Raw genomic sequence first — 72,089 nt, 5'->3', positions numbered from 1 at the left:
GAACAAAATAGAAAGCCCAGAGATAAATCCACACACCTATGGACACCTTGTCTTTGACAAAGGAGGCAAGAATATACAACAGATTAAAGACAATCTCTTTAACAAGTGGTGCTGGGAAAACTGGTCAACCACTTGTAAAAGAAGGAAACTAGAACATTTTCTAACACCATACACAAAAATAAACTCAAAATGGATTAAAGATCTAAATGTAAGACCAGAAACTATAAAACTCCTAGAGGAAAACACAGGCAAAACACTCTCTGACATAAACCACGGCAGGATCTTCTATGACCCACCTCCTAGAATATTGGAAATAAAAGCAAAAATAAGCAAATGGGACCTAATTAAAATTAAAAGCTTCTGCACAACAAAAGAAACTATAAGCAAGGTGAAAAGACAGCCTTCTGAATGGGAGAAAATAATAGCAAGTGAAGCAACTGAAAAGAATTAATCTCAAAAATACACAAGCAACTGCTGCAGCTCAATTCCAGAAAAATAAATGACCCAATCAAAAAATGGGCTGAAGAATTAAACAGACATTTCTCCAAAGAAGACATACAGATAGCTAACAAACACATGAAAAGATGCTCAACATCACTCATTATCAGAGAAGTGCAAATCAAAACCACAATGAGGTATCATCTCGTGCCAGTCAGAATGGGTGCTATCCAAAAGTCTACAAGCAATAAATGCTGGAGAGGGTGTGGAGAAAAGGGAATCCTCTTACACTGCTGGTGGGAATGCAAAGTAGTACAGCCACTATGGAGAACAGTGTGGAAATTCCTTGAAAAACTGGAAATAGAACTGCCAAATGACCCAGCAATCTCACTGTTGGGCATACACACCGAGGAGACCAGAATTGAAAGAGATACATGTACCCCAGTGTTCATCACAGCACAGCCAGGACATGGAAGCAACCTAGATATCCATCAGCAGACGAATGGATAAGAAAGCTGTGGTACATATACACAAGGGAATATTACTCAGCCATTAAAAAGAATACATTTGAATCCCTTCTAATGAGGTGGATGAAACTGAAGCCTATTATACAGAGTGAAGTAAGACAGAAAGAAAAACATCAATACAGTATACTAACCCCTATATATGGAATTTAGAAAGAAGGTAATTATAACCCTGTATGCGAGACAGCAAAAGAGACACAGATGTATAGACAAAACAGTCTTTTTGACTCTGTGGGAGTGGGCGAGGGTGGGATGATTTGGGAGAATTGCATTGAAACATGTATATTATCATATGTGAAATGAATTGAAGCCAGTCCAGGTTCAATGCATGATACAGGGTGCTCAGGGCTGGTGCACTGGGATGACCCAGAGGGATGGGATGGGGAGGAAGGTGGGAGGGGTTTCAGATGGGGAACACATGTACACCCGTGGCAGATTCATGTCAATGTATGGCAAGTCAATACAATATTGTAAAGTAATTAGCCTCCAATTAAAATAAATAAATTTATATTAAAAGAAAAAGTTTTATGATCTTATTTTTCATATCTCTTCACATTCTCATTATAGAAGTAACAAAGTTTCCGGAGAACCTAAACACCAAATTATATTTACTGCAAGAACAGTAAGTTTTATTTTATACATCACAGTTCAAAGGAAATATGTAGGTTGGTTTTTCATCTATGAGAACATGCTACCATATATATACCTATATAAATATACAATTAGAAGCAAAAACTTAACATTCAAGCTCAGTTTTATTTGCATTTGTTCAACAATTGAGTTTATATGCATGCATACACAAACACACATACAAACACATATATCACTGATCTAAAAAATCCAGTTTACCAAAACCAAGACATCTTTTCTTTCCCTCACTTGATTTTAAAATTCTCTCAGGGAAATGGGTACAGTGCTACCTTTAAAGTGTCCAAGTAGAATAACATATAGTTTGCATTTTAAGTTTGTAGGTGGTAAAAATCAATGACATCTCTAAACAGATCTTTTTATTCCTTGTGCTACACAATTTCACATGTGTTAGGAGCTGATTGTGTCTACTTGAATGATATTACATCTTGACCTGTGCTTTAACTAACTGAGGACATCTTGATTGTATGAATTACTCATTAATTCATGTGTTATTATTTTTATTATTTTAAAATATGGCTCATTACTTAGATTTCCCCCTAGTCAGTTAGAACTTGCCAGTCAATTGCAAAACACAGAGAACTCTTACTTTCATTAGGTTACAAGCACACATTATAATATAAAAAGTAAGCATAAAGGGAAAAACCCAAAAGATAAAGGCATTTTCTTATGCAAGAATAAGAATTGAAGAAACTGTGAGCTCTGTCTGTGGACACTTATAGTCTACCTAGCTGACTTTTGAACAAAGAGATGTTTCTAGATCAAAATAGCCTTTCTAGCAACACCAAATAGCCTTTTTAGCAACAACTAAAGCTAAGTTGCTTTAGTTGTATCTGACTCTTTGCGAGCCCATGCACTATAGCCTGCCAGATTCCTCTGTCCATGGGATTCTCCAGGCAAGAATACTGGAGTGGGCTGCCTTGCCCTCCTCCAGGGGATCTTCCTGACCCAGGGATTGAATCCTTGTATCTTACATCTCCTGCATTGTCAGGTGGGTTCTTTACCACTAGCGCCACCTGAGAAGCCCCAAAATAAAGACAAGAGAACCCTTTTCAAGAACTAAGATTTCCCAGGTTAGAAGTGACTTTTTCCACAATGCTATGATTCTCATACCAATGCTATGGGCTGGAGAAACTGGGATTGCTCTTCACCCAAAAATGTTCTTAAACTGCTGCCAGCTTCTACATGAAGTCAAATTTCTGGAGTTTCTCACTGATTGTAGCCCCTCTTGAATCACAATGGCAGCCTACTCTACCCAAGGCACTGAGCTTTCTTATGCTAACTTGACCTGTCTGCTTGATAAGAGCCCTAGAGATGAAGTGAAGATCTGCCACTATACAAGCTCTCCTCTTAGTGCAATTAGAGAAAAATGTTTACTTGTAATCCTTGGTTTTTAGAAACAGAAGTGATGCTGACATTCAGGAATTTCTTCTATCAAGTGTGATGGATTTTCTTTCCACTAAATAAGGAGTGTCCCCGCCTTCTCTGAGGGACACATAATCCTTGTACTATCTGGATGGTACTAAGGATAAAGCCAATAGCATGGTCCTCAAATAAAAATCTGTTTCTGATGTTTGCCAAACATACTTCACAGCATCTATGAGGCCTGAAGGTATCCGGGGGTCTGGATTATATGAATTTGTGTCAAAAAGATACCATTTTTCTCAAATTTTTCCAGAATCACGCCCATGCTCTCCCCAGATTTTTCCTCCTTGAGCCCTCTAGAGCTCACTGCCTACTTCTCTTTCAGGGCACTTGCCACTTTCTAGGATGTCTGATCACTATTTGAGTCCTTGTCTATCCCCCCCCCCCACTAGAGTATGAGCACAAGGGCAGAATCTGGTCTCCTGACTCCTTGTCCCCAGCACCTGGCACTGAGTGGAAGTTCAAGAAGCACCCACTGAGGGAAATCGGGGGCCATTCCCAATATGTGACCTCAGTTCACACTGGCCAAAGAGCATCTGCAAGAAGCCGGCTGGCATTCACACCCAATTCACACTCCACTGGTGACTGGCATCCAGAACGATTTGGTCCAGCTCTGACCTCAAGGAAGAGCCTCTGACAAAATTTGTCATTTGAAACCATTATGAAGCCAGCAAGAGCAGTAATGTGGACCCTGGGCCCCACCTTAGTCAGGTAGGTTTGGGTTTTGCTTCAATTACTAGGCTGATTCCATGTCACTTCACTGCAGATAAGATTATGTTAGTAAGGGCAGACTATAAGAATTTCCATATGTTTACTGAATATGGGTATCATACATGGTTACATGCGTTCTCTTTGCAGCTTGTCACCCAAGGCCCTCTAGAATATGATCTACCTCACCTTTTCAGCCACACCATAGCTTACATCTTTTTGAATCCCAGGAAGTATGCACCATTGCCCTGTCAGTCTTCATCCAGATCCATCCAGTCTTCCTCCCTAGAAGGCCCTTCTTCATATTTTTAATGACTGAAGCTGTATCTATTCCTCAAGTCACTTTCCCCAAAGCATCTTCTCCAGGAAGCCTTTTGTCACTCCCTCTCTTGCCCTCCAAATGGCACCTGCCCTATCTGGCTGTGTATGAAAGTTTTTATGTTGTCCGTTTCCCCCCAAGGGCAGGAAAAATGTTAGCTCCTCCCTACAACACATGGTTGTCTGAACCTAGCCTGCAAAACTGCGAAGAATAGATCATAGTCAACTAACTGGTTAAGGACTGTGACAAGAGCTTTCTCTTTCTCCAGAGACCCTAGGATGAAACACAACCTGGAATCAAGATTGCAGGGAGAAATATCAACAACCTCAGATATGCAGGTACCACCATCCTTATGGCAGAAAGTGAAGAGGAACTAAAGAGCCTCTTGATAAAAGTGAAAGGGGAGAGTGAAAAAGCTGGCTTAAAACTCAACATTCAAAAAACTAAGATGTGGCATCCTATCCCATCACTTCATGGCAAGTAGATGGGGACACAATGGAAACTGACACTGTATTTTCTAGGGCTCCAAAATCACTGCACATGGTGACTGCAGCCATGAAATTAAAAGATGCTTGCTCCTTGGAAGGAAAGCTATGGCCAACCTAGACAGCATATTAAAAAGCAGAGACATTACTTTGCTGACAAAGGTCCATATAGACAAAGTTATGGTTTTTCCAGTAGTCATGTATGGATGTGAGAGCTGATCCATAAAGAAGGCTGAGCACCATAGAATTGATGCTTTTGAGCTGTGGTGTTGGAGAAGACTCTTGAGAGCCCCTTGGAATGCAAAGAGATCAAACCAGTCAATTCTAAAGGAAATCAGTCCTGAGTATCCATTGGAAAGACTGATGCTGAAGCTGAAGCTCTCATCCTTTGGCTACCTGATTCAAAGAACTGACTGATGGAAAAGACCTTGATGCTGGGAAAGATTGAAGGCAGGAGGAGAAGGGGGTGAAAGAAAAAGAGATGGTTGGATGGCATCACAGACTCAATGGACATGAGTTTGAGTAATCTCTGGGAGTTGGTGATGAGCAGGGAAGCCTGGCCTGCTACAGTCCATGGGGTGGCAAAGAGTCAGACACGACTGAATGACTGAACTGAACTGACTGAGAGGCCCTAGGATTCATGAAAATAATAGTCTAAATATAGAAAAAGATGTAGGATAAAATGTAGGAGAGATGACTTAATATGTAGATAGCCTTCTCTCTTTATATAAAGGTATATTTTAAGTGAACCATTGAAAGAAATCTTAGTGAATCATGTAAGACTCTGGAGACTTCTCTGGCAGTCTGGTGGTTAAGACTTCAAGCTCCTTCTGCACAGAGCATGGTTTCAATCCCTGGCTGGGGTACTAAGATCCCATGTGCCACAAAAAAAGAATCTGATAGGTAAGTTTTCTCTGTTTTCAGTCCATTTTCAGTTTAAAAATCTGAAAATAAACTGGTGAAACAAAGCAAGGAAATTTTTTTTTTACAGTTATGCTTATATTTTATTTTCAAAAGCACTTTATATGAAAATATAAGTATGAACACATGTAAGAATTAAAGATTTTAAAATTTAAAAAAAAAGAAAATATAAGTATGACTTTCAATAGGAAATTTACATCTGGACTTGGTATCAACCTCAGATTTTAGTTTTGCAAGGAAAAACAGGCTTTCAGGTTAAAAAACAATTTGTAACCAAGACTTTAATACCAAGGATTCTCACAAAATATATTACAAATGACAGCATGAAAAAAGAATCTTGCACAGTAACTCAGTCCAGCTCTACACTGCACCCTTAAAATGGAAGGGCATTTGGTATCTTGAATAGTCTCAAATTTCCAAATAAAGAAAATTACAAAGAGCTATGTATTCATATTCAGCAATCACAAAAGGAACTTAAAACCTAAAGTAAAGGTAAACTAACTTCCTTGAAACTTCTTAGATTCTACACAAACTGTACAACATTTTCTCAAGTGTGAAGACTAGGAGAACTTTAAAACCTTTAATCTAGCTTAAGGGTGCAGCTCTAATTTTTCTGGCTGGCTTTGTGTTCACAACAGCTTTTAAAAACTGTTTAACTACAGCCGCATACCATATCCTAGCTATGTTGAAAAAATATTCCAGTTTTTGCCAATGTTTGTTTCCATAGTGTTAAACATCAACTTTAGCTGGTCAGGAGTTAGAGGTTTATTATCAGTCTATGCAAGACTAAAATTCAAAGCAAATTCAGTTTTACTTGAGGAAACATTGTAAAGTAACAATTATTTATATTACATGCCTCATATGATCCAATGGAAACCATAGAGAATTATACCTTTTGTGTCACTGTTCCAACAAACAAATCTGAACAGATAAAACATTTTGAAAATGCATTAAGCTTATGAAGTCTCAAAAAAATTTTGTTTTTCAGTACATACTTCTGTCAGATGAATTTATTCCCTATACACCACTCCTCTTGCAAACTGGTCTTTTATTACCTTTCATTTGCTTACTGAGACCTAGAGAAAGATCGGGAGGGCTTGTGATTTCTCTACCAGGACAGTGATCTCTCTCTTCTATCTCTAGAAAGGGACCTGCTCCAGCTGTGGGAGGAGCTTCTCCAACTTGGAGATCTGTGTCAATGTGGGGGACTCTTCCTCCAATAATCATCTCGAGGGCAATGACCCCAAGAAGGAGGTGGGCCACAATTTTGACTTCTCTTTTCACCATTTGACAATTCCACTCTTACTTGGCATCCACCTAGGATTCTTCCATCTAGCTCTCGGACAGCAGCAGCTGCATCTCGAGGATCTAACTCTTCATAGCAGAATTTTCTAGGAAATCACATATACAAACTCACAGAAATACTGAATTTGAGTCAAGAACCTGATACATATTAAACTGGAGTATTTTAGGCCACTCTTGGTCCATATTTCTTAAGGTAGTGTCTATTTGACTCCATAAGAATTTACCAAGGGAGCAAGAATTCTGTTTTCAGGACATTGAGTCCTATGATTCTGTTTTCTGGGCAAATTGAGATGTCTTCAGCAATTTCAAATGATTCCATGGATTTAGTTAGTTGTTTGTATCCCAAATAGTTATCAACAATGGGCAAGGCACTATGCTGGGTTTTTTATTGCTGTTATTGTCAGTCTTAAAGCTAAAAGACCTACAGAGAAACAATAATTATTTCAAAGAGCTACATAACTGCCAAAATAATTATCTAAAAAGAGATAAGGTAGAATATTGAAAAGTATAAGAATCAAATGGGAAAACTGATATTGTCAGATAAGTTATGTTCTCTAACTGAAGATGTTAACATTTTAATTTAATTTGTAAGCTAACTGGGCACTATAGCAAATTTCTGAGAAGGGACTGATAGGGTCAAAGCAACTTTAAGAGAGATGATGCCAGGAGCTTAGTGGACAGGCTGAGGAAAGGCTTGAGTTTAGGAGGTAAGCAGAAGGAACAGAAGAAAGCTGAAAGAGAGGATGGATTTTCGACACAGTATAAAGGAGGCAGGTAAAAAGGAGAAAAGACAAAGAATGAGTTACAAAGCAGAAATGACACTGCCGCTATGGGCCTGCGGCAGTAAGGGGCTGAAGTGGCTGAAGGTCACAAGGCCAAAGGTGTCCTTTACTGGAGGGAAACTGGGTCATGGAAGAGTCTGAAAAGAAAAATCACCAACTGCGGGTTCTCTTACATGTTTAGGCTTCAATGAAACATGCAAGAAAATCTACTCTCTATTTGACAAGAATGATCAATCTGACCATGGAGACAGATAAGAGCTTTGACAAGAATGATCAATCTGACCATGGAGATAGATAAGAGCAATAGTCGGATGCATCACTTGGCGATCTCTTCTGGTCCATTCTACAAGACACACACAAAGGAGAGAAGGACAGGGTGGGATGCTTTGAGAGAAAAGCACTGAAACATATACATTACCATATGGAAAATAGATAATCAGTGCAAGTTTGATGTGTGAAGCAGGGCACCAGTGCTTTGTGACAACCTGGAGGGATAGAGTGGGAAGGGAGATGGGAGGGGGGTTCAGGATGGAGGGGACACATGTACACCTATGCAGATTCATACTGATGTAGGGCAAAAACCATCACAATACTGTAGAGCAATTATCCTCCAATTAAAATAAATAAATATTTTTTTAAAAGAACATTTGAAATTTGATGCATCACTATGAGTGCTCCAAGGGAGTGACCTGAAGAAGAGAAAATAAACCCTTGGACATATTCAATGAGAAGGATGGAGGGAGTGAGCAGCAACCAGGGGAGATAAGAGAGCCCAAGCAAGTGAGGAGACCAGGCAGCTTCTCCACCCTGGAGGATGAGGAAGAAGCCCAGGATCAGGAAAGAAACCAGGAGAGAACTGGCAAAAGCACATACAGACGTTATCAGTTTTGCATAATGTCAGAGCACCATAATTTCTGCCTTCCCGGACTCGATACCACTTCCATCTGTTCCATCTGAGGAATCACTTGTTCCTGATCAACAACATCTCAAAATATAAGAAGATGTTTTTCTTCCCAGTGTTCAATTTATTAACACTAGCATTTTACAAAACGTGGTGCTTTTCTTCCTAGAAACACCTAACCTGGGCAGGCTCCCTCCCAGCCCTGCACGGAGCCTATCCGCCCAGAAAGGCTTAGTTGGCCTCCATCATGGGGCCTCTGGATAATGAAGAGGGATTTGCATAAAGGTGGTCAGCAGAGTACAGCCCCTCTTGGAGGCCTTGCTGCGTTGAAAGGACCATTCTCCAACCTGGCAGCATAATCCTAATGGAGAGCTTTTGTGCGCAGGATGTGGCAGGCCGCTTTATTCAGCTGACAATCCAGTGAAAGAAGGAATGACTCGCCTCCTTTTGGTAAAGCTCAGGCAGCTGGCAGCCCACAGGCTGGACAGCTTACCCGATTAGAGGCAGGACAATTGTCAGCTTCAGCCCCCAAAGGTGCTCCGTGACGCACAGACCATTGCTGGTGCGCGTGGCTGCATGCTGGGTGCACTCGCCGCTCAAGACAAAGGTCTGGGAGCCCGGTCTCTGCAGAGAGGGGCTGAGGGACCTGCCATTCCCTACAATACTTCCTGAAGAGATCGAAATCTATCAGCACGGCACAGCCCTTTCGACAGTTTTGTGGAACTATATATAATTTCCCATTAGAACGCTGGAAAGAGCCAGGTTTCTGGTTTCTTTAGCGATTTCAAATTTTTAAAAAGAAACCTGATTTTCGTTTTCCTCTTTTTGAGACTGTTAGATTTACAAAATAGAGCAGAGACTCAAGGCAAACAGAATTCTACCACTCAGAGGCAAATACTGCCGTTTCAGATGATTTTTTTCCCTGTCATTTTCAATGTAGCTTTGACAATTCTATAAATACAATTTGTTCTCTGACTGATCTCTATTATTCAACTAAGGAATAATAAGCCCTTTCAACGTATAGTGGTTTCTCCTAATTTAATTCCCTTGCCTTAAGGTAATTCCCCAGCCCAATTCCCAGTTTTCCTGAATCCTAGTCCATTCTTCTGTGTATACTAGGCTGCCTTACCCAAAAAAAAAAAAAAAACAGGGAAATTGTCTCCCAGAAGCTGTTGAACATTTTTTTAAGGGGGTCATATTTACTTATGCAACAGAAATAATTTAAGATCAATATATGAATTATGCACCAATATCACACAAAAGATTAAAAAAACACACATGTATTTTTATAACATCAAAACATAACCTATTCCAAATAAGCATCTTAGGTTTTATTTTGGAAATGTTTAGTTGTTCAAAAACCTTTTTTATTTTTGATTTTCAGAACTTGCAATAGTTGCTCAACTTAGAAGGAATACTGTTTAACTACAATTCAAAAGTATCCTTTAAAAAATGGCATATGTTTGTTGACATATGTTGATTCTGGAAGGAAAATGCAACAACTGAATAAGAATATTATTAAGCAATTTTTCATAACCCAGAAAAGAAAATAATATTTATTTTATTCCTCTTTTTATCTGCCATTATGTTTTCTCTAATCACTTTATATTTTTAAGTTTATAAAACTGACTCATTATTCTATGTTTATTAATTTCTCTTTGGCAGATCATTCTCATTGTCTTAAAATCTTTTTTTATTAACTATGGTGTCATTTTTTTTAGAAATACAGCCTTCTGGGATGAACTATCAATTGGTTATGAGAATGTTGATGTTCTATAATTTTGCCACTTATTTGTATCATGATTTTGAGAAATTAAGAGATGACAGAGTATGACTGTTTATGTCACTCAATGAGGAATTTATTTGGCTATTTTTAAGGTATTTAAATAAAATTGCTAAGGACAAATGACATTTTGATTTTTAGTAAGATTACTAAAATAAATACTTCAATTTGCTATTTACATTTTAGTGAAAGTGGCTCAGTCATGCCCAACGTTTTTGCAACCCCATGGACTGTATGTAGCCCACCAGGCTCCTTTATCCATGGGATATCCTGGGCAAGAATACTGGAGTGGGTTGCCATTTCCTTCTCCAGTGAAAAATTTAAAAATGCATAACACTTTAGTAAATTTATTAATTCTTAATTTATTAGCTACACAGTTCTCGAATTAGAAAGAGGGGCCAAAGAAACCTTCCATTTCCTGAATGAAAAACTGTACACCTCTTCACTTAAAATGATCTCCCTCATTGTTGCTGACTCTTGGCTGTGCCCAGGCCAGACATCCTCCTCCCAAATCCACTCTCGCACAATCCTTTTCTCGGTGCTGATGGTTGAGACACGGCCACATGAAAGGGATGCTCGGTGAATGCCTTGGCTGACAGCTGCAATATCCTCCCTGCTCAATACACTTCAAATACCTTCTGGGATCACATGTGTTGGAACTTTACACAAAAGGTTCCCACTTGCTTCTTGTGGAATGCACAGAAAAATGAAATAGCTCGCAATGAGAGTTTCCAGAGTCTTCATGTTGATTGATTTTGTGAATTTCACCTCAAAGTACAATCCTTTTGTGAAGACAGACCCTTGTTTCCCAGGCAACTCCTGCCTGTGACTTTCAAGTGTTCTTATTTCCAAGTGCTGTGTGGTCCTTGCCATACAGCAGCGCTCACACCTAAGTATCCTGAGAAGATCGGCAGACAGAGCTGATACTATAGAAGGCAAAGAATAGACAGATTTAACTAAGCTCTGTCTGCATGGTACCCAGAAATGTTTCAAACTGGTCTTGACCCAGCCTAAGAAGGAAAATGAAGCTTTCCACAACTTATGCCTAGACTAAGGGATATATGTATTGCTCTCTATGAAGAAACAACTGACTTACAAGTTCATTTTCCCAAATGGGAGATCTGAAGTTAGCGTATAGCAAGCCTAAAAACAAACAAACAAAAAAATGCTTTAGTCCACACTTTAAAAATTACTACTCATGTGGCTTAGTGAAAGTGAAAGACACTCAGTCGTGTCCTACTCTTTGTGACCCCATGGACTATACAGTCCATGGAATTCTCTAGGCCAGAATACTGGAGTGGGTAGCCTTTCCCTTCTCCAGGGGATCTTCCCAACCCAGGGATAGAACTCAGCTCTTGCACATCTCAGGCAGATTCTTTACCAGCTGAGCCACAAGGGAAGACAAAGAATAGTGGAATGGGTAGCCTATCCCTTCTCCAGTGGATCTTTCCAACCCAGGAATCGAACTGGGGTCTCCTACAATGCAGGCAGATCCTTTACCAACTGAGTTATCAGGGAAGCCCCCAAGTGGCTTAACAAGATCACAAAACTAGTGGAAATCAGACAGGCCATCGAGATGGTGGAGTAGGAGGATGTGGAGCTCACTTCTCTTCACAAATGTCAAGGTGACATCTACATGCAGAGCAGTCCTCACTGAAACAAACAGGACACGGGTAGAAAGACTCTTCTATGACTAAGGCCATACATATCCACAGGAAGTCAGATATGAAGGGAAAAGAAGCAAGCGGGTTGGGACCTGTTCCCCTAGGAGGAGACGTGGGAGAAGAGGGGGACACTGGGGGCTCAGAGATCCTCCCTGGAGAGTGAGCTGTTCAAAGACCTCTTAGCTGGTTTGAAAACCAGTGGGACTTACAGGCGGGCTGCAGGAAACCTAGACTCTGCTTATGAAGAATGTGCACAAAGGCTTGCTCACTCCTGCTCCTGGAGGGTATAATGCTTACTGACATAAGTCAGACAGAGAAAGACAAATACTCTATGATCTCACTTATATGTGGAACTTAAAAAACACAAGTGAACAAATGTAACAAAACAGAAACAGACTCACTGATAGAGGACAAACTAGTGGTTACCAGTTGGGAGAAGAAAGTGGGGGGACAAACAGAGGTAGGGGATTAAGAGATACAAACTACTACGTATAAAATAAATAAGCTACAAGATACAGCACAGAGAATAAAGCCAATATTTTATAACAATAAATGGAGTATAATCAACAAAAATACTGAATCACTGTGTTCTCACCTGAAACATATAATATTGCAATCAACTATACTTCAATAAAAAGTTTTTTTAAAAAAAGTGGAAATCAAAAACATTCTTGAAGTCAGAATGCTTAGAATCCAGTCCTAGCTCTGCAGTAGTTGTGTGACCTTAGGCAAGTCACCTTCCATCTCTGAGCACCTATAAAATAATGCTAAAGCCTTGATGCCACAAACCCATACAGTCATTCTAGACAGTATCAGATTCCATCAAGGAGGGGCAGTTCCATGGAAAGTCTAAGGTTCATATTAATAAGGAGACAAACAGCAAGAAGACACACTGGGAATTCAACACCTCTTGGCTTCCTCCTGAAAAACAACAGCCTTCATGAATTCAACAAATACTGTAGTAAGTAATGCATACATTGTAAAAATTAAAAGCAGAAAGGAAAAATCTTGGAACATTGTGTGCATACATATATTATGGTTAAATAGCAATGAAGAGAAAGAATGCTAATCAAATTCATGAATTTATGTTTTAATTTCCAAAGCTAAATATTAGCTTGATTGAGTAATAGCTAGTGTGCCTTGAGCTCAGGCATTAGCATATGAAAGGCTGACTGCCCTTAGCTCCTTGCCCTCCCAGAGGTGCCACTTGTATATGTAAATATGGAGTACATTTATTAGTGGTCATGCTCACTCTACAATTAAAGAACAACCTGTTACTTTTACAGTATGCCCAATCATTAGAAATAGAATCAGAAGAAAAACTCATCAACCCTCAAAGTATCCTTCCCTCTTGGGGCATTTGTTAGACATGAGTCAAGACAGACTCCAAATGTATCAAACAACAAGAACAATATTTTTAGGGACCTCCCTGGAGGTCCAGTGGTTAAGACTCCGCCTTCTAATGCAGGGAATGCAGGTTCGATCCTTGGTTGGGGAACTGAGATCCCACATGCTGCAGGGTGCAGTCCAAATTTTTTTTTTTAATGAAGAAAGAACAATATTCTATTTCTCATAAACAATATTTTGTAAGTCAGTTTAATATTTATGTAATGTTTTGGAAAAGCCTGACAGAGTTCTTAAGCTCTTGATAAAGGCAAAGGGAAAATGCAACATTTCCTTGCAGAGTCTAAATGAGGAGACCTACTTCCAAGGAGGTTTATGTGCTCTATTACAAAACCTGACAATTATTTGGCTCCTGGGCTTCCCTGATAGCTCAGTTGGTAAAGAATCCACCTGCAACGTGGGAGACCTGGGTTTGATCCCTGGGTTAGGAAGATCCCCTGGAGAAGGGAAAAGCTAGCTACCCACTCCAGAATTCTGGCCTGGAGAATTCCATGGACTGTATAGCCCATGGGGTCGCAAAGAGTTGGACAGGACTGAGCAACTTTCACTTTTCAAGAGACTGATGCTTTGAGATCATCACCTTGCAAACCCAGTGGGAACCTTTGCCACACGTGGCTTGAACCTATGGACATTCAGACACAGCATAAGTTACCAGGGCACGACAGAAAGAGCAGTTTTTACGGCTAGAACAAGTAGGTGCAACTTTGTTTTCCCACACCAGAGCCATCATCCCACACCCACCAAGAATCCACAGAAACCTTGAGGACTCTGGTTCTTCATTTACAGCTCAGTCTGCTCTGGGACAATGGAAGGGTCCTGTTCCCACCCCTCCCCACAAGTGCCAGGCCCAGGCTCAGAGGCAGGAATCTCCCTATGCACTGAATGACTGATGAGGGGTCGGTGCCCAGGCCTTCTCATCTCTAAGTCCAAAGGCCTCTCTAACCTGGCCACACTGGCCCAAGGACTTTCAAAGTCATGGGTCAAGTGTTTTCCAACAATTCCCTGGAATTTCATGAAAGGATCCTCTTTGGAGGTCTGGTGTGGCAATGCCTCAGTCCTTCCTTTTCTTCTAGAACAGCTGGAGAAATAAGCAAAACAAGACTATGTACTTCAGACACAACTGGACTGTTTTCTAGAGCAAGCACTTTTGTTGACAGTATTTATTCCTAAATGTGATCACTGTTCATGTCTATTATATATATAAACTTACTGTTAGCCGCTCAGTCATGTCCAGCTCTTGGCGACCCCATGGACTGTAGCCTGCCAGGAGCCTCTGTCCATGGAATTCTCCAGGTAAGAATTCTGGAGTGGGTAGCCATGCCCTTCTTCAAGGGATCTTCCCAACCCATTGATCAGACCTGGGTCTCCTGCATTGTAGGCAGATTCTTTACCGTCTGAGCCACAAGAGAAAACCCATTTGCCATGCTCTCCTCCAGGGGATCTTTCCAACCCAGGGATCGAACCCAGGTCTCCCACCTTGCAAGTGGATTGTTTATCATCTGAGCCACTAGGGAAGCCCAAGAATACTGGAGTGGGTAGCCTATCCCTCCTTCAGGGGAGCTTCCAGACCAAGGAATCAAACCGGGGTCTCCTGCATTGCAGGTGGATTCTTTACCAGCTGAACTATAGGGGAAGCCCAAGAACAAAGCCAGAGATATCACACTTTATCATTTTTAATTATAAGTCGCTCAATCATGTCTGACTCTTTGCAACCCCATGGACTTTACAGTCCATGGAATTCTCCAGACCAGAATACTGAAGTGAGTAGCCATTCCCTTCTCCAGGGGATCTTCCAAACCCAAGGATAGAACCCAGGTCTCCTGCATTGCAGATGGATTCTTTACCAGCTGAGCCACCAGGGAAGCTTTCTGGAGAAATTAAAATAAACTGGCTACCTAGTTAATAGCAGAATTGCTTAATTTTATAAAGCAAGAGGGGTCTGTGATTACTCAGGAAATGACATTTTCTCCTTTGTACACCTGCAGCCCTGGTTTGGAAAAGACTTACTAAGAGGTCTTGCCATTATCTGGGATGGACTTTCAGCCTGATAATTTCCTCTACCATGATATTCGGAATTAAGCAGCTAATTTCAAAATAAGGGAGAATAAGTAGGATCAAAGCAGGTGTTTGTTCCATTAAGAGCAACAGGGAGAAATATATTGCTTTGCTATTTCATTTACCTATGAAGACACACTGCACATCAAAACCTTTCATAGCACTGTTTAAAAATGTATTTTCCTGATAGAAATAGCAACATTCACAAGGCAAGGACCAAAAAGAGAATCATTTAGTGGAAAAACAACCAGGTAAGAATAGAAAAGTGAACTATCACTCCTTAGCTCAATACCCCCACCCGCCACTGGCCTCACCCACCATCCAAGGTTCCCTGCAGGGAACACCTGGAGCCACTGAAATATACAAGCAAAGGGCTCTTCTTTTAATTCAGTTACACATAAAATAACCCGTTGCCCCATCCAGACACCTGGATGACTTACTGGCCTGCCTGTTCACACTGCTCCCAATATCAAGCAATTAGAACTCTGGGGCATCAGTCATTTAAAATTAAAACAAGGGAAAAATCATACTCTTTTGAGGGGTGAGTCACTATGTGAAATGTTGATCCTCTTATTTTGTTTTAAGAAATAGGTTGAAAAATAATAATGCAACATTTCCCTAATGAGTATGATGAAAATTATCCTTGCTTTCTAATTCCTTCTTCATGTTTTGCAGTCAGAGAACTTAGTAATCCACGCTGAACAACACCCAGAAAAACACAAGCAAAGTATACAGACCTTGCCCTCTCCTTTCCCTCTCTTCTCTTTTTCTCCCTGCCTTGCCAGATTTCACAGCTTATCTATTCTCTCCTTTTTCAAGTTTTGCTTCCATCTGAGAAAGAGCAAAATTCTTTGAAATGTTACAAATCCTGGCTTCTCCTACTTGTTTACAACCTCCAAATTACTTGGCACCTTTAACCATACTTCCCCAGTTTGCTTGCTACTAACCTCGTTAGCACAGTCACTGCAGCCAACATCAGTCCTAGCTGTGATGGCATCTAGGCACCCCTGTTTTAAAATATTCATGACCTGATCACATTTCATGGGAATTTTTTTTTTGGATATTCCCATTTTCAAACTCCTGGCACATGGCTTCATGGTAGTTTGACTTTCAGAATTGTAAACTATATCACTATTTACAAGCAGAATTTGAATTTATAGAATGAAGCCAGTATGTGTTTGTCCATAATAAAGTCAGGGACCACTGAGAAAATAATTAATTGAACTTCTCTACCTATATATTGAGCTTATCAGGTCCCATTAGTAAGTGAAGACTTCATTTTAAAAATTCATATAAGAGTTAAAAGTCAATCCTGTGCCCTCCCCCACATAACAAGGTCCAGAAAATACCATTCTTTCTTGACAAATAGCTAACTCAAACTTTCGAGAGTCCCCTCTCTCAAATTTGACTATATTCCTCAAAGAAAGAAAAGTTTTAAAAACATCAATTTAAAGACAATAAAATCATTTTAACATAAGTTGTTCTACCAACCATAAAAGATTTTCCTCAAACTGAGTTGTTTACTTACATTTTTGTTACTTTTTCCCCCCCTTTGGAGTGGTCCTATTTACTTAAAAGACGCCTACTCCTTCGAAGGAAAGTTATGACCAACCTAGACAGCATATTAAAAAGCAGAGACATTTCTTTGCCAACAAAGGTCCATCTAGTCAAGACTATGGTTTTTCCAGTGGTCATGTATGAATGTGAGAGTTGGACTGTGAAGAAACCTGAGCGCCGAAGAATTGGTGCTTTTGAATTGTAGTGTTGGAAAAGACTCTTGAGAGTCCCTTGGACTGCAAGGAGATCCAACCAGTCCATTCTAAAGGAGATCAGTCCTGGGTGTTCATTGGAAGGACTGATGCTGAAGCTGAAACTCCAATACTTTGGCCACCTCATGTGAAGAGTTGACTCATTGGAAAAGACCCTGATGCTGGGAGGGATTGGGGGCAGGAGGAGAAGGGGATGATAGAGGATGAGATGGCTTGATGGCATCACTGACTCGATGGACATGAGTTTAAGTAAACTCCAGGAGTTGGTGATGGACAGGGAGACCTGACATGCTGCGATTCATGGTGTCCCAAAGAGTCGGACACAACTGAGTGACTGAACTGAACTGATAGGAACATTTGTTAATATTCATGAAGGCTTCAGTCACATATACTACAGGCTTTTAAGTATATGGATGTAACTTCAGTTTGTATATTGGTATTACTCCATTTTACAAGAAAGAATTTTCAGTAGCCAGGTATTCTATGCTTTCAGTGTTGATACACTCACACACACACACATCTCTATGCCAGCACATTCAAAAACTAAAAACCAAAATCCCCGCTAATATGAAATGATACTTGCACATCAATGTTCATAGCAGCACTATTTACAATAGCCAAAACATAGAAGCAACCTAAGTGTCCACTGACAGATGATTGGATGAGGAAGATGTGATATATATGTGTGTGTGTATAATGGAATACCATTCACACTTTAAAAAGAATGAAATAATGTCACTTGCAGCAACATGGATGGAGCTTGATATTATCATACTAAGTGAAGTAAATCAGACAGAGAAAAACAACAACATAGGATATCACCTATATGTGTAATCTTAAAAATGATAGGAAAGAACTTATTTTAAAACCAGAAAAAGATTCACAGATATAGAAAACAAACTAGAGGTTACCAAAGGGGAGGGCGGAGAGTCAAATTGGGAGTATAGGATTAACAGATGCAAACTACTATGTATAAACCAGGTAAGCAACAAGGATGCACCATAGAGCACAGAAAATTACACCCATTATCTTGTAATAAGCTATAATGGAGTATAATCCGCAAAAATAATGAATCACTATGCTGTACACACAAAACTAACACAATGTTATAAATCAGCTATAATTCAATTTTTAAAAACCACTTAAATGATACAATATTTAAAAATTTAATAGAAAAAAAAACCACAAAAAATGAACAAAAACCCTCATGGGGATCCTTTGAAAAGCTACCTTTGCAACATGGCCCTCAAAATCAGAAAGTGTGCAGACTCACAGCACACAACTGCTCTCTTAAAGTCAGCTGGTCTCTGGCTTTCCATTCCATGTCTACTGGGTTAATGGAGGCCCACTGAGCCCACCTGCCCAGGAAAGCCTCTGACTTTGTTCCTCACTCTGACGCAAAATAAATAAATAAATAAATGTTTCTAGACTTAGGTTGATGCTAGAAACTTTCTCAAAATTTCCGAAGGCACACAGTGTTTCCCATCATGATACCTATGATGGGACCTCATGGAGGACTCACGGAGGAGATATGTATATATATATATATCTCCATCTCTGCCTCATAGAGTTGGGAGGATTAGCTGGGATGATGCATGCAGAATGCCTGGCACTGGGTCTAGGAGGAAGGAGGCCCTTGTCAGTGAGGCTGTAATTCCCATCAGGAATCACAGAAGCAGGGAGAGTGTCTATTCCCCCCTGAACATAGCATGTACAGGATTTGAGGAACTTCCACTGGTCTTGCTTGGAGTTATCACCTTACGTCTGGACTTTCTCACAGGGGACCTGCCAATATCGGAAAGTAGCTAGACATTCCTCTGCAAAGAAAGGACAGTCATGAGTAGCCTCTATAGCAACCCCTAAAATTCCATGGAAGTCTCCAAAGAAATTCCCTGAAAGACAAAAAACCCAGTGATGTAAGGTTTTATCTCTGTGTGGTCATCAAACTTCTGGTTGTCTGCTTCATCCCCAAAGGAGTTATGTCACTTGCACATCTCTTAAAAGAAAAGATGACATGTTTGTACACAACCAACATCAAGTCACTCCTGGCTTTTAAGGACACCCACACCCTCGTCCATCTCCAGTTCATTCAGAGGCCATTTTGTGGAGCTGTGGTAATATTTCAACCACATTTGAAATATACTGATCAGTGTGTGATTGGAGATTCCATTATACACCCCCCATTTTTCCTGATATGATATTATAGTGGTATACCTTAATGAATTATGGTCTATTTTCCTTTTTAAAAAATTCAATGATAAATACATAGAGGAATTTAAGGAGTGCTATTTTAATTCATTTTGAACTTTTAAAAATCTATCAGTGAATTCTGGAAGGATCTTCCTTTAATATCCTGATGATTTTCAGTTCTATCCATCAAGTAGAAAGTGGACAGCCTCTATGTTGCTACCTACTACATTCTCCATTAAGCCAGGAGTATATGCCTGAAACATGATCTGCTTCTAGATGCCAAGCATCTTCTGTAGAGCATGGTTATTGCTCCCTGGCAAAACCTCCAGAAACAGAGTTATATTTTCTGACACTAAAAATCATGTCAATGTATGGCAAAACCAATACAGTATTGTAAAGTAAATAATAATAATAATAATAATAATAATAATAATGCTCCTTAGGCAAAAAAGGTGTGTTAACTGGCCTCCCCTTTTCAATCCATGTCAGCAGCTCTAACCTGCACTCTTAACTAGAATCCTCAATTCCCACACTCTCAGCCTCTCCAAAACTGTCCTCCACCCAGCAACCAGCACGGCCTCTAAAAATGTTCATGTCATATCATACCTATGGTCTAGATACTGTCAGCTTCCCAATCATCACGGCTATTGAGGAAAGCCCAAGCCTGTTCTCACCCCTCTCAGTTGTAATGGATGCTTTTCAGTCCTCACTTTACAACAGTTAGAAGATACACACACACACATATACATAATCTTGTTTTATATATATATATATAGAGAGAGAGAGAGAGAAATGACCTTATACATAATAGGATATTATATGCATCTTATTTTACATCTATAACTTTTCTATAACTTTTACTAATTATTTTGATTTGAGAAACTATGAAAGAGACATATTCTGACATTGGAACCATGAAAAGAAAATAAAAGGTCCCTTCTGAGAGATCATTAACTAAAAGGAAGATGTTGAAATATGTTCTCAGACAGCCTAAGCACCTGTGCTTTTTTCTTCCTCTACTCTCAACAACAATCAGTTTAGAACATGGAAATTACCTATGTTCTCCACCTTCAGAGTCTTCATGAAGCTCCCAAGGAAGATGCAGGCGAGTGGGAGTAGGGAGCTTGCTGGGGCTCCTGCCTTGGTGACCCTGGCACATCCAGGCTGGCCCTCCTAGATGGCCTGGCCCAGATCCTCACTTTCTAACTGAGGACACTGGGGCCCACTGAGTCCTGTGAAAAGGACTGTGCAGAGTCTGAGGGCTAGAGCTCACTGTGCCCAGATAGCAAACCCGGGCCAGGCTGCCTCCACTTTATCATACCAACATGTATTTTGCCCCCATAAAAAAGTTGCTTTGAAACAGAAGGTGAACAGACTTCTGAAGCTCTTCCTAAATCCCCAATAAATAGAAAGATAGACTTAAGCATGAGCGTGTCAATAAGTACATTAAATGAAAATAGTCTAAAAACCTCAATTCAAAGATAAGAATTGTCAGACTGGAGAAATAAAGCAAGGCTGACCTCTACTCTTTTCTACAGGGAAGACATTTAAATACAAAGATAAAGAGCATTTAAAAGTTAAAGAATGAAAAACTAGATAGCCTGCAAATTCACGAGAATTTCTATGATTACATAGAAAAGATGAAATGGCTATATTCATATTAGATGATGTAGACTGCACACCAAGTAATACTACCAGAGACAAAGACTAAGATTCCATAACAATAAAAGACCTGATTTAAGAAGACATAATAGAAAACAATTCCATTTACAATAGCATCAAAAACAATAAAAATACTGAGAAACTTAACCAAGGAGGTCCCCCTCCCCGCATACCTGTCTTATGCTTCTCTTTCCCGTGGCTGTTACTGATTATATTCTTTTATAATAAACTTACAATCTAGTTTAAAAGAAAACAAAAGAAAGAATAGAAGGACATGTTCCTGGGACATCTGCAAGAGGGAACACTCTGGTTCAAGTTGACCAGAGAGTCCCTGGCTCTGTGCCATGGACACCATGGTGTGTGCATGCTCATGCTTTGCAAGGCGGTCAGGGATCTGGGGGAGTTACAAGTGAGTTGAGCTTCATGTAGCAAGATGGGTCACCATCACAATTTCCCAAGGCCAATCTTTCTTTCTTTCTTTTTTTTTATTTAAAGTGCACCTTTATTTAAGGTGCCAAAAATAAAAGCAAGCTAGTTTTACTTGTTTTTTTCATTTGCTTGAATTTGTTTTTTACCCCCCTCCCCCCCCCAAAAAAAAAAAGGAAAGAAAAGAAAAGGACCTCTGGCAAAAGCTGCTTCCCAAACTATAAGCCGTTCTTCAGGAAGTTCTTAGGTAAGGAAACTCTCCCATTCCAGTGCATTCCAGTCATTGCCCTGGACCCTTATGGTCGCCCTCTGCACTGGACTGTGACAATGCTTCTTTAAATGTCCTATCTTTCTCTGGCCTTTCCAGCCATCCAAACCAGTGGCAGGGGCTGGCAGGGAGAAATGGGGGCTTCCCTTAGCTTGATAAGTACTGGACTTGATAGATGTTAGTTCATCTTTGCCTCCCCAAACTGGCTCAAGGCCACCTCCTTTCCAGCTTCCTATCTGCTGCCTCCTGCAGTGGTACCATCTCTGTCCTGGTCAGGCCACTTTCTTCACTTGCTCAAGGCTTCTCCCTCTGACCCGCTTTCATGCCACCACTATCATCTGGCAACTCCAGAGGGCAGGGATCATATGGGAATTTTCAGCATGGTGCGAGAACAGGATAGGGTGGGGTGCGGGGGTGAGTTGAATGTGTGATTTGATGCTACAGTAAGTCAAATAAATTTCTCCTCCAAGCAGCTTCAGCATCCCACCTTTCATATTTCCAAAACACCCATATAGTCTTGCACAACCCTGAGACTGAGAGCCTTCTTAAATTCTGTGTCCTAGGCACCTCCCTTGCCTTACCCTACTTAATTCCAGCCTTGTTGGTCTCTTCTTTTTTATGAGAGGCCTCAGTCAAGTAGGGCCATCTCTGAACTCTTTAATCTTTTTAAGGTGGTCAATATAAGCCTGTAGAGCTAACTTCCCCTCCCCAAGTAAAGAGTCATGGGACTCCATCCCTCTCTGTTGTAAGGCAGTTACTAGCCATCTTGGAACAGCTGAAACTGAAAGCATAGGCTTCGGGTGCAGAACCTAAAGACTGTGTGAGTGAGGCAAGCTTCTGCCTCTGGTCATCTTTTTTTCTGCATTCATCTAATTATTTGTAGCTTCTGTTGCTATGGAAAGAAAACACCACTTCCATGACAACTGTAGCAACTTAACGTGCGCAGCTTGTCTCAGACCATGAAGCTTCAAAAATACAGAAACGTGAAGGGGTTTCATGTCCCCCCGCCCCTGCCACCTTTTAAAACATCAACCAAATGTTCTTCTCTCCAGTAAAGTCACCAGAGTATTCTCCACTTTCTCTGTGTTACCTGTGAAAAACCAGAGGACCTTAACAGGGAATACTCAAGGGCTGAATTCAAAGGAAATTTTAGTAAACCTTCAATTTTTTTTAAAGATTGGTAAGACTCAAAAAACAAATAAATGGAGATTAACTGTGTACCTGTTCTGCACCAGATGTGTGTAGATTTTTTCACATACATTAAACGTGAGTGTGATTCAACGTCTTTTTTACAGAAAAGAGAAATAGGGCCAGGAAAGATAAATAACTAGTCCCAAAAGACAGAGCTGAATTTCAAACCCAGAGTCGACTGTCTTCACCTCACTTCAGTTCAGTTCAGTCACTCAGTCATGTCGGACTCTTTGCGACCCCATGAACTGCAGCATGCCAGGCCTCCCTGTCCATCAACAACTCCCGGAGCCCACCCAAACCCATGTCCATTGAGTCGATGATGCCATCCAACCATCTCATCCTCTGTCGTCCCCTTCTCCTCCTGCCCTCAATCTTTCCCAGCATCAGAGTCTTTTCCAATGAGTCAGCTCTTCGCGTCAGGTGGCCACAGTATTGGAGTTTCAGCTTTAGCATCAGTCCTTCCAATGAATACTCAGGACTGATCTCCTTTAGGATGGACTGGTTGGATCTCCTTGCAGTCCAAGAGACTCTCAAGAGTCTTCTCCAACACCACAAAAGCATCAGTTCTTCGGCCCTCAGCTTTCTTTATAGTCCAACTCTAACATCCATACATGACCACAGGAAAAACCATAGTCTTGACTAGACGGACCTTTGTTGACAAAGTAATGTCTCTGCTTTTCAATATGCTGTCTAGGTTGGTCATAACTTTCCTTCCAAGGAGTAAACGTCTTTTAATTTCATGGCTGGAATCACCATCTACAGTGATTTTGGAGCCCAGAAAAATAAAATCAGCCAATGTTTCCACTGTTTCCCCATCTATTTGCCAAGAAGTGATGGGAATGGATGCCATGATCTTCGTTTTCTGAATGTTGAGCCTTTAAGCCAACTTTTTCGCTCTCCTCTTTCACCTTCATCAAGAGGCTCTTTAGTTCTTCTTCACTTTCTGCCATAAGGGTGGTGTCATCTCCATATCTCAGGTTACTGATATTTCTCCCGGCAATCTTGACTGCAGCCTGTGCTTCATCCAGCTCAGTGTTTCTCATGATGTACTCTTCATATAAGCTAAATAAGCAGGGTAACAATATACAGCCTTGATGTACTCCTCTTCCTGTTTGGAAACAGTCTGTTGTTCCATGTCCAGTTCTAACTGTTGCTTCCTGACCTGCATACATGTTTCTCAAGAGGCAGCTCAGGTGGTCTGGTATTCCTATCTCTTTCAGAATTTTCCACAGTTGATTGTGATCCACACAGTCAAAGGCTTTGGCATAGTTCATAAAGCAGAAATAGATATTTTTTCTGGAACTCTCTTGCTTTTTTGATGATCCAGTGGATGTTGGCAATTTGATCTCTGGTTCTTCTGCCTTTTCTAAAACCAGCTTGAACATCTGGAAGTTTACGGTTCACATATTGCTGAAGCCTGGCTTGGAGAATTTTAAGCATCACTTTACTAGCATGTGAGATGAGTGCAATTGTGTGGTAGTTTGAGCATTCTTTTATTGGGCCATAAAAATGAGTGAAGTACTAACTGATGATACAAAACGGATGAAGCTTGAAAACATTACACTAAGTGAAATAAGGTGCTCGCCAAATAAAATATACTGTATAACTCCACTTGTATGAGATACTTAAAGTAGTCAAATTTATATAGATAGAAAGTAGAATGAATGGTGGGCTGGTTGTCAGGGGTTAGAAAAAAAAGAGGGAACAGAAAACTGTCAATTACAGGCTTCAGTTTTGCAAAATTTAGGGAGTTCTAGAGACTGTTTCAGCTGGTAAAGAATTCGCCTGCAACGTGGGAGACTTGGGTTCCAACCCTGGGTTGGGAAGATGGCTTGGAGAAGGGAAAGGCCTCCCACTCCAGTATTCTGGCCTGGAGAATTCCATGGACTATATAGTCCATGGGATCGCAGAGTCAGACACGACAGAACAACTTTCACCAGAGATTAGTTACACAATATGAATGTACTTTTACACTAGTGAACTGTACACTTAAAATGGTTAAAGTTTTTATGTTATGCATATTTAACCACAATAAAAATAGATTCCACTTATAATGAGCTGTCTAGAATAGGCAGACCAATATAGAGAGAAAATAGATTAGTGGTGCCAGGATCTGAGGGAAGGGAAAATGGGGAATAACTGTTAATGGGTAAGGGGTTTCTTTGGGAGTGGACCAAAATGTTCTAGGATTACATAATGGTGGTATTTGTATAACCTTGTGAATACTCTGAAAAACCATTAAAGTGTACTCTTCTAAAGGGTATATTTCAGAATGAGTGAATTATATATCAATTACAAATTTGCTACAATAAAATAGAAGTCTAGGAGTGGGAGCTGGTGTGTATGGCAGACCTGAAAGTAAGAAGAGGATAGGAAGTTGGTAATTATGCCCAACTACAAAGATACCATATTTTGCTTGCACACAGCCATGAACCACAGTTGGCTTGTACCGAAAGTGGGTTTCATTCATCTGGAGATCAAATATTTGAGCAAAATATATACACATCCTTATGATTACTTTAAACATGACACAAAATCACTATAAAACACAGTTGATAGTATTTGTAATGGCTAACACGAGGATACAAAAATAAGTATAATATAAATATATGCTAGTACTCTATTTGAAATCACCTGAAGGTAATTATATACTCTAACCCCATGTCTCTCAAACAGGACCCACTTCATTCTCATTATTTGTGTTGGATAATAAAAATCTCTGTGGACTACTAATGGGATGCTAGGGTAAATTAACAATAAGCATCATTTAATTAAGCTATTTGAGAAAATCTGATTGCTACCGGATTACTTAGAACTGCATCAAGGGCCTTGATTTATAGCAATTTATAGCTCAAGTTCCTGGTTCCCTCATGGGGCAAGGAATAGCCACAAACTTTTTATAATTAAAAAGAATGAAAAAGAGTGAGGAGCTTCTTGGAAATTGAACTGAGCCTTCAACTCTACAAGGAGCCTTTCTTTGGGACTCATGGCACACTGGAGTGAATATTCTTCACAGTGTGCCTAATTCTTCCCCAAAGGTGTGCTGTCTACACTAAATTCAGCAGGTGAGCTTCTTTTCAGGTTTGGCTTGCAAACTTGGCTTTCTTTCTTTCTTTCTTTTTGTGGAAAGTGATTATTTTCCTAGCCCTGAAGAAAATGACCAAGGGGAATGCTTATGGAGCCAAGCTAAAGCATTGCTGCTAAGTTGCTGCTAATTCGCTTCAGTCGTGTCTGACTCTGTGCTACCCCATAGACGGTAGCCCACCAGGCTCCTTTGTCCCTGGGATTCTCCAGGCAAGAACACTGGAATGGTTGCCATTTCCTTCTCCAATGCAGGAAAGTGAAAAGTGAAAGTGAAGTCGTTCAGTCGTGTCTGACCCTTAGTGACCTCATGGACTGCAGCCTACCAGGCTTCTCCATCCATGGGATTTTCCAGGCAAGAGTACTGGAGTGGGGTGCCATTGCCTTCTCTAAAAGCGTTGCTAGAGACTATCAAATTGAAGTAGACCATGGAATAGAATAAATAGGGAGAACAAGGCATAAATAGAATCATAGGATACAGTAAAAGTGACACCACAGTTTACGGGAAAGGATAGATTATTTGGTAGATGATGCTGGGAAAATCGTCTCATTATGGGCAGAAAAATCAAGCTAGATTCCCATATAACAACCTGTATGAAGGATAATCTCAGATTGTTTCAAGAATAATTATTTTTAAAAAGTAATTAAATAAAAAAAGATATAAAAAATTTTATCTTGGAGGAGAGAAGGATTTCTTAAATAAGACTCATAAAACCAAAGATATGAGGTGAAAATTAATTGATTATATTAAAATTAATGATTTCTGTTTAATGAAAGACACCACGGACAAAATTAAAGACAGATAATAGAATGACAGAAAATATTTGCAATATTTAGAACCAACAAAGACTAATATTTTAAAAACATTACAAAAAACACAGGAAGTTTAATAGAAAATACTCAAAGGATAAATGAACAGGGCATTTTTAAAAGAAGAAATTCTAAAAGTGTACATAGAAGAAGTTCCTACTAATTGATTAATACAAATTAAAATATCTATGTGATATCACCTGTTGGCCTAGAAAAACTAGAAAGCTAAAGATTACCAAGCGTTGACAAAACTGAGAAATTTTGAAATCTTCATGTTTTTCTGTGGGAATATAGAACAGGGCAACCATTTGGAGAGCAGTCAAGTATTACTCAATTAAATTAAGTATACACAATGGCCCAGCAATTTTCCTTTTATAGATACGTTTTTATGTATTTATATGGTATATGTATATATATGTGCATACATATGTATATAAAATCTCAACTTGTGCACACATAGCAGCATTATTCATAACAGTCAGTCTAAATCTAAATGTCCATTAACTGATGAATGAACTTTTTAAATGCACTTTATCCATACAATGTAATATTATTTAGCCATAAAATGAAGTATTGATTCCTGCTACAATGTGGATGAACCTTGAAAACATTATGCTAAATGAAAAAAGCCAGACACAAAAAGACAAATGTTGCATGATTCTATTTAAATGAGATATCTAGCACAGACAAATCAACAGAGACAGAGAACAGACTTATGGACACAGGGACTTATGGAAGGAGAGGATAGGATGTATGGAGAAAGTAACATGGAAACTTACGCTGCTACATATAAAATTGATAGCCAATGGGAATTTGCTATTTGACTCAGGGAACTCAAACTGGGGCTCTGTAACAACTTAGAGGGGTGGGATGGGGACGGAGGTGAGAGGGAACTTCAACAGGGAGGGGACATATGTATACCTATGGCTGATTCATGTTGATGTTTGGCAGAAACCAACACAACATTGTGAAGCAGTTATCCCTCAACTGAAAAATAAATAAATAAAATGCACTTTAGAAAAGAAAGAAAGCAAGTTAATGGTTGCCAGATGCCAGGAGTAAGGGGAGATAGAACTTGACAGACAATGGCTATGAAATTTTGGGGTGAGGAAAATGTTGTAAACTTAGGTTGTAGTGATGGTTACACAACTCTATAAGCATACTAAAACCATGGAATTATACAAATTCACATGGGAGAATTTGTGATATGTGAATTATATTACAATAAATCTGTTATTTTAAAAAGGAATGCATAGGGAATTTCCTGGCAGTGCAGTGGTTAGGATGTGGCACTTTCACTGCCAGGGCCTGGGTTTGATCCCTGGTCAGGGAACCAAGATTCTGTCAGCCTCATGTTGTGGCCAAAAAAATTTTTAATTAAAAAAGTAAAAGAGGAATGAATGAATCTTTGACATAGATAAATAAAAATGTAAGCAGGGTTTTGCATAGACGTGTGATGAGAATGTGCCCAGAATAGTGTTATTAATTCAACCTTTTACTCTGGTTGTACCTGCTTCCTTTTTTTTCTAACTGCTAATATTCCTACTTATTGTAAAATGTTTTAAACATATTATGTTCTTCTTTGACTTACTCAAACTCACTGTGTCCCAGGTCCTTAGCTCCTATTCACGTGCTGGAGCCAGGTTGGACCTTGGTGTGAACCACACTGCAAATTCTGTAGGCCAATCAGAAGCCCCTGCAGATAAAGGATATGGTAGGCAACTTATGATTCCCACTTCCAAGTATTCATGACCTGTGCAATCCTCTGCCCTGTAAGTGTGGGCTGAATATAGTACCTTGTTTCTCACAGAACATGGAAAAGTGATGGGATGACACTTCAATGACTAGAGTACAAAAGACTATGGCTTGTGAATTTCATCTTGCTAGCTCTCTGTTTTTCTCTTTGTCATCGTGACTATCACCTGCCCACTTGCTTGCTTGCTGCCATGTTGTGGGATGCTCTATGGAGAGGAACCAAGAGAAGCCTCTTGTCAACAGGTCATGAGGAGCTCAGGCCTCACTCCAACAACTTATAAGGAACTGAGTTTCGCTACCTACCCATGTGAGTGATCTTGGAAGCAGATCCTTCTTTGGTTGAGTCTTCAGATAAGACTACAGCCCCGATTAACACCATGATGGTAGCCTTGTTATAGACTCTATAGCAGAGACTGCATCTAAGCCATATCTGGATTCCTGACACACAGAAACCATGAGCTAACAAACATATCTTTAAGCCACTAGGTTTGGGGGTAATTTGCTATGCCATAGCAGAGTAGTTGTTAACTAATCCAGAAGCTAAGTCATGTTAAACATGCTCCTTCCCTGTCACCAGAAATTTGGGACTGAGTCTCCCTTGCAGTTGGATGAGGTCATATATCCGGCCCCATAAAAACATCTCTATTTGGTGATTTGTTTATACAGCTCAAAACCCTCCCTTGACTTCCCAGTACCCTCAGTATAAAATCCAAAAGAAGTGCTTACTGTAGTCTATAAAATCCTCTTTGATCCAGAGGACTTCTAGACTCATCCTACTCTTCCCCTCACCCTCTTTGCTCCAACCACATTGGTGTTCTTACTGTTCACTGAATCAAACATGGTTTCACTTCAGGGGCTTCACCCTTTGCTTTCTACATTTAGAAAGTTCTTCCCACAAGACACCCGCCTAACTTATTGCCTCACTTCCTTCTGGTCTCTGATCAAATATCACTTCTTCAAAGAGTTCTTCCCCAACAACCACTAAAATAAGCCTCAATTCTCAATCTCTATGCCCTTCTCCTACTTTATTCCTTTTACTAGGATTTATCACAACCTAAAACCATGTGAATTTACTTGTATATTTATCTTGTCTCCTCCCTCTAAACGCTCAGTTCCATGAAGGCAAGCAGTTTGTTTTCTTCATTGCTGTAACTCCAGTGCATAGAACAGTGCCTAATACCTATAGCCAGATCACAAAAATGGGTATTAGAAGAGATTAGACTCTGCCTTGGTCCCGCCTGTGTAATAAACTACACTCCACTATCTGCATTGCCCTTCTGAGTGAGTTTGCTTCCCAAAACACGTGGCTATAACACTGGGATTCATAATTTCATCCTTTTCAAGTTGCTTTAGGTGTAGAGTTAGGTTATTTATTTGAATTTTTTCTTGTTTCTTGAGGTAAGCCTGTATTGCTATGAACCTTCCCTGCTTTTACAGGGTCCCATAGGCTTTGGATTGTTGTGTCTTCATTTTCATTCATTTCTATGCATATTTTGATTTCTGTTTTTATTTCTTCAGTGATTTGTTGGTTATTCAGCAGCATGTTGTTCAGCCTCCATATGTTGGGATTTTTAATGGTTTTTCTCCCATAATTGACATCTAATCTTACTGCATTCTGATCAGAAAAGATGCTTGGAATGATTTCAATTTTTTTGAACTTACCAAGGCTAGATTTATGGGCCAGGATGTGATATATCCTGGAGAAGGTTCCATGTGCACTTGAGAAAAAGGTGAAATTCATTGTTTTGGGGTGAAATGTCCTATAGATATAAATTAGGTCTAACTGGTCTATTGTATCATTTAAAGTTTGTGTTTCCTTGTTAACTTTCTGTTTAGTTGATCTATCCATAGGTGTGAGTGGTGTTTTAAATTCTCCCACTATTATTGCATTATTGTTAATTTCCCTTTTCATCAGTTCAGTTCAGTTCAGTCACTCAGTCGTGTCTGACTCTTTGCGACCCCATGAATCGCAGCACGCCAGGCTTCCCTGTCCATCACCAACTTCCAGAGTTCATTCAAACTCACGTCCATCGAGTCGGTGATGCCATCCAGCCATCTCATCCTCTGTCGTCCCCTTCTCCTCCTGCCCCCAATCCCTCCCAGCATCAGAGTCTTTTCCATTGAGTCAACTCTTCGCATGAGGTGGCCAAAGTACAGGAGTTTCAGCTTTAGCATCATTCCTTCCAAAGAAATCCCTGGGCTGATCTCCTTTAGAATGGACTAGTTGGATCTCCTTGTAGTCCAAGGGACTCTCAAGAGTCTTCTCCAACACCACAGTTCAAAAGCATCAATTCTTCAGCACTCAGCTTTCTTAATAGTTCAACACTCACATCCATACATGACTACTAGAAAAACCATAGCCTTGACTAGACGGACATTTGTTGGCAAAGTAATGTCTCTGCTTTTGAATATGCTATCTAGTTAGCATTTATCTTACATATTGAGGTGCTCCTATGTTGGGTACATATATATTTATGATTGTTATATCTTCTTCTCGGATTGATCCTTTGATCATTATGTAGTGCCCATCTTTGTCTCTTTTCACAGCCTTTGTTTTAAAGTCTATTTTATCTGATATGAGTATTGCTACTCCTGCTTTCTTTTGGTCTCTATTTGCATGGAATATCTTCTTCCAGTCCTTCACTTTCAGTCTGTATGTGTCCCTTGTTTTGAGGTGGGTCTCTTGTAGACAACATATATAGGGGTCTTGTTTTTGTATTCATTCAGCCAGTCTTTGTCTTTTGGTTGGGGCATTCAACCCATTTACCGTGGAGGTTCCTCACTGTGGGTGGGGATGGACGGGTGGCTTGTCAAGGTTTTCTGGTTAGGGAAGCTTGTGTCGGTGTTCTGGTGGGTGGAGCTGGATTTCTTCTCACTGGAGTGCAATGAAGTGTCCAGTAATAAGTTTTGAGATGTCAATGGGTTTGTTGTGACTTTGGTCAGCCTGTAAATTGAGGCTCAGGGTTATGTTTCTGTGTTGCTGGATAATTTGCATGGTATGTCTTTCTATGGACCGAAGATTTTAATACATAAGGAAAATTAAAAGCCTGTCTTAGTATCATGTTTGAGGTATTTTCAGAAAGCAGCTAAAGCCATTTTATTTTATCTTTTTTAATTTTTTTAAATTTAAATTTATTTATTTTAATTGGAGGCTAATCACTTTACAATATTGTATTGTTTTTGCCATACATCAACATGAATCCACCACGGGTGTACACGTGTTCCCAATCCTGAAGCCCACCTCCCACCTCCCTCCCCATACCATCCCTCTGGGTCATCCCAGTGCACCAGCCCCGAGCATCCTGTATCCTGCATCAAACCTGGACTGGCGATTCGTTTCTTATATGATATTATACATGTTTCAATGCCATTCTCCCAAATCATCCCACCCTCTCCCTCTCCCACAGAGTCCAAAAGACTGTTCTATGCATCTGTGTCTCTTTTGCTGTCTCACATCCAGGGTTATCATTACCATCTTTCTAAATTCCATATATATGCATTAGTATACTGTATTGGTGTTTTTCTTTCTGGCTTACTTCACTCTGTATGATCGGCTCCAGTTTCATCCACCTCATTAGAATTGATTCCAATGTATTCTTTTTAATGGCTGAGTAATACTCCATTGTGTATATGTACGATGGCTTTCTTATCCATTCATCTGCCGATGGACATCTAGGTTGCTTCCATGTCCTGGCTATTATAAACAGTGCTGTGATGAACATTGGGGTACACATGTCTCTTTCCATTCTGGTTTCCTTGGTGTGTATGCCCAACAGTGGGATTGCTGGGTCATATGGCAGTTCTATTTCCAGTTTTTTAAGGAATTTCCACCCTTTTCTCCATAGTGGCTGTACTAGTTTGCATTCCCACCAACAGTGTAAGAGGGTTCCCTTTTCTCCACACCCCCTCTAGCATTTATTGCTTGTAGACTTTTGGATAGCAGCCATTCTGACTGGCATGAAATGGTACCTCATTGTGGTTTTGATTTGCATTTCTCTAATAATGAGTGATGTTGAGCATCTTTTCATGTGTTTGTTAGCCATCTGTATGTCTTCTTTGGAGAAATGTCTGTTTAGTTCTTTGGCCCATTTTTTGATTGGGTCATTTATTTTTCTGGAATTGAGCTGCAGCAGTTGCTTGTATATTTTTGAGATTAGTTGTTTGTCAGTTGCTTCATTTGCTATTATTTTCTCCCATTCTGAAGGCTGTCTTTTCACCTTGCTTATAGTTTCTTTTGTTGTGCAGAAGCTTTTAATTTTAATTAGGTCCCATTTGTTTATTTTTGCTTTTATTTCCAGTATTCTGGGAGGTAGGTCATAGAGGATCCTGCTTTTATTTATGTCAGAGAGTGTTTTGCCTATGTTCTCCTCTAGGAGTTCTACAGTTTCTTGTCTTACCTTTAGATCTTTAATCCATTTTGAGTTTATTGTTGTGTATGGTGTTAGAAAGTGTTCTAGTTTCATTCTTTTACAAGTGGTTGACCAGTTTTCCCAGCACCACTTGTTAAAGAGATTGTCTTTAATCTGTTGTATATTCTTGCCTCCTTTGTCAAAGATAAGGTGTCCATAGGTGCGTGGGTTTATCTTTGGGCTTTCTATTTTGTTCCATTGATCTATATTTCTGTCTTTGTGCCAGTACCATACTGCCTTTGATGACTGTGGCTTTGTAGTAGAGCCTGAAGTTAGGCAGGTTGATTCCTCCAGTTCCATTCTTCTTTCTCAAGATGGCTTTGGCTATTTGAGGTTTTTTCTATTTCTATACAAATTGTGAAATTATGTGTTCTAGCTCTGTGAAAAATACCATTGGTAGCTTGATAGGGATTGCACTGAATCTATAGATTGCTTTGGGTAGTATACTCATTTTCACTATATTGATTTTTCCGATCCATGAACATGGTATATTTCTCCATCTATTAGTGTCCTCTTTGATTTCTTTCACCAGTGTTTTATAGTTTTCTATATATAGGTCTTTAGTTTCTTTAGGTAGATATATTCCTAAGTATTTTATTCTTTTCATTACAATGGTGAAAGCCATTTTAAAAGTTCATGTCATTTCCCATACTGAATCTTCTATTTTGACTTAAGAGGAACAAGAGTTTACGTACAACTTGGTTAGAGGCAAGGCAAATTTTTGGCAACTTTTTTGTTCAAACATACGAATTAGTATTATTTCCTAATTCAACTATACAGTTTTAAATGTTTTGAATGAAATTGAATCAAATATATTTGAAAATGTTTGATTCTTAGAATTAGCATGCATATTATTATTTTAAATCCTGGTGTGTTTTAGACAAACCATATATTTGAGGCATAGTTTACCTGCCCCCCAAATATATGAATTTTTAAATATATATGTATATATAATCTTTATATATACATATATATATATATCTTTTACTAACTGAAAAGCAAAAACTATACCCCAATTCATAAATTAATGCTTAGTATTATTTACTGAATATTTGTGAAACTGAGTTCCTTTCTTCACTAATTTGTTCATAACAGTACAAATTAAGCTAATGGCTCTAATTCTCAATTCAGTTAAATTCTACAAACACATATTGTCTTTCTACTATACACAAAGCTGCATATTTTATTAGGAACATTTCATCAGAAACATTTCAGAAACAGTATTTCAGAGTTATTTCCTCAGGGAAATACATAGCTTGCCAAGATTATAATTGCCACTTTACATACAATGATGTTTAGGTTGCTGGAGTTATTTACCTATCAATCAAATGAAGCTCCCCATTCTTCAACCTCTCCATGATTCCCCATCTCAGTTTCCAATTTCTAGTCAAAAGAATCTGTTTTTAAAATTGGAAGGAGCATCATTTTTTTCTAGATATTTGATATAGCTATTTATTTTGTGTCCACATTCTCAACTTCCTTTAAATCTATTTGTTTCACCTCTTTAATTAAAACCCTGATCAATTTTATCTACCACTGATTTTTGCTCTTTGACATTTTAAAACTTGAAGTGTAGTTGATTTATGTGCTTCCACTATGGCTCAGCGGTAAAGAATCTGCCTGCAATGCAGGAGATGCAAGAGACATAGGTTCGATCCCTTGGTTGAGAAGATCCCCTGGAGAAGGAAATGGGAACCCACTCCAGTATTCTTGCCTGAGAAATAGCATGGACAGAGTGTAAGATATAGTTCAGGCTGAGGCAGAAAGAGGAAAGACGATCTCAACAGAAGTAGGTTACCTTTATTCAGGCAAGGAGGCGCGACAGTCAGCCTAACGACCAGGCTGAGCACCGAGAGGGATCAGGGAGGCTCCACATTTATAAGGAGGTTTGTGGAAGCGATAAGGGAAACATTAATCAGGCGGGGTGTTTAGGGTATTCTTTAGTTGAGATGGCATTTGTAGTTGGGCAGGGGGTGGGCTGCTGTCCATGGGGTTGCACAGAGTCAGGCACGACTGAAGCGACTTAGCAGCAGCAGCAGAGGATAAGTCTTCTGGGAAGGTGTAGGGAGTGGAAGGCTTCCGGACAGGAGGTGATAAGTCTTCTGGGCAGGTGTAGGGGGTGGAAGGTTTCTGGACAGGGGGGCGATAAGTCCCAGATAGATGCAACCGGCCTGGAGCATCAGGGCATGACCTAAAGTTCTGTTTTGTTTTCTCGGAAGTTAGATGATTCAGCAAGGGCCTTTGAGACTGTTGTTTTCTTTTCTAGGCCCAAAAGACTCCTTCATTCCAGACCCTGAAATCATTTTAAAAAAAGGGGTGCGGGGAAAGGGTGCCATATCTCTCTGGCCACTTCCTGCTGGATAGGGATGACGATTTTGGGTCTGGAATGGAGGATCGTCCTAGGGCCCAGGGTCTCCTTTTTCTGAGCTTGGGGTGAGGCTCTCGAGAAGAAGAATGGTCTTGACCCAATCTCAAGAGATGGCCCGAATCCATTCTTGGAGAAACCTTTGAAAGAGATTGAAGAGACAGGGTCCAAATAAGAGGAATAGAATGATAAGTACCAATGGTCCCAGGAAAGGGAGCAACCAAGTCAGGACCTGTTGGAACAGGTTTGGGGGACTGTAAAGGTTTTCTAACTCTTTTCTGCAGCGTTCAATTCTAAGTTCTTTGACTCTGCCCTGGGCTATGCCCGTTTCATTAACAAAATAGCAGCAGTCCTCTCCTAGGAGAAGGCAGGTCCCTCCCTTTTCTGCAGTGAGAAGGTCCGGGGCTCGCCTGTTTTGTAGGGCCACAGAGGCTAATGAGTTAATTTGTCTTTGGATTGAAACGAAGGAATCCACTACCTGCTTCATGTCTTCATTAAGTTCTTGGGACAGCTTGTAGTAGAAATGGGCAGAGGTTGAGATGCCTCCAATCCCAGTGCCTAGGGCTGCTGCTATGCCAGTCCCAATCAGGAGGGGGGCTATGACGGCTCGTCTTTTCCTGTGGGAAAATTCCCCTTGGGGGTAGACTATTTGTTCTACCTCTTCTTTGAGGAATGTGTGGCCTGGGGTCAGGAAGACCAAGATGCAAGGTCCGGGGGGTCCAATGGGAGACATGAATATGCATAGGTCCCACAGAGAATGAAGATTCCCGGATTGGTGCAATTATTTGTGCTGTTCCAGAGAACCCAAGTGGAACAGAAGGAGGGAGCTGAGTTTGTAAGACCAGTGTAGTTGGGCCTAGAATAGTTAATACAGGTTAGGTTTGAAGAGGCTGAGAGTAGGGCACTGTCAGAGACTGGCCCAATGAGCTGTGAAGTTTTTTGTTGGGAAGGGGAGGTATAGTTGCCCTGTAACAGCCAGGTTGAAGGTAAAGGAATTGCTATGTGTGGTGAGGGAGACAGTGACATGCATATCCAACACTGGGATGTGTGTTGTGTGTACTGGAAGAATTGGAAGGAAGAGTTGAGAAGGCGGGTAAGGTGTTGGTTGCCAGAGGGAGGTTTTAGAAGAGGCCATAATTGGGAAAGGAGGTCTAGGAGTTTATAAGGCTCAGGGGTCGCCTGTAACCAGGAAATTATGTTCTTTATGACTTGTTCTTGTTTCTTTTCCTGATTTTGATCTAGTACCCCGCCTCTGTCTGGGTACCCACAGTGGGTAATGGGATAGAAACATATATTTCTTCCATTTGGCTTATGGCAGGTACTCACGAAACTCCCTCTCTTTTGTTTAACAGTGAGTAGGGATTTGGACTTCCCACCCTCGAGGTTCATGGTGCATGATTTTGGAGCTGTATTATAACGTGAGGAATGTACATAGGAATAAATGTCAGAACAGGGGCAGGGAGTAGCCAGAAGGCTGCGGAGTGCAGCAAGGATAAGGAACAGAGAAGTCATGGAGCTGTTAGTTGGGCAGCGCAGAAGAAATAGCACCCTAGGAGTAGAACACAGCTAGCAACGTAGGCAATACCCACAGAAAGACAAAGGATAGGTGGCCAGTCCTGAGGGGAGACAGTGACTAGGCCTACAGCAAGGATTAAGATTAAGAGTGTTATCATAGTTAGAGAGACAGGGAGAGGCCAATCAAGTGAAGTCACTCAGTCCTGTCCAACTATTTGCGACCCCATGGACTGTAGCCTACCAGGCTTCTCTGTCCGTGGAATTTCCCAGGCAAGAATACTGGAGTGGGTTGCCATTTCCTCCTCCAGGAGATCTTTCCAACCCAGGGATTGAACCCGGGTCTCCTGCACTGTAGGCAGACGCTTTACCATCTGAGCCACCAGGGAAGTCAGGGCGAGGGGGAAAAGGCCCCAAGTTAGTGGTTGTTTGAATCTGAGGAGGAACAGTGTTCATTAGGATGTAGAATGATGTAAAGAGTGAGAGTAAAGAAATCAATTTCGTCTGGAGTCAGGTTGTAGAAGGTTCCCTGGAGCCACAGTTGAGACACCAGTGTAGTTAGGTCTTTGAAGAAGGTTCCTGTCGGGGCGCTGGTCCAGAGGTCTTGTAGTAGCTGGATCAGGAACAGTTGTAGGTTGAAGAAAGTCCAGGTCATTCAGTGTCTTCTTGGATGGTTGACAGAGGTTGTCGCCAGGTGAATTTTAAGGAGGTAGGTCCTGTGAGGGAGACCTAATAGGTGTCATTTAAGGAGGGCAACACAGGATCAGAGGTGACCCGTTTTAGGTGAGAGAGGTGTACCCAGGAGGTAACCTTCTTGAGTTTAGCTGCAGTTGGGGTAAGGAGGATGATTTTGAATGGTCCCTGCCACTTTGGGGTTAGGTCACCCTGGGGATTATCAGACAGATAGACCATGTCCCCAATTAGGAGGCAGGGAGGCTTGGGGGTCAGGGGCAGGCAAGTTGTGGTTGACGTATTTTCAGAGGGCATTGCGGAGTTCTGCCAGCAGAGGGGAGTGTAAGAAGCTTGGTATGGGAGGAGGTTCAGGGGGGAGTTCAGGAGGGAGCATGGCCTTCTATACATCATCTCAAAGGGTCCCAGCCCCAGGGGCTTTCTTGGCAAAGCCTGTATTCTGAGGAGAACAATTGACAAAAGTTTAGTCCAGTCCAGATGTACTTCGAAGGTTAGTTTGGTAAGGGTTTGCTTGATTATTCTATTCATCCTTTCTACCTTTCCTGAGGACTGGGGATGGTATGGAATGTGAAATTTCCAGGGTATCTGTAAGAATTGGACAAGTTGTTGGGTGATCTTGGATGTAAATTCCGGGCCATTATCAGACTGTTGGAATGAGGGCAGTCCAAACCTGCGGATAATTTCTGTGAGGAGGATTTGGGCCACGGTGTGGGCTCTTTTGTTTGTAGTGGGAAATGCTTCTACCCATCCCAAAAAGGTGTCCACAAGGACCAGGAGGTATCTAACTCTCTGGACCGGGGGCATATGAGTAAAGCCTACCTGCCAATCTTGTGCTGGGAGGCTGCCTCACATTTGATGGGTTGGAAAAGATGTCGTTTTAAGGTTGGAACTGGGCAAAAGTTGCCAGTATATTGACATGTTTGACAGGAGTGGGTAAGGTTATCTAAATATTGTTTGTCAACATTGGATATTGGGAAGTGGTTATGGAGGAACTGTTGGAGTGTCTTGGATGAGGGATGGAAGAGTGAGTGTAGATAAGAGAGGATTTCCCTGGTGGTGGGACAGTCGGGTGAAGTCAGAGCTAAGATGACAGGGGACTAGATGGAAGGATGGGACAGTGCTATCTCCTTTGCCTTCTGGTCTGCAGCACAGTTGTAGGCTGATATGAGACTTCCCTTTTGATGTCCCCTACAGTGGAGGATGGCGGCTTTGTTTGGTAAGAGTGCTGCCTCTAGAAGTTTATGGATCAGGTCTGAATTAACAATGGGGGATCCCTTTTGGGTTAGGAAACCTCTTTCTCTCCATATTAGGATGTTTGAGTGAAGTATGTTATAGGCATATTTGGAGTCTGTGTGGATGTTAACACTTAGATTTTTAGCCAGAGTTAAAGCTCTGGTAAGGGCTATCAGTTCAGCATGTTGGGGGGTGGTGTGAGGTGGCAGAGGTGAAGCTTCAATTATCTGGATTCCATGATTGTGACAAAGGTTCCCCGGGATGATGGAATATCCTGCGGCAAAGGGTGGGGATTTTTGAGAGCTGCCATCAACGAACCAGTGTGGGGTGTCTGGGTCTAGGATGGGCTGATCTGTTAAATGTTGGAAGGGGTTTTGGGTAAGATCTACTGTTAGGCTGCAGCTATGTAAGAGGGAGTCTGTTGTAGAGGACATGGGTAATAAGCTGGCTGGGTTAAGGGGAGAGCAGGGGGAGAATGAGAGCTGAGAGTTGAGGAGAAAGGCATGTAGGACCTGTACCCTGGAAGGGGGAAGGGAGAGGAAAGCCCAATGTGATAGTAAGTCTCAGAAGGTGTGTGGAGAACAGACTGTTAAAGGGGCATGTCTAGAGAGTTTATTTGCTTTGGGTACGAGCGCTGCGATAGCAGCCATGGCCTGTATACAGGGAGGCCACCCCTTGGTCACCATGTCAAGCTGTTTTGATAGATAGGCTATGGGAGCCCAGGTGTTTCTGGCCCGCTGACACAGAAATCCCAGGGCCTGTCCTTGGTTGGAATGTGCAAAGAGAAAGAATGGTCTGGTGTGATCCAGCAGGTGGAGAGCTGGCACTCGGAGGAGGCTCTGGGTGAGCTGGCAAAGAGGATTGGCCAGTGAGGAGGGATTAAAGAGGGGCTCATTCAGACATTCTTTAGTTGCCTCACAGAGCAGCTTTGCAATGAGGGAGAAGTTAGGGATCCAGATACTGAAAAAATTTAGGAGGCCAAGGATAGACAGGAGTTCCCTTTTTGTCTTTGGAAGTGGACAATTAAGGCCTGGATTTTATCTGGGGGAATAGGTCTTTGTTGATGGGATATGTAGAGCCCCAGGTAGGTGACGTTTGTCTGGGCTAATTGGGCCTTAGATTGGGATACCTGATAACCCCAGGATCCCAGGGCCCCAAGGAGTTTGGCAGTATGTTGGAGGCAGAGTTTTCAGGTTGGGCTACAAAGGAGGAGGTCATCTACATATTGGAGGAGATGACTTGGGGCTAGGTCGAGTGTCTGTAGGTCCTTTTGTAAAGCCTGTCCAAAAAAGTGGGGACTGTCTCTGAACCCCTCGGGCAGAACTGTCCATATTAGTTGTTGGGAAACGTGAGTCTTGGGGTCTTGCCAGGTGAAGGTGAAAAGGGGTTGGGAGAGGGAGTGGAGGGGGATGGTGAAAAAGGTGTCTTTGAGATCTAACACCGTGAAGTGGGTTGCAGTCGGGGGTATGGTAGACAGAAGGGTGTAAGGGTTAGGGACTACTGGGAATGTCGATGTGATGGCCTCATTGACTTCACAGATCCTGGACCAGTCTCCAAGAGTTTGGTCCCTTCCTTACTGCCAGAATAGTGGTGTTGTGTGGTGAATGGGTAGGAATTAGGATAGAGGCTTGAAGAAGATGGTCTATGATAGGCTTAAGTCCCTTGTGGGCCTCCGGGGTGAGAGAATACTGTCGTTGGGTGATTATAGTTGAGGGGTCTTTTAGGGTAATGTGGACTGGGGGATGATGTTTGGCTATGGATTGGTGATCAGTGTCCCAGACTTGGGCATCTAAGGCGGGTAGATCCAAGGGAAGGTCAGGGGTGAGGGATAGGGACTGTCCAGGTGCCATCTGCATGCAGAATATAGACTGTATCAAGGGGGTGTATGGTAATAAAGACCCCCAATTTGGATAACAAATCTTTCCCTAGGAGTGCCATCGTGCACTGAGGCATTATGAGAAATGAGTGTATAAGGGTCGATTTTCCAAATTGACAAATTAATGGAGGGCTAATTTTTGGCCTTAGGGGAACTCCAGAGACACCCTTGATTGTGAGTTCTGAGTCTTGAGTAGGAAGTTAAGAGAAAGTGGCTCCAGTGTCTACTATATAAGAGGTCTTTTTTCTGGCCACTACCCCATCTACCCTAAGTTCTGAGCTCGTGTTCGGGACATGGGCCGGGGGACTGGAACTGGGCCCCATCATTGGAACCACTCTCGTAGGGTTGGGCTAGGGTTCTGGGGAGAAGTGGGGGTTTCCCCAGAGGTGCCAGGGTGTCCCTGTGGACATTCCACTCTCCAGGTCTGGGAGGTGAGGACCTTCCCAGGGGTGCCAGGGCGTCTCTGGGGACAGTCCATCTTCCAGCGTCCCCATTGGCCACAGGTTGGGCATGCTTTTGTGGGGGGCTGCAGGTTGGGGCATGCCTTTGCCCAGCATCCTGACTGGTTGCATCAGAAGTAGGGTCCGGGGAGGGGGCGGTCTTAAGCCCTGTTCTGGGATGACTTGGGCCAGGCTGATCTCTTCCCTTAATTGCTGCTGCCAAAAGGGCATATTTAGCTTTTCTCTCACGTTCTTTTTCTCTCTTAGCCTCCTCCTCTCTATTATTGAACACCTTGAAGGCTACTTCTAGAAGGTCTCTTTGGGGGGTCTCAGGGCCCTTTTCTAGTTGTCAAAGTTTGCGTCTGATGTCAGGGGTGGGCTGGCTGATGAATTGAATGTGAAGGTAGAGTAACACAGCAGGGGTGGTGATATCTAGGTTGGTATACTTCTGGACTGCCTCTGTGAGGTGTGCCAAGAATAAGGCAGGATTTTTGTCTGCTCCTTGGGTGATTTCTCTGACTTTATCATAAGTGACATGAATATGAGTATTTTTCTGCATTCCTTCTAGAATTCAGGTAATCATATGATTAAGTCTCCTGATACCTGGGTCACCAGGCTGGTAAGTCCAGTGGGGATCTAACTGAGGCACTGCCTCATCAGCAACTGGGCTATCCCCATCTTGATTATGTAAATGATCAGCACAGGCTTTCACTGCTTGCCAGATACAGTCTTTTTCATCAGGGGTGAGAGTGGCATTTAGGATATAATGTACATCACTCCATGTGAGGTTATAGGCCTGGGAGAGACTCAGGAATTCTTTTCTGTATCTGGTAGGATTTTCAGAAAATGATCCTAACTTTTCTTCTATCTGGTTCATATCTGACAATGAAAATGGCACATGGACTCAGGTGGGGCCCTCTGGTCTTGCCACCTCTCTGAGAGGAAACATGTGTTGGGTATGTGACCATGCAGCGGGGCGGGGGGGGAGGGGAGGAAGAGGGGAGGGGGAGTCAGGGGAGATGGGGTAGCAGGGTCGAGGGGGACTCAGGAGAGGTTTCCAGGCCAGTAGGTGAGTTGGATGAAGGTGAAGGAGAGGGTTGGCAGCGTGGCGGGTAGTGAAGGGGCTTGTCCACGGGGTTGAACTCCAGGGGCGCAGAAGGTCATGGTCTGTGGTTAGTTGAGGGAGAAGAGCCTTTTTGCTTGGGAGGCAAGGTGCACAGAAGGACCTCATGGGTGAAGCAGGCCTGACATAGGGAGGGCCTGCTCCGAAGGGCCCAAAAGGCTTGGGCGTATGGGACCTCCAACCACTTGCCATTCCATTTAAGGAAGTCGGTGAGATTTTGAAGGATGTTAAAGTCAAATGTGCTGACTTCAGGCCAGCAGTCTTGATTGTCTAATTGGTATTGAGGCCAAATCTGTGTACAGAGTTGTTTTAAATGGTTAGCTTTGAGTTCAGTGAGTGAGGATGGTTTGAGATTTTTGAGAACACAGGTCAGAGGGGGATCTTTTGGGAAAGATTGGCCAGATTCCATAATTGAAAGGCAAGCAGAAGCTCCTATTGAGAGCTCTAGTCATCACCTGTAGTTGCAATAGGAGTTATGAGAAGAGAGCTCTGTGTTCAGGTGGAGCGTCCCCCACCATTGCCTACAGAGTGGCCCTGGGCCAGGGGTCCCCAGGACCCGGAGAGGACTGAGTTTTAGGGTGCCTCTAGAACACCGTCTGGATCTTACCTTAATCTAGGGGCTGGCTTGAGTGGAGTGTTGCATGTAGAGCAGTCAAATGGCAAGAGTTCCATATACTGGAGGTCGTCAGAGACAGAGAGAAGGAAAGGGGGTAGAGCCGAGGCCTGGGGGTACACAAAGCACCAATAAAGCCTTAGCCCAAGGCTTGCACCACTCCCGAAGGCACTAGGTGTCCCCGAGGGGAACTTGAGCCCTGGCAGAAAAGTGAGCTCCGGGGATGTTCACACTCCCAGACTCCAGGAAAAGGGAAAACAATGAGAGAGAGGGAGAGTGAGAGAGAGTGAGATGAGTGCTTTGCCCCTTCCCGAGTTTTGGCACCAAGAATGTAAGGTATAGTTCAGGCCGAGGCAGAAAGAGGAAAAATGACCTCAATATAAGTAGGTTACCTTTATTCAGGCAAGGAGGAGCGACAGTCGGCTTAACGACCAGGCTGAGTGCCAAGAGGGATCAGGGAGGCTCCATATTTAGAAGGAGGTTTGTGGAAACAGTAAGGGAAACGTTAATCAGGCGGGATGTTTTGGGTATTCTTTAGTTGAGATGGCATTTGTAGTTGGGCAGGGGGTGATAAGTCTTATGGGCAGGTGTAGGGGGAATCAGCAAACTAAAATGTACTGGAATGGGTAAATTTAACTCAGATGACCATTATATCTACTACTGCAGGCAGGAATCCCTTAGAAGAAATGGAGTAGTCATCATGGTCAACAAAAGAGTCCGAAATGCAGCACTTGGATGCAATCTCAAAAATGACAGAATGATCTCTGTTCGTTTCCAAGGCAAATCATTCAATATCACAGTTATCCAAGTCTATGCCCCAACCAGTAACGCTGAAGAAGCTGAAGTTGAACGGTTCTATGAAGACCTACAAGACATTTTAGAACTAACACCCAAAAAAGATGTCCTTTTCATTATAGGGAACTGGAATGCAAAAGTAGGAAGTCAAGAAACACCTGGGGTAACATGCAAATTTGGCCTTGGAGTTCAGAATAAAGCAGGGCAAAGACTAACAGAGTTTTGCCAAGAGAATGCACTGGTCATAGCAAACACTCTCTTCCAACAACACAAGAGAAGACTCTACACATGGACATCACCAGATGGTCAACATCGAAATCAGATTGAATATATTCTTTGCAGCCAAAGATGGAGAAGCTTCATACTGCCAGCAAAAACAAGACTGGGAGCTGACTGTGGCTCAGATCATGAACTCCTTGTTACCAAATTCAGACTTAAATTGAAGAAAGCAGGGAAAACCATTAGACCATTCAGGTATGACCTAAATCAAATTCATTATGATTATACAGCGGAAGTGAGGAATAGGTTTAAGATACTAGATCTGATAGATAGAATGCCTGATGAACTATGGATGGAGGTTAGTGACATTGTACAGGAGTCAGGGATCAAGAACATCCCCACGGAAAAGAAATGCAAAAAGCAAAATGGGTGTCTGGGGAGGCTTTACAAATAGCTGTGAAAAGAAGAGAAGCGAAAAGCAAAGGAGAAAAGGAAAGATATAAGCATCTGAATGCAGAGTTCCAAATAATAGCAAGGAGAGATAAGAAAGCCTTCCTCAGCGATCAATGCAAAGAAGAACAGAATGGGAAAGACTAGAGATCTCTTCAAGAAAATTAGAGATACCAAGGGAACATTTCATGAAAAGATGGGCTCAATAAATGACAGAAATGGTATGGACCTAACAGAAGCAGAAGATATTAAGAAGAGGTGACAAAAATACACAGAAGAACTCTACAAAAAAGAGCTTCACAACCAAGATAATCACAATGGTGTGATCACTCACCTAGAGCCAGACATCCTGGAATGTGAAGTCAAGTGGGCCTTAGAAAGCATCACTATGAACAAAGCTAGTGGAGGTGATGGAATTCCAGTTGAGCTATTCCAAATCCTGAAACATGATGCTGTTGAGGTGCCACACTCAATATGCCAGCAAATTTGTAAAACTCAGCAGTGGCCACAGGACTGGAAAGGGTCAGTTTTCATTCCAATCCCAAAGAAAGGCAATGCCAAAGAATGCTCAAACTACTGCACAATTGCACTCATCTCACGTGCTAGTAAAGTCAGGCTCAAAATTCTCCAAGCCAGGCTTCAGAAATACGTAAATCATGAACTTCCAGATATTCAAGCTGGTTTTAGGAAAGGCAGAGGAACCAGAGACCAAATTGCCAACATCCGCTGGATCATCAAAAAAGCAAAAGAATTCCAGAAAAATATCTATTTCTGTTTTATTAACTATGCCAAAGCCTTTGACTGTGTGGATCACAATAAACTGTAGAAAATTCTGAAAGAGATGGGAATACCAGACCACCTGACCTGCCTCTTGAGAAACCTATATGCAGGTCAGGAAGCAACAGTTAGAACTGGACATGGAACAACAGGGTGGTTCCAAATAGGAAAAGGAGTATGTCGAGGCTGTATATTGTCAACCTGCTTATTTAACTTATATGCAGAGTACATCATGAGAAATGCTGGGCTGGAAGAAGCACAAGCTGGAATCAAGATTGCCGGGAGAAATATCAGTAACCTGAGATATGGAGATGACACCACCCTTATGGCAGAAAGTGAAGAGGAACTAAAAAGCCTCTTGATGAAAGTTCAGTTCAGTTCAGTCGCTCAGTCGTGTCTGACTCTTTGTGACCCCATGAATCGCAGCATGCCAGGCCTCCCTATCCATCACCAACTCTCGGAGTTCACTCAGACTCATGTCCATCGAGTCAGTGATGCCATCCAGCCAGCTCATCCTCTGTTGTCCCCTTCTCCTCCTGCCCCCAATCCCTCCCAGCATCAGAGTCTTTTTCAATGAATCAACTCTTCGCATGAGGTGGCCAAAGTACTGGAGATTCAGCTTTAGCATCATTCCTTCCAAAGAAATCCCAGGGCTGATCTCCTTCAGAATGGACTGGTTGGATCTCCTTGCAGTCCAAGGGACTCTCAAGAGTCTTCTCCAACACCACAATTCAAAAGCATCAATTCTTCGGCACTCAGCCTTCTTCACAGTCCAACTCTCACATCCATACATGACCACAGGAAAAGTGAAAGAGGAGACTGAAAAAGTTGGCTTAAAGCTCAACATTCAGAAAACTAAGATCATGGCATCTGTTCCCATCACTTCATGGAAAATAGATGGGGAAACAGTGGAAACAGTGTCAGATTTTATTTTGGGGGGCTCCAAAATCACTGCAGATGGTGATTACAGCCATGGAATTAAAAGACGCTTACTCCTTGGGAGGAAAGTTATGACCAACCTTGATAGCATATTGAAAAGCAGAGACATTACTTTGCCAACAAAAGTCCGTCTAGTCAAGGCTATGGTTTTTCCAGTTGTCGTGTATGGATGTGAGAGTTGGTCTGTGAAGAAAGCTGAGTGCCGAAGAACTGATGCTTTTGAATTGTGGTGTTGGAGAAGACTCTCGAGAGTCTCTTGGACTGTAAGGAGATCCAACCAGTCCATCCTAAAGGAGATCAGTCCTGGGTGTTCATTTGAAGGACTGATGCTAAAGCTGAAACTCTAATACTTTGGCCACCTCATGCAAAGAGTTGACTCATTGGAAAAGACTCTGATGCTGGGAGGGATTGAAGGCGGGAGGAGAAGGGGAAGACAGAGGATGAGATGGCTGGATGGCATCACAGACTCAATGGACATAAGTTTGGGTAAACTCCAGTAGTTGGTGATGGACAGGGAGGCCTGGAGTGCTGCGATTCATGGGGTCACAAAGAGTCAGACACGACTGAGCGACTAAACTGAACTGAACTGAACTGATGGGGTGGAAGGTTTCTGGACAGGAAGTCATAAGTTTTCTGGGCAGGTGTAGGGAGTGGAAGGTTTCTGGACAGTGGGTGATAAGTCCTAGGTAGATGCAACTGGCCTGGAGCATGAGGGCGGGATCTAAAGTTCTGTTTTGATTTTTCCGAAGTTAGATGATTCAGCAAGGGCCTTTGAGACTGTTGTTTTCTTTTCTAGGCCCAAAAGACTCCTTCACAGAGGAGCCTAGCAAGCTATGGTCCATGGGGTCACAAAAAGTCAGACACAACTGAAGCAAGTGAGCATGAGCATAGCTGATTTACAATTTTGTGTTAATTCCTTGTGTGCAGCAAAATGATTGAGCTTCCCGGATAGCTCATTCGATAAAGAATTTGCCTGCAGTGCAAGAGACGCAGGTTCAGTTCCTGGATTGGGAAGATCCCATGGAGAAGGGAATGGTAACCCACTCCAGTATCCTTGCCTGGAAAATTCCAGGGACAGAGAAGCTTGGCGGGCTACAGTCCTTAGAGTTGCAAAGAGTCAGACATGACTGAACGACTAACACTTTCACTTTCATTATATATACATTGTTTGTTGGGCTTCCCTGGTGGCTCAGCATCTGCCTGCAATGCATTTGATCCGTTGGTCAAGAAGAGCCCCTGGAAGAGGGCAGGGCAACTCACTCCAGTATTCTATCCTGGAGAATCACATGGACAGAGGAGCCTGGTGGGCTACAGTCCATAGGGTTGCAAAGAGTCAGACATGCCAAAAGCGACTGAGCACTCACATACATTCTTCCTTATATTCTTTTTCACTATAGTTTATCACAAGATTTAATATAGGTTTCTTCTTCTCTGACTTTTAATATCAGTCTTCTGTCATACATATGTTGATTTGTGATCATAAACATCCTCTTAGACTTACTTTTCCAGCTAGATGGTAATTTTGCAAGAAATGGGGACCAGGCCTGTTAATTCAATGCTTTTTTTTTTTTTTACTGTTTGGGATGTAACACAAAAAGTAAATGGGTATTGCTTGCTTGATAACCCTGCAGTATAATCTGCAAATAAACTACTTCAAGCAAGTGATATACCTGTTAACTCTTAAAAATCTGGAAAAGCTATAAAAAGTCATTTAAACCTGCAGTCAAGTCTCAGAAATCCTAGCAGAGGCTGGGAGTTGCCCTAAAACATTCAAAAGGTGAGCTTAAATAATATATGGAAAAAGTCAAAGTGTTGGTTGCTAGGTTATGTCTGACTCTGTGACCCCATGAACTGTAGCTGGCCAGGCTCCTCTGTTCATGGAATTCTCCAGGCAAGAATACTGGAGTATACTGCCATTCCCTTCTCCAGGGGATCCTCCCGACCCAGGCCAGGGATCGAACACACGTCCTGCGTTGGCAGACAGATTCTTTATCACTGAGCCACCAGGGAAGGCATATATAATTATATACATATATATATAAATAATTTAAAGTATATTTTAAAAGATAGATACTTTCCTTATTTCTATGTTCACCAGAAACACAAATGGAGATGAGAAAGCATTACCAGGAGTCTGCACCAAGTAGAGACAGGAATGCTATGCCAACAAGATGCTGCTACTCCCTTAGAACTAGATGTTTTAATTTTACTTTAAGACTAGGTACTCCATAGTTGTGTTCACCTATGTCCCTTACCTATTGTCCCCTATCACAAATTCAGAATGTCTAAATTAAGAATTTGTAACATTTGAGTGTAGAAGAAACTCATGCCCAGTCAAAAATGTCTCCAGGGAGCTTGACTTCAGTATCTTTCCCCTTAAGGAAAATGACCAAGTCCTGCCTAATAGCCCCAGGGAAAGACTTCAGAACCAGGAAGAATTTACAAAGTTCTTAAAATTGCCCTCTGTTTATACTTTAATTTTGAAGACTCAACAATGCCTTTAAATTCTGCTCAATGCCTTAACTGGAGTGTTTCCATATTGAAAGCATTAAGCAGAATAGCCTCTGGCTGGAAAAATACAAAGTTTCCATTATCTCCATCACTAAAAACCAGAGAACAAGACCCCACCCTGCCTGGCAAACAAGCAATTAGCTTCTTCTTGGATTTATACAGCTAGTTAATGAACTTGCTCATATTCATGGCCTGTTGATGAACGAGCTGATCCCTGGGACCCGCAGATGCCCCAGGAGCAGCGGAAGCTGCCCTCAGATTGTTTCAGCACCCTGGATCCCACTATTTAAAAAAATCACTTCATGGTCTGTGAGAGAGGAACATTCAATACCAACAAGCATCTCAAAAGCCAGAAGCTGTCCAGTGCATCCAAACAATAAGGCCCTTCAAAACAGGGCCTTAAACAAAATGTTAAGTCTCCCTTGGGGCAGGACCCCCTTACACTTCACGACTTTACATTCCTTAGGATACAATCAACTTCCCCTTACAAGATTCAGCTTTATCCTTTTGTTACATGAATCCCCTCTTCATTCACACCTATTACTTGAAAATGGGTTCGTGTGCAGCATTAGACCAGGTGACTGGATAATGTTCTGTGTCAGGCCAAAGACTAGAAAATGATTCCTTTTGACTGTTTTCAAATTGTATACTTCCTTACTGCTATGGTCAAATAAGCTCTAATTTAGATGGTGCTTCTGGATAATGTCGCCTGTTGGTTTGTTGTTGAACGAACATTCACGTACCTGTTTTCAACTTTAATTCTTTGTTTATTTGAACTAGTCTTAGCTATGGTTGGTGGTGAAAAGCAAAGGGCTAGTTTCAGCAGATGTCTGAGGGCATTGAGGCTGAGAGCTCTGCAGGGAGTCTCTAGACAGACTCCTGTGGAGGATGAGGGGGAAGGAGCTGGGGGTCAGGGTCATAGGTAAATGGGCACCAGCTTGCAAAGGAGTGAAAGCAGAATCAAGCCAGACCCTGGTCCTGAATTGGGAAAGATGTCACCCAGAGAGTTAGAATGTTTGAATAGAGCACAGACGGAGGAGGTGATGAAGGGGGTGAGAGCAAAAAGACACTGAAACAACAACTAAGTGTACAGATTGGCTGAGAACAGGGCCAGATCAAGCTGGACTGTTAGTGGGTTGGTATGGTCTATGACAATGAGGTATGGGATATAGGATGTGTGCACTGTGTCCCTCGGAGTGATCACTACGCAGATACTGTCAACCTACCCTTTTGGAAATGCACCTCCTTGAACCAAAAACAAGTCAATTAGAGAATGGGCAGATTGCATGTGCCTCCATCTATCCACACGTCTATCTATTTTTCTATTTCTGGACAAATAGAACATACTGCATGAGTCAGCAGCACCTTGCACATGAAGATCCCTTCAGTTCAGATCAGTTCAGTCCAGTTCAGTCGCTCAGTTGTATCCGACTCTTTGCAACCCCATGGACTGCAGCACGCCAGGCCTCCCTGTCCATCACCAACTCCCAGAGTTTACTCAAACTCATGCCCATTGAGATGCTGATGCTATCCAACCATCTTATCTTCTGTCGTCCCCTTCCCCTCCCACCTTCAATCTTTCCCAGCATCATGGTCTTTTCAAATGAGTCAGCTCTTCGCATCATGTGGCCAAAGTATTAGAGATTCAGCTTCAGCATCAGTCCTTCCAATGAACATTCAGGACTGATTTCCTTTAGGATGGACTGGTTGGATCTCCTTGCAGTCCAAGGGACTCTCGACAGTCTTCTCCAACACCACAGTTCAAAAGCATCAATTCTTTGGTGCTCAGCTTTCTTTATAGTCTAACTCTCACATCCATACATGACTACTAGAAAAACCACAGCCTTGACTAGATGGACCTTTGTTGGCGAAGTAATGTCTCTGCTTTTCAATATGCTGTCTAGGTTGGTCATAACTTTTCTTCCAAGGAGTAAGCATCTTTTAATTTCATGGCTGCAGTCACCATCTGCAGTGATTTTGGAGCCCACAAAAATAAAGTCTGTGACTGTTTCCACTGTTTCCCCATCTATTTGCCATGAAGTGATGAAGGGCCCTTAGAGCACTCATTTCCAGACTCATCTCCTCCACATCCGCTTAGAAAGGACCCTTGCCCCTTTGTTCACTTCAAAATAGATTGATCTGCATCTGAGAGATGTATCTATCAAATGGGGCCAGATGATTCACCAGCTAATTCATGAGCTATTAAGGCAGCTAGGACCACAGAAATACAAAGAGTATTCAAATGAATGTAACCTTTCTGCCGCAAAGGGTCCCTGCCAATTAAAACTTGTGAAAGTTGTCTTTGTCCCCCTGTGGAATAGCCTGATTGTTAAATATGTGCTATTCCATTGTGTTGAACTTTAAATTGAATATTGAAAATATTTACATAATATATCTTCAAATGAAATTGAAATTTTCAAAAATACATATATTTAAATTACACTCTCACTGTGTGAAATTAGAGAACATGAACAAAATGTTATTTTTGTTAGCAAGTGAACTCTTCACAAAGTAATTTCAAAGGGTCACTTAATCAGCAGAGAGATCTCTGGGTTTATCATATGTGCTTTTTACCAATATTACCCCAACGTTGTATTGGCAACTGTATGGAGAGTTTATATTGTGCTTTTTGAAAACAGGGACTAATAGGAATTGCTTTCCCTATAAATAATACATCAGAAAGAAAACATGGCCCTTTGCACTATCATTGTCAAGTATCTTATTCCAATCATTTTGAAACAATTGAACATACATCATCTTTGTCTCTTTTTATGATTATAAAAGCACTGCATGTCTTTGTAGAAAAATGGAAAGTTTGAAAAACATGTTTAGAAAAACAATCTCATCAAGCAGAAGCAATCATGATCTTATCTTGGTACATTTCTTTTCATTTATATTTCCTTTACATAATTGAAACCACATTGTGCATAACAATTTTACATTCTGCTTTTAGAAATTAATATTAAAGTACGTTTCTTCTTCATGCAATTGAATAACATTCCAAAACCTGATTTTAATAGCTGCATAATAACATATTATATGAAAGTATCATAGTTTATTTAAAAATACACCTATTATTGGACATTTACGTTGTTGCTGCAATGTAATTTCCTTATTATAATGTGATGATTGCCTTTGTGCATGAGATGATTGCTTTAGAATAATGTCAAAGAAATGATTTGCATGAAACTACTTCTTTAAAATAGAATCAAAGAAATGAAATTAATTGTAAGGTCAAGAAAAGACTTATGGCTTTCAACACACATTGTCAAATTAACAATGAACTAAACAATTAACTGAACTGAAAATGACTAAAAACTATTTTCCAGGATTAAATTCTTCACTTCGATTTTTCTCTGGCCAGTTCTTCAGTAGAATAGAACTTGAATAACTTTTTAAAAAAGCATATTTACTTACAGTTGAGCTTTGTTTTTCTTGTTTAGTCCTGAACTTCCTGCTATCAAAGAGTCAGTAGCCTAATACATATGAGAGTATTGCTAGACTTCTGGATAGTCAGACCTTGGAGGCATCTCATTTCAATCCCTTTACAATAGGGGATTTGATGAGCAAAGAGAGCATGGGACATGCCCTAAGTGACAGAGGGAATCTTGAAACAGCTGAGACTAAATTGTAAGTCTCCCTAATACCAATCCATTGTCCTTATCATTGTACCGTACTGTAAACCAGGGTTTTATTTTAATATTAAAAATCTCTACAATTTTAAACGTTGACCAACCAGTCCATTAGCATCTCGCTATTTCAATAGAAAAAAGCTAGAGTTTTTTTTATCACTATTAATCAAAGATTAAACAGGGCAGGGGCTCTGGAATGGGATATATGTAACATGAGTGATCACTTTCGGAAACTCTGTTGATCCATACTGTGCACTTTTCTCTAAGTATGTTATACTGAACACATTTTAAAAACATTTATTATATAGAGGAAAGAAATCTTCAACTCAATAAGTCAGATATGGGACCAAAAGTATTCTCTTATATGCAAGCAAGAAAACTGTCTACACATTCACTGGAATATAAAATATGACAAGTTTTATGTTTTAATTAACAAATAATTGCAGTCACCTGAAAATTGAAGGAGTAAGAAGAATTCCTTCTCCTTATAGCAAGGAGAGATAAGAAAGCCTTCCTCAGCAATCAATGCAACGAAATAGAGGAAAACAACAGAATGGGAAAGACTAGAGATCTCTTCAAGAAAATTAGAGATACCAAGGGAGCATTTCATGCAAAGATGGGCTCAATAAAGGACAGAAATGATATGCACCTAACAGAAGTAGAAGATGTTAAGAAGAGATGGCAAGAATACACAGAAGAACGGTACAAAAAAGATCTTCATGACCCAGATAATCACAATGATATGATCACTCACCTAGAGCCAGATATCCTGGAATGTGAGGTCAAATGGGCCTTAGAAAGCATCACTATGAACAAAGCTAGTGGAGGTGATGGAATTCCAGTTGAGCTGTTTCAAATCTTAAAAGATGATGTTGCTAAAGCGTTGCACTCAACATACCAGCAAATTTGGAAAACTCAGCAGTGGCCACAGGACTGGAAAGGGTCAGTTTTCATTTCAATCCCAAAGAAAGGCAATGCCAAAGAATGCTCAAACTACTGCATAATTGCATTCATCTCACACACTAGTAAAGTGATGCTCAAAATTCTCCAAGCCAGGCTTCAGCAATACGTGAACTGTGAACTTCCTGATGTTCAAGCTGGATTTAGAAAAGACAGAGGAACCAGAGATCAAATTGCCAACATCTGCTGGATCATCAAAAAAGCAAGAGAGTTCCAGAAAAACATCTACTTCTGCTTTGTTGATTATGCCAAAGCCTTTGACTGTGTGGATCACAACCAACTGTGGAAAATTCTTCAAGAGATGGGAATCCCAGACCAACTGACCTGTCTTTTGAGAAATCTGTATGCAGGTCAGGAACCAACAGTTAGAACTGGACATGGAACAACAGACTGGTTCCAAATAGGGAAAAGAGTATGTCAAGGTTGTATATTGTTACCCGACTTATTTAACTTCTATGCAGAGTACATCATGAGAAACTCCAGGCTGAATAAAGCACAAGCTGGAATCAAGATTGCCGGGAGAAATATCAATAACCTCAGATCTATAGATGACACCACCCTTATGGCAGAAAGTAAAGAAGAACTAAAGAGCCTCTTGATGAAAGTGAAAGAGGAGAGTGAAAAAGTTGCCTTCAAACTCAACATTTAGAAAACTAAGATCATGGCATCTGGTACTATCACCTCATGATCAATAGACGGGGAAACAGTGGAACCTGTGCCTGACTTTACTTTTGGGGGCTCCAAAATCACTGCAGATGGTGATTGCAGCCCTGAAATTAATAGATGCTTGCTCCTCTGAAGAAAAGTTATCACCAACCTAGACAGCATATTAAAAAGCAGAGACATTACTTTGCTAACAAAGGTCCATCTACTCAAAGCTATGGTTTTTCCAGTAGTCACATATGGATGTGAGAGTTGGACTATAAAGAAAGCTGAGTGCTGAAGAATTGATGCTTTGAACTGTGGTATTGGAGGAGACTCTTGAGAGTCCTTGGACTGCAAGGATATCCAACCAGTCCATCCTAAAGGAAATCAGTCCTGAATGTTCATTGGAAGGACTGATGCTGAAGCTGAAACTGCAATGCCTTGGCCACCTGATACGAAGAACTGACTCATTTGAAAGACCCTGATGCTGGGAAAGACTGAAGGCGGGAGGGGAAGGGGACAACAGAGGATGAGATGGTTGGATGGCATCAACAACACAATGGGCATGAGTTTGAGTAAACTCTGGGAGTTGGTGATGGACAGGGAGGCCTGACGTGCTGCAGTCCATGGGGTCGCAAAGAGTCAGACACAACTGAGCAACTGAACTGAACTGAAGAACTCACAGTTAGAGATTGTAAATTAAAAATTATAGATTGGACAAGAATGGAAACCAAAACACTTAACATTAAATCTATGAAATGTATCCAAAGAAGTTTTCAGAGGTAAATATATGCTTTTTAATATTTTTAAAAATTTTATTGAAGTGTAGTTGATTTACAAAATTGTGTTTAATTTCTGCTGTACAGCAAAGTGACTCAGTTATCATTTAAAAAGTGAAAAGAAAATAAAAATTGATTTTAAATTAAAAAATAATAGGGGCTTTCCCTGGTGGCCTAGTCTCTAGGATTTGGGGCTTTCATTGCGATGACCTGGGTTCAGTCCCTGGGTTGGGAAGATCCCTTGGAGAAGGGAAAGGCTACCCACTCCAATATTCTGGCCTGGAGAATTCCATGGACTGTATGACTACTGGGACTTCCCTAGTGGTCCAGTGGTTAAGACTCCCTAATTCCACTGCAGGGAGACTGGATTTGATCCCTAGCCTGGGAACTAGGATCCCAAATGCCTTGTGGCCAAACTAAAATAAATAAATGAATAAAAACAGAAATTATATATTTTTAAAAACTATTACTGTTGCTTTTATAAACATTGCATTGAAATACACCCTTTTTAAAAATAAATAGTATACCATAATACTCAATGGTCAGCTCATCGATTTCATTTTATAGTGAAGTGAAGTGAAATGAAGTCGCTCAGTCATGTCTGACTCTTTGCGACCCCATGGACTGTAGCCTACCATGCTCCTCCGTCCGTGGGATTCTCCAAGCAAGAATACTGGAGAGGGTTGCCATTTCCTTCTCAAGGAGATCTTCCCAACCCAGGGATCAAACCCGGGTCTCCTGCATTGCAGGCAGACTGTTTACCATCTGAGCCACCCACAAGACCAGGAGCTGACTGTGGCTCAGATCATGAACTCCTTATTGCCAAATTCAGACACAAATTAGAGAAGGTAGGGAAAACTGCTAGACCATTAAGGTATGACCTAAATCAGATCCCTTATGATTATACAGTGGAAGTGAGAAATAGATTTAAGGGCCTAGATCTGATAGATAGAGTGCCTCATGATCTATGGAATGAGGTTCATGACATTGTACAGGAGACAGGGATCAAGACCATCCCCATGGAAAAGAAATGCAAAAAAGCAAAATGGCTATCTGGGGAATCCTTACAAATAGCTGTGAAAAGAAAAGAGGTGAAAAGCAAAGGAGAAAAGGAAAGATATAAGCATCTGAATGCAGAGTTCCAGAGAATAGCAAGAAGAGATAAGAAAGCCTTCCTCAGTGATCAATGCAAGGAAATAGAGGAAAAGAACAGAATGGGAAAGACTAGAGATCTCTTCAAGAAAATTAGAGATAGCAAGAGAACATTTCATGCAAAGATGGGCTCGATAAAGGACAGAAATGGTCTGGACCTAACAGAAGCAGAAGACATTAAGAAGAGGTGGCAAGAATACACAGAACTGTACAAAAAAGATCTTCACGACCCAGATAATCATGATGCTGTGATTACCCATCTAGAGCCAGACATCCTGGAATGTGAGGTCAAATGGGCCTTAGAAAGCATCACTACGAACAAAGCTAGTGGAGGTGATGGAATTCCAGTTGAGCTATTTCAAATCCTGAAAGATGATGCTGTGAAAGTGCTGCACTCAATATGCCAGCAAATTTGGAAAACTCAGCAGTGGCCACAGGACTGGAAAAGGTCAGTTTTCATTCCAATCCCAAAGAAAGGCAATGCCAAAGAATGCTCAAACTGCCACACAGTTCCACTCATCCCACATGCTAGTAAAGTAATGCTCAAAATTCTCCAAGCCAGGCTTCAGCAATATGTGAACCGTGAAATTCCTGATGTTCAAGCTGGTTTTAGAAAAGGCAGAGGAACCAGAGCTCAAATTGCCAACATCTGCTGGATCATGGAAAAAGCAAGAGAGTTCCAGAAAAACATCTATTTCTGCTTTATTGACTATGCCAAAGCCTTTGACTGTGTGAATCACAATAAACTGTGGAAAATTCTTCAAGAGATGGGAATACCAGACTACCTGACCTGCCTCTTGAGAAATCTGTATGCAGGTCAGGAACCAATAGTTAGAACTGGACATGGAACAACAGACAGGTTCCAAATAGGGAAAAGAGTATGTCAAGGTTGTATATTGTTACCCTGCTTATTTAACTTCTATGCAGAGTACATCATGAGAAACGCTGGGCTGGAGGAAGCACAAGCTGGAATCAAGATTGCCGGGAGAAATATCAATAACCTCAGATATGCAGATGACACCACCCTTATGGCAGAAAGTGAAGAGGTACTAAAAAGCCTCTTGATGAAAGTGAAAGTGGAGAGTGAAAAAGTTGGCTTAAAGCTCAACATTCGGAAAACAAAGATCATGGCATCCCTTCCCATCATTTCATGGGAAATAGATGAGGAAACAGTGGAAACAGTGTCACACTTCATTTTTGGGGGCTCCAAAATCACTGCAGATGGTGACTGCAGCCATGAAATTAAAAGACACTTACTCCTTGGAAGAAAAGTTATGACCAACCTAGAGAGCATATTCAAAAGCAGACATTACTTTGCCAACTAAGGTCCATCTAGTCAAGGCTATGGTTTTTCCTGTGGTCATGTATGCATGTGAGAGTTGGACTGTGAAGAAAGCTGAGCACCAAAGAATTGATGCTTTTGAACTGTGGTGTTGGAGAAGATGCTTGAGAGTCTCTTGGACTGCAAGGAGATCCAACCAGTGCATTCTGAAGGAGATCAGCCCTGGGATTTCTTTGGAGGGAATGATGCTAAAGCTGAAACTCCTGTACTTTGGCCACCTCATGCGAAGAGTTGACTCATTGGAAAAGACTCTGATGCTGGGAGGGATTGGGGGCAGGAGGAGAAGGGAATGACAGAGGATGAGATGGCTGGATGGCATCACCGACTCGATGGACATGAGTCTGAGTGAACTCCGGGAGATGGTGATGGACAGGGAGGCCTGGCGTTCTGCGATTCATGGGGTCGCAAAGTGCTGGACACGACTGAGCGACTAACTGAACTGAACTGTATAGTCCATGGAGTCCCAAAGAGTCGGACACAACTGTGCAACTCTCACTTCACATATATATATCACAGATATATATGTTCATGTATATATATATATAAATATATAGTGTGTGTGTATGTATATATATATGTGTGTGTGTGTGTGTGTATATGTATATGTGTGTGTGTGTGTGCATGTGTGCTCAGTCACTGTCATGTCCGACTCTCTGTGACCCCATGGAATGCAGGTTTGCCAGGATCCTCTGTCCATGGCATATTCCAGGCAAGAAAGAATACTGAAATGGTTTGCCACTTTCTCCTCCAGGGGATCTTCCCAATTCATGGATCAAACTCACATCTCCTGCATCCCCTGTATCTCCTGCACTGGCAGGCAGATCCTTTACCACTGAGCCACCTGGGAAGCCCAAGTGTATATGTATATATAGTCATGACTGACTCTTGTGACCCCCATGAACTGTAGCCTGCCAGGCTCCTTTGTCCACGGGAATTTCCAGACAAGAATACTGGAGTGGGTTGCCACTTCCTTCTCCCAGGGGATCTTCTTGACCCAGGGATCAAACGTATGTCTCCTGAATTGCAGGCAGATTCTTTACTGCTGAGCCATGTGTGTATATATCCTATATATATATATATATATATATATATATATATATATATATATACACATATATAAACATATCAGTGTATTCCCACTCTAAATCCCATTTAGCCATGGAATATAATCTTCTATGTATGTTACTGGATTCAGCTTGCTATTATTTAGTTGATATTTATAGCATTAATATTTATAAAGAATATTGGTCTGTAGTTTTCTTATTATGCATTCGTCTGGTTTTGGTATGGGGTAATGCTGGCCTCATAAAATGTGTTGGAAAGTGTTCCCTCTTCTATTTTCTGGAAGTTTAAGAAGGATTGGTGTTAATTCTTCCTTAAATGTTTGGTACAATTAAGCCCCATGAAGCCATATGAGCCTGGTTTATTCACTGTGGTAAATTATTTGAGTTATGGAATTCAATCTAGTAACTTTTTAAAGTCTAGTTAGATTTCTTATTCTTTTTGAATCAGTTGTGATATTTTGTGTCTTTCTAGGAATGTTTCTATCTCATCTTGGTTATCTAATTTGTTGGCACACAACAAGTTCCTAGTACTCCTTTATAATTTTCTTTTTGACTGTCTGCATGCCATGTGAGATCTTAGTTCTCTGACCAGGGATCAAACCCAGGCCCCTGCACTGGGAGTGCAGAGTCTTAAGCACTGGACCACCAGGGAAGTCATCCACTTTAGTGTTGTTGCTGCTCAGTCACTAAGTACTGTCTGATTCTTTGTGACATCATGGACTGCAGCACGCCAGGCTTCTCTGTCTTCACCATCTCCCAGAGCTTGCTCAAACTCATGTCCATTGAGTCAGTGATGCCATCCAACCATCTCATCCACTGTCGTCCCCTTCTCCTCCTGCCTTCAGTCTTTCCCAGCATCAGAATCTTTTCCAATGATTAGGCTGTTCACATCAGGTGGCCAAAATATTGGAGCTTCAGCTTCAGCATCAGTCTTTTAAGCGAATATTCAGGACTGATTTCCTTTAGGATTGACTTTTTTTAATCTCCTTGCAGTGCAAAGTACTCTCGAGTCTTCTCCAACATCACAGTTCAAAAGCATCAATTCTTCAGTGCTCAGCCTTCTTTATGGTCTACCTCTGACATCCATACATGACTACTGGAAAAACCATAGTTTTGACTATACGGACCTTAGTCGTCAAAGTAATGCCTCTGCTTTGTAATACACTGTCTAGGTTTGTCATAGTTTTTCTTCCAAGGAGCAAGCATCTTTTAATTTCATGGCTGCAGTCACCATCTGCAGTGATTTTTGGAGCCCAAGGAAATAAAATCTGCCACGGTTTCCACTTTTCCCCCTTCTATTGCCAAGAAGTGATGGGACTGGGTGCCATGATCTTTGATTTTTGAATGTTGAGTTTCAAGCCAGCTGTTTTGCTCTCCTCTTTCACTTTCATCAAGAGGCTCTTTAGCTCCTCTTCACTTTCTGCCATAAGGATGGTGTCATCTGCATATCTGAGGTGATTGATATTTCTCCCAGCAATCATGATTCCAGCTTGTGATTTACCCAGCCTGGCATTTCACATGATGTACTCTGCATATAAGTTAAATAAGCAGGGTGACAATATACAGCCTTGATGTTCTCCTTTCCCAATTTTGAACCAGTCCGTTGTTCCATGTCCAGTTCTAACTATTGCTTCTTGACCCCCATACAGGTTTCTCAGGAGACAGGTAATGTGGTCTGGTATTCTCATCTCTAAGAATTTTCCACAGTTTATTGTGATCCACACAGTCAAAGGCTTCAGTATAGTCAATGAAGCAGATGTAGATGTTTTTCTGGAATTCCCTTGCTTTCTCTGTGATTCAACAAATGTTGGTAATTTGATCCCTGGTTCCTCAGCCTGTTCTAAACATCCACTGTATAATGCTTTTTATTCTTATCATATCAGTCGTGATGTTCCATCTTTCATTCTTGATTATAGTAATATGAGTCTTCTCAGTTTTTCCATGGTCTACTTATCTAAAGGTTTGTTGATTTTATTGATCTTTTCAAAGAAGTAGTGTCTTTGGTTTTTCCCCTCCCCTCACTTCTCTGAACTCTAAATCTCTAAACATGGAGCTGGGTAAGAAATGGTGACAGCCTGCTTCCCCTAAGGAGAAATCTTAGCCATTGGTCCTGAATTGCAGCCCAGAGGATTTGAGCTTCCAACATGCCGAAGTGGGAGTTGGATAAGGGAGCTGTTCTTACTGAGATTTAGCAGATTTTTTTTTTAAATAAAAGTTTCCCTATTTGATGAATACTCTCTGAACTTTCAGAGACTTGAAATGGTTGTGTTCTTCAGAAACATTCACCTTTATGGTTGTTTCACTGGGAAGAAGGAACAGAGCTCTTCATGTCGCCATTTTATACATTTCTGCTCCAGCCTGGCTTTCTTTTTGATGCCCAAATGAATCTCTTTAAATGAGTCCCCTTTCTTGTGCTGGATCCTCCCTGAACTTGGCCAGCTCTCTGTATTCTCTTTACCTCAGTGTGTTGTGGAGGCATGAACCAGCAGAGTCCCTGGTTTGTTCCTGTCAGTGTGAATTTGGTGACAATTTGGTTCTATTTACTTGGGTCTTTACTAAGCTCTTTCCCTTCCATTCTTCTTGCTGCTACCCATGTAGTTTCTAAAGTGGAGTCTTCCATGCTTCAGGAGGCAACCCCCTGGGCATGATAAGCCAGCTGAGGAGGGAGTGATGTAAGGTCCAACTTCTTGCCAACTAAGGACATATAAAAGCAGTTCAGTTAACATCTATGTAGTCACCATTGTCTCAAAAAGCATAGGTATTTCTTCTCAGGAAAGTAGGAAAATTCAAAATATTACATTAAAACATTTTGAAAACATTTTACTAATGAAACACTTTACATTGTCCTGTGGTTCATGGATGGTCACACAGCAAGCACTGGACCATGTGAGATCATTCTGGAAGTACTTAGCTAATGAATGCATCTGACTGAACCCTCAACCCCCATCCTCCCCCCATCTTGCTGCAATAACTACACCACGACTCTCCTAATGCCCCCCTCCCCCATGCTTTCAGGCACATTCTTATAATTAGACATTTATTGATGCTGCGTTGGACTGCCTTTCAAGACAGTGACCATCTTAAAAGCAAGGATCCCATCTTCCTCATCTCTGTGTGCCCAGCCAGGAGCAGGTACTGGGACTGGCAGAAAGTAGAGTCTCCACAAATGTTTGCTGAATGAGTGAATGGATAGGTGAAGGATAAGTGAATGAATTGTTGCCCATTGTCAGAATCATAAAATCAACTTCTTAGCTGGTATCAGGGCCATACTGATGTGGCCGCTGCACCATGTTCTACCGATCTTATCACTGTAAACTCTCCTTCCCAATGTGCACTCCATTCCAGCCCAACCAGTCTGTTCTCTGATCTTCAGAAATGTCTTACATCATCTCATCTTGCCCACAGCTCTGCTTCTTGGATGGTCTTCCTCCTCTACTTATGACCACTCTTGGGCCTGCCAAGACCTTTTTACAAAAGCGGATGTATCCTCAGAACAGACCAGGCCTATTTCCACAAGGGCAGGCAGAAAACCTTCCAATGCCATGAACTGGTTCGTTCACCTATGGTGTTAACAGAAATCGTGATTTAGAACAATGACAGAGAGTAAGTTTTTGATCAGCTCAGTTTGGGAACAGATGCCAACCAGCCTTCAAAATTACCCAGTCTTTAGTTTCTGTAATTTGCCTTGTTTTGTTTATGGAAAAATCAGAGTAACTTTTGTTTCTTTCAAGTCTCCTTCTTTATGACTCTGCAAAGAAATTTGTTTTCTGTTCAACAAATATTTAAATGACCATCATAAGCTAAACAGGTGCTGCTGTTACAAATCGCATGTTTGTTATTCTGTGTAAAAATTCCTCAGACCTAAGGGATGGATTGCATCTGGGCAAAGGGGCTTTGATCCTTGAGAACTATTAGTTATTCTCTGACCTTTGTCTCCTTAAACCTGGGCTGCAAATCCCCCTTTACCGGGTGGGATGGTTGAGTCTAGCTATTCTAGGATTGGATGTCTCCTGGAGTCTGTGTCATGTGTAACAGATGAACACCCTCGTGGCATGACGCATCTTTGGAATTTGACCAATGCCCACTTTCAGCCATCAAGGATGAGCTGTTAGTCCATCTGGGCCATCTCTGGGTTCATCATAAGCATGCTGCCATAGAAACAGTGAGCTGTGGCTTCAAAATGTCCCTTCTTCTGTTAAACTGCTATAATCCAGTATTTTAGGAAAGAAAAACAGCATGACCTACTCCAGAAGGCTGAGTCAGATTGGTCCATGTGCTTTCTCTAATAAGCACCTCCTTTGGCTTCACAGGAAGCAACTGACTCTCTCCAGGGTCCAAAAGCATTGCACAAGGCTTGGTGTTGAGCTCTGAGGAAATCTTTGATGGCAATAACAGTAACAATTGGGGTGAAAATTTAATAGCAATAGCCAAATTTATGTACAACTGTATCATTCTTTATAAAGAGCCATAGGATATCTCATATCACTTAATAGTCATCCCAGTACTGTGAGGTAAGCAGGACAAGAATTACTCTTCCCATTTATCACAGGAGGAAACTGAGGTCCAGGGAGCCAAAAGCCTTATTTAAGATTCCCAAAATAGTAAGTAGAAGAGCTGGAAGAAGAATTTAAGATGTTTGACCTCCAAGCCAGAGCTCAGAGGAAGAAAGACTTCCTGGTGTTATGGAACTCAGGTCCAGCTGTTCACAACTTGAAAATCAATACCCCATAGGCAGTCATTTGTAGAGAAGAAAGTTGCTTTTAATCAGGATGTCCAGCAGTCTGGGGAGAAGGCAGACCCATGTCCCCCTAAAACCAACTCCAAAGATTCTGCTCAGCCATGACATTTTTTTTAAAAGGAAAAGGGGAAGTAATCTCAGCTAATCACTGGGATAGGGGGTCAGTGTCTGTGCCACACTCCACAGCGGGAAGACTTCTCAATTCCTCATGATCTTTCTTTAGATGTTGTCATATTCACACAATAAGTTCACAGAGCTTGTTCTTGAGGTTACTGAAGGGAAAGCTGGGAAAGAGATCTGCTCATCTGTTAATCACTCATTCTTCCTTTCTACTTCTTTAAAGAAACAACCAACAGGTTAGGCAAGGTATTGTGTGATCAAAAGGTTTTAAAGGTGTGCTAGGGCCAAAGATGAATAGAGCATGAGGGCACCTGGTTTAAGAGTTAGTTGCAGTATAGCTTTGCTTAACAAGAAAAGGGATTTCCTGCTGAGGGCCATTTCCTACAAAGAGCTGCGTACATAGTGATCTGTCTTTTGGCTGAGGTGAAACTGCAAGAGCCCTGAATACCGCAAATGCCTGGATAATGGCGGGTAACCCCAAAGAGTTGCTCTTGGGTATCCACCTCCAGGACTGATATTTTTCCTGAATTGTAAATACAGCAGAAAATAAAAAGCAAACACAGTTGCTGATGTCCTGGAGCTTATAGCCTAGTAGAGGAGAGATCCACTGAACAGAAAACCATCAAAATAATTACAAATTGTGATATGCGCTATGAAGGAAGAGTTTAGGCTGCTACAAAGCAGAATAAAGAGGGAACCTGATCTACTTTGGGAAGGTCAGAGAAGACCTCTCTGATGGAAGCATATTTAACAAGTTAAAATCTAAAGAATGGAGTAGGAGTCACCTCAAGATTTGTTTCAGAATGGCCAGGTAGTAAGGGTGAGAGGTGAACTAAGCAAATGGAACAATAGAAATGAAGGCCCTAACACAGGACTGAGCTTGGTGCAATAGAGGAAGTAAGAAAAGACATATGTGGCCAGCATGAAATGAGTGAAGAGCAATTGGAGAAAGATGAGCCTGGAAGGTGAATGGAGGCCAGATCATGAAGGCTAGGGACAACCTCCTTTTGAGCCAGCTTTGAATGTACTTGACTGAGACTTAGATTCCTGAGGGCTCTGTGAATGCTTCAAGATTCATTATTCAGGCCTTTTCCCATTCATCTTAGATCCTCTGGGGCCACCTAGAGGCAACACACAGTGCCCAGTGGGGCCATTAAGAATAAGAAAGGCAGAGAGTGTTTCCTACTATGAAGAGAGAAGGTCAGTGTTTGCATGGAACACCAGGGTTCACTGGAAGCTGCCTGGCAATGAAAATAGAAAAGGAAACTTATTGGGTTTTATGGTATGTGTTCTCTGGCACCAAAAAATTATAGTGAAAGACAACTGAGCAGTTTCCTAGGCCAATGAGACTTAAACCTCAGTTACACAGAGAGGTCTTCACTTGGGACCTGAATAAGAATAAGCCTAATACTATGTCTTCAGCAAGTTGCCCAAATGACCAGCAACTCTGCTCATGCCTGTGCTCTATCAAGCATGCAAACAAGGGGCTACACCCTGTAGGAACAGGGGAATGGAGACATTTCTGCAAGCTGGGGAGATCACAGGTTCAGAAACCCTCTTCTCTGAGGTCCGTGCTTAATGGAGGAAAATAAATAAGCACAATTTGATGATGGAGGAATTCATGTTTCCATTAGCTTGCTTCTTTTCACTGGATGATGTAAAAATATTTAGAAGAGGGCTGCTTCTACATTGCAGGTACTTTATAATAGGGGCCCCTGAGAACTGCTGATAATGTGGTCCATAGTTGGGAACCAAAACCACTTAGTGAATAGAAAAGTTCAATATTTTCATCCCTATATGCTGAGTGTCATATGGACAGAGCAGCAAGTGGCCCAAGGTGCCTGTGCCTAAGTAGCTAAGAGTTCCAGCTTAGGCAGGATGGGTGTTTCTGGCAAGGACTGAGGGCTGAGAGCATACATATCAGGCTCAGTGATGACTAGGGCTCCTTCCCAATGGCATACCTATATTCCTGGAAAGGTGGAGACAGGTAGACAGCAGGCAGGAGGTGGGCAGAGCAAGGCAGACATGTTTCAGGTTGGCTCAAGTCATCAGAGGCTCAAGGGGTACTTACTGATACAATAATAAGGAAGGAACTCCAATATCTTCCTCAAAGAATGAGCTGCCTTTACCCAAGGGATGACTGTATACTGGGCCAGAGACCCAGGATCTGGGAGAGAATCTAGCATCTTGGAATTGTAAGTGTCCTTCAGGCTCTGAGATATAATAGATGGTATAAGGTTTAAAGAATTTAAGAATGAAAGCAAGCCAAATAAAGGTCTGGAGAAGAGTCTGAGCAAACAGAATTACAGCCTGTCCTAAAAACACCTTGCCCTCTTTTTGGACAGATAGGGTCTGGGCTTCCTTTGTGGCTCAGATGGTAAAGAATCCGCCTGCAATGCAGGAGACCTGGGTTCGATCCCTGGGTTGGGAAGATCCCCTGGAGAAGGGAAAGGCTACCGACTCCAGTATTCTGCCCTGAGAATTCCATGGAATCAGAATTCTTCCCTGAGAAGTCCATGGGGTCACAAAGAGTCCGACATGACTGAAAGGCTTTCACTTTCAGAGCCTGGAAGCCAAGGGAGGGGCAAGGGGCATACTGACGTCTCACAAGCACTCAATGACAGAACCAGGGCCACCACTTGAGGATAGGTTCAAGTATGCTCAGGATAAATAGAGCTCAATTAGCCAAAGACCACCAAGAGGTCCGGGGGTACACATGGCAAATTTTTTGGCTGGACTCAAACAGGACAGCATCTGAACACCAGGAAGAGAGGTGCCTGGGCATGCTATAATTTAAAGAGCAGGCCAAGGAAGAGTTCACTAGACCCTACAGTCCTTGAGGGCACGAACCGGCTCACTCTTACTATTGCATCTTTAATACATAGTATGACACCTTGCACACAGTAGGTTCTCAAGAGTTATTGATAGACAAAGAGGAATCCACAAAGAAGACTGGAAAAAAGGCACAGAAATGTGAAGAGAATCAGGATGGTGCAGTGTCTCAGTAGCTAAAAGAGCAGAGGGGTGCAAGAAGGAGGCAGAGGCAAACTGTCAAATGCAGCAGAAGGTCAAATGAAAACAGGATCATGTTGCATGTGACAACGACTTCCAGGCTGCTGGGCTCCCAAATCGTGATCTCTAGTTCACTCCTGACCATCTCTACCTTGACATCCATCCACAGATAGAACTTGTTCTGCCGTGTGCTATGTCTCCAGATAAGTACAGTATCCTCCTTCCAATCCTTGGCCTTCCTCCTCTGCTCTCTATTTTATAAATGGCAATACTGACTGGTTACCAAACTAGAAACCTAGGAGTCATTCGAGACTTGGTGTACTCCCACTGAGACATGATTAATCAATCACTATACATTGGTGTTTACTCTGTCTCCTTAGAGCTCTCAAATCTTGATTCAATTCCTCTGTCCCTAACCTGGCCCAGTCTACCTGTGCCTCTCACTGAAGAATTGGAAGAACTTCTTAGAGAAACTGGCTTACTCACACCTGCCCTTGCTCCTTCACAAGCTTTTACCCAGAAACCACCTGGAGGGATTATTTTTTTCAGTTTATAATGTTTATAATTAAAAGTTTTCTAATTTACACAGAGTCATGCCACACTACCATAACCAAGCCACAGAACAGTTCCATAACTATCCCCCCCTCCACAGCTCTCTATGCTACCCCTTTGTAATCAAAGTTCCTGTCTCACACACATAACCAGTTCTCTACCCCATAATTTTGCCATTTCCACGATGTCATAGGAATGAAGTCACAGAGTATGTAGCCTTTTCAAAGAGGCTTCTTTAACCCAGCATAATGCATTTGAAGTTCACTCATGTTATTTTATATATCGATCATTTGTTCTTTTATGACTAAGTAATATTCCATTTAGAACTGGACATGGAACAACAGACTGGCTCCAAATAGGGAAAGGAGTACCTCAAGGCTGTATGCTGTCACCCTGCTTATTTAACTTACATGCAGAGTACATCATGAGAAACGCTGGGCCAGAGGAAGCACAAGCTGGAATCAAGATTGCTGGGAGAAATATCAATAACCTCAGATATGTAGATGACACCACTCTTATGGCAGAAAGTGAAAAAAACTAAAAAGCCTCTTGATGAAAGTGAAAGAGTAGAGTGCAAAAGTTGGCTTAAAGCTCAACATTCAGAAAACTAAGATCATGGCATCTGGTCCCATCACTTCATGGCAAATAAATGGGGAAACTGTGGAAAGAGTGGCTGACTTTATTTTTTTTTTCTTGGCATAAATAAGATCTATTTAAAAAAGCATGAAAGCTTACCTGTTACTATAGACTTAATATTAACTCAAAAGAAAATGTCTTTTTAAATATTTATCACTGATTTGTCTGAAATAAAAATGCATATTTGATTCAAATGATCACCTGTTAACTAAAGGCAAGGCATTATGGCCCAAAAATCACTGCAGATGGTGACGGCAGCCAGGAAATTAAAAGACGCTTACTCCTTGGAAGGAAAGTTATGACCAACCTAGACAGCACATTAAAAAGCAGAGACATTACTTTGTCAACAAAGATTCATCTAGTCAAGGCTATTGTTTTCCCTGTAGTCATGTATGAATGTGAGAGTTGGACTATAAAGAAAGCTGAGCACTGAAGAATTGATGCTTTTGAACTGTGGTATTGGAGGAGACTCTTGAGAGTCCTTGGACTGCAAGGAGATCCAACCAGTCCATCCTAAAGAGATCAGTCCTGGGTGTTCGTTGGAAGGACTGATGCTGAAGCTAAAACTCCAATACTTTGGCCACCTGATGCTAAGAGCTGACTCATTTGAAAAGACCCTGATGCTAGGAAAGATTGAGGACAGGAGGAGAAGGGGACGACAGAGGATGAAATGGTTGGATGGCATCACTGACTCAATGGACATGAGTTTGGGTAAACTCCGGGAGTTGGTGATGGACAGGGAGGCCTGGCGTGCTGCAATCCGTGGGGTCGCAGAGTCGGACACAACTGAGCGACTGAACTAAACTGAACTGAGTATTCCATTTAATGAATGTGTCACAGTTTATTTGTCCATTCCCTAGTTGAGAAGTATCTGAGTGTTTCCAGGTTTTGTGTGACAATTATAAATAAAGCTACTCTAAACATTGATGTACAGGTTTTTGTATGAACATGTGGTTTCATTTCACTTGGGTAAATACTTAAGAGTAGGACTGCTGGGTCATATGAGAAGTGTATGTTTAACTTAAAAAACTGCTGAAGTATCTTCCAAAATGGCAGTACCATTTTGCAAATTAGCACTGTATCAGGTTCTAGTAGTTTTATAGCCTCACCGATACTGGCTTATATATATATAATACATACATATAAATATATATATATTTTCTTTTTTATATGTTTTTGAGTGATATTCATTCTAATAGATGTGTAGTGGTTCTCACTGTTGCTTTAAATTGCATTTCCAAACTAATGATGCTGAACATCTTTTCATGTACATATTTGTCTATATATATCTTCCACATATCTTATTTGATACATCCATATATCTTCTTTGATGGTGTGTCTGTGTAAATCTTGTTTCCATATTTTTATTGGATAGTTTGCTATTATTTTTGAGCTATGAGAGTTCTTGCTAAATTCTGGATACAAGTCCTTTGTCAGACATGTGATTAACAAATATTTTCTCCCAGTCTGTGGCTTACATTTTTTTTCTTTTTTATATTGTCTTTTGAGGAGGAAATGATTTTAATTTATATAAAGTCCAATTGATTGTTTCTTCGTTTATGGATTATGCTTTTGATATTAGATCTAAAAACCTTTTGTTCAGCCTAATGTCACACAGATATTTTTTCTCATGCTTTTGTCTAGAACTTCTATAGCTTAAAATTTTTTTATTTAGGACTATGATCCATTTGAGCTACCAGGGATCAAACATGCACTCCCTTCACTGGAAGGCAACTGCTGGACCATCAGGAAAGTCCTTTGAGCTATTATGTATAGATTTGAGGTAAATCAACATTTTTGCACATGGGTGTGCAGTTGTACAAGCACCATTTGTTGAAAAAGCTATTCTTTTTCCTCTGAACTGCCATTGCTACTTTGTCAAAAATCAATTGGCCATATCCATGCAAGTCAATTTTTAACGTTTACAATCTTTTGTCATTGCTCTATGTATCTATCTCCTGAACAATATCACACTGGTTTGTTTACTATAAATGTGTATTGTCTTAAAATCAGGTAGTGTGAATCCTCCAACTTTGCTCTTTTCACAAATTTTTTTCTATTCTATTCCAAAAAATCTTTCCATATAAATTTTAGAATAAGTTTGTGGATATCTGCAAAAATGCTGTTATTTTTATGGGGACAGCATCCATATATCAATTTGTAAAGAATTAACATTTTAACAATATTGAGTTTTCCAATTGGAAAACTTTCTATTTATTTAAATCTTATTTAATTTTTTTCACAAGTATTTTGTAGTTTTTGGCATACATGTCCTGCACATAATTTTTATCTGGGGCTACTGCAAATGATGGCTCTTTTTTATGTTATGCTAAGTGATATAAGCCAGTCACAGAAGTAAAATACTGCATGATTCCATTTATGTGAAGTATTTACAACAGTCAAGCTCAAATAAGCAGCAAGTAGAATGGTGGCTGGAGAAGGCAATGGCAACCCACTCCAGTCCTCTTGCCTGGAAAATCCCATGGATGGAGGAGCCTAGTAGGCTGCACTCCATGGGGTCGCTAGGAGTCGGACACGACTGAGTGACTTCACTTTCACTTTTCACTTTCATGCATTGGAGAAGGAAATGGCAACCCACTCCAGTGTTCTTGCCTGGAGAGTCCCAGGGACAGCAGAGCCTGGTGGGCTGCTGTCTATGGGGTTGCGCAGAGTCGGACACGACTGAAGTGACTTAGCAGCAGCAGCAGCAGAATGGTAGCTGTCAGGAGCTAGGAGAAGAGGAGATAGGACGTTTTTATTTGATGAGTATAAAGTTTCAATTACTCAAGATAAATATATTATAGTTTTGCTATACAATATTGTGTCTAGAGTTAATAATACTGTGTGGTACACTCAAAAAATTGTAAGAGGATAGATGTCATGTTAAGTGTTCTTACCACACACATAGGAAAAAAAACATAAAAAACAATAATAAAGGAACATAAGGAAACTTTGGGAGGTTTTGGATATCTGTTATTTTGATTATGGTGATGGTGTCATGGGTGTGTGTCTGTGTGTGCATGCTCAGTCCCTCAGTTGTCTCTGACTCTTTGTGACCCCATGGACAGTAGCCTGCCAGGCTCCTCTGGGATTCTCTAGGCAAGAATACTGGAGTGGGTTGCCATGCCCTCCTCCAAGGGATCTTCCTGACCCAAGGATCGAACCTGTCTTCTGTGTCTCCTGCATTGGCAGGCAGATTCATCACTAAACCACCTGGGCCCCTCATGTGTGTGTATACATATGCCCAAATTCATCAAATGGTACATGTTAGACATATGCAGGAAAAATCAGACATGTAGATCAGTGGAACAGAATAAGGAGTCCAAGAATAAACCCACACACCTACAGTTAATTAATCTATAACAAAGGAGGTAAGAATATACCATGGAGAAAAGATAGTCTCTTCAATAAGTGGAGCTGGGGAAGGTGGACAGTCTCATGTAAATCAATTAAGTTAGAACGTACACTCACAGCATATATCAAAATAAACTCAAAATGGCTTAAAGACCTAAATATAATCATGACGCCATAAACCTCGTAGAAGAGAATGTAGGCAAAACATTCTCAGACATAAATTGTAACAATCTTTTCTTAGATCAGTCTCCCAAGGCAAAATAAATACAAGCAAAAATAAATGAATGGAACATAATCAAACTTAAAAGCTTTTGCACAGCAAAGGAAACCATAAACAAAATGAAAAGATAACCTATAGAATGGGAGAAAACATTTATAAATGACACAAATGACAAGGGATTAATTTCCAAAATATACAAACGGTTCATACAACTCAATAGGAAAAAAAAAAATCAAACAACCTTAAGTTTGTTTCCTATGTCTGTGAGTCTGTGAACTTATTTACAAAATGAAAATAGACTCACAGACATAGAAAACAAACTTATGTTACCAAAGGGGATAGCAGGATGGGGGGAGATAAATTAGGAGTTTGGGATTAATGTACACACTACTGTATATAAAATAGGTAAACAACAAGGACCTACTATATAGTGCAGGGAACTCGACTCAATATTCTGTAGCAACTTACATGGAACATATAAAAGGATCCTCGCCACAGGAACATGTAGATGGGATTGTGAAGCCTCACTGGGACAATACATCTCAGGGCTACTGACAAGGGCTGATTTGAAAGGAAGCATTGTGAATACAAACAAAGGTTGCAGCTATTTTCCTGATATCGTGTCCAATATACCCAGAATCAGAAATCATAGAGTCCCAAAAAGAAACTAAAGGTCATTTTGTCATCTTTAAAAAAAAGAATATGATTTTTCAGGTTACCTGTTTCTTGTGCCTTCTTGTTAGTTTGTCTTTCAGGGAATTTGTCCATTTTATCTAAGCTGTCAAATTTATGGGCATAGAGTTATCCATATTATTACCTAATCATCCTTTTAATGTCCATAGTACCTATAATGATAACCTATCTTTTATTACAAAGTTTGGTAATTTATGTCTTCTCTCTTTTGCTCAGCCCATCTGGCTAGAGTTTTAGCAATTTTATTGATTTTTATAAACAACAAGGTTTTATTTTCATTGATTTTCTATTTTCAATTTTTGATTTCTGCCTTTATCGCTTTTAGTTGTTGTGAATATTTATTTATCTATCCAGCTGTGCCAGGTCTTAGTTGCAGCATGCAGGACCTCCAAACTTCGTTGTAGCATGAGGGTTCTTCAATTGTGGCATGTGAACACTTAATTGCAGCATGTGGATTCTAGATCCCTGACCAGGGATTGAACCAAAGTCCTCTGCATTGGGAGCATGGAGTCTTAGCCATTGGACCACCAAGGAAGCCCTGATTTATGGATGGTTTAACAGAAATTTATTTCTCATAGTTCTGAAAGCTGGAAAGTTCAAACTCATGGTGTCAGCAGATTTGGTTCATGGTGAGGGCCCTCTTCTTGGTTAGAAGACAAATGCCTTCCTACTGTATTCTTACATAGCAGACTGAACAAGCTTGTTACCCTCATCTTCTTATAAA

Source organism: Capricornis sumatraensis, chromosome X, assembly GCF_032405125.1.
Source record: "Capricornis sumatraensis isolate serow.1 chromosome X, serow.2, whole genome shotgun sequence".
NCBI lineage: Eukaryota > Metazoa > Chordata > Mammalia > Artiodactyla > Bovidae > Capricornis > Capricornis sumatraensis.
This window is presented reverse-complemented; position numbering follows the sequence as displayed.